General features: G+C 42.5%; 1 long non-coding RNA gene across 1 annotated transcript; it reads left to right on the forward strand.

Annotated features, from left to right (window-relative positions):
* Nucleotides 1–25,973: 25,973 nt before the first annotated feature.
* Nucleotides 25,974–29,359, forward strand: LOC133092156 (uncharacterized). The gene is made up of 3 exons (XR_009701030.1): nucleotides 25,974–26,168; nucleotides 26,557–26,680; nucleotides 29,020–29,359. It is a non-coding gene; the product is annotated as an uncharacterized LOC133092156 (long non-coding RNA).
* The last annotated feature ends 42,730 nt before the right edge of the window (nucleotides 29,360–72,089 follow it).

Here is a 72,089-nt window from a genome sequence, read left to right on the forward strand (position 1 = left end):
CTGCTACACCCAGCTGCTCTCAAGGCAAGTCCAGACACAGGAGTGAGTCTGTCTCCCAGTTTAACGTCAAGGTGAAGTTCGCATGCAACAGCCAGGATTTAGTCATGCTCACCACCAGGCATTCCTCAGACTACATCATCAAACCTGCTCAAAGAGAACCACTGTGTCAAGAAGCAGACACCTTCATATCACATGGCTCTTAATCTGGAATTTGCATTACCCCAGCAATTAAATTTTCTTGCTTGCACGTCAGGAACAGTCATCACGGCAGAGTCTGGACCAAAGAATGAAACTGAGTTTAGTTTTACATAGAAAGGTGGGGGAAAGGATTTCAAAACAAAGGACAGTGGAAGTATTAGCTTCTCAGCCTTTTAAGGTATTTAGCATCTGAGGGACATAGACTTTCTGCGGAGATTTTGGAAACCAAAACACCTGGATTCTAGGGATTCGTGCTAATGGTTATTTTAGAGACATTCTCTCTCTCTCCCTCTCTCTCTCTCACTCAACGTGAGGCAGCACATTGCTGTTCATTTCCTGATGGAGAGCTCCCAGGACTTGGAAACAAGATGTTTGCGATGGATGCCCTTTATCTTTGGAATCCCTTCCTTCCTGGACTGGCAGAGTCTAAATCTCTTGGCCTTCCACAAAGCCTGTTCCAAGGTTTGTCTTTTTAATTGAGCTTCCGCTTAAGAATACTTAAGACTCTACGTATTTGCTTACTACTGACACCACCATGAAAGCCGGTCCAACAGTGCTAGGCCCTCATTTTTTTTCCCTGACGTTTAAAGATCCAACTCAACGCTCATTTAACTAGTAACTAAACTCCCTCTTGTAATTTTCTATTAAGAATGTTTTATTTTCTCAGATCCTAGAAAAAGGCTTTACAGTGATTGGCTTAGGGCTTAGTTTTGACTCTCAGGGGAGTTGAACCCATTGTAAGAGGAAAGCACAGATGGAAAGCCTATAGGAGTGGATTCCAAAGGCCAGGCTAAGCCAAATCCTGGCATCAGATGTGAGGTTCAATCTCCGGAACCTCCAGAACCAATGATAAGGCATAAATTAATTATAACATTTTTTAATGTTAATGACTTTAAAGTTGTAGTAAAGAGAGCTGTTTCCCATTACTTTGTCTTGCACAAAAATTGAAATACTGTGTTCTTTGTCCGGATTTGAGTAACCCAACTGACCTGAGATCATTAATTTTTTAGAAAAAAAAAATCATATAAACACAAACTTTCCAAAAGCAACATATTTAGTAACTAGAAGTTTATTTTCTCCACTGAAATCCATTTTATTGTGAGTCCCATTGTCCTAGTAAAACTTGAGTGATGAAATCAAAATGAATGTTAAAATAGGGGTATGACATTTTGCAGATCTGGCTGGCTCTCATTAACTCTTGATTTGTACATTTCCTCTTGTCGGTCACTGTCTACAAAGCCATCCATCCCTTTTCCTAAGTCCAGTTCATAACCAGGACTGGATTTCATGCTCACGCTGGTTTGTCATTATCCTGCTCTTTCCCAGCACCTGTCAAAACCCTGAGATGGCTTTTTTAGCCACTAAGGTCACTTGTGGCCATCCAAGCAGAAGGCAGGAAGACCTCATGGTGTTTGCAGATCAGAGTATTCCCTGCATCTTGGCTTCTGGGCTCCTGCTTCCTGCCTGTTCGCCCTTGAAGGAGTCCCATGGGGCCATGAACGGGAGGATGCAGTTTCCAGAACTCAGAGGCTATCAAGACTCCAGATCTGGGGTTTTTGATGACCTCTAGGCCCCTATCATGCTGACGGCCCCCCCATCCCCTGCTGCCTTGCCCTCCCTTCCCATTCAGGTGTTTGCAATGGCAGGCTGCTACTTATTTTGCTCCCTTTCCCACTTTTACCGGAAACCAGTGGCTGAAGCTGTGCCAGGCGGTCCTGTTGGTAAACAGTGAGCTCTAACAAAAGGTTTCCTCCTGGAACATCAGCTTCTTTTCTCTGGCTGGTGACTGAGGTGGGAGGGAACTTGGCTATGCCTTCTAGACATTTTTCCTTTGGTAGCTCATCTCCATTCCCCACAGAGGGGCAGGAGAAGGAGAATGGTATGCTGCCTGTGCAGGAGTCCTATTTCTGGTGGTGACCAACAGTCTAACCTTACTCAGCTTACCAAATTCCTGAGGTCAGGCCACCACCTGACTGAGCGCCTGCTCTTAAGGTGGTACCCACTTGACTCTGGGATTCCCTGGTGATACTCCTTCATCTGCCACAGACACACAAAGTCCAACCTTTAGATCTCTTGCACCTTCCATCAAAATATTTCTTATCTCTGTTCCTGGACTCAGTAAGTGCTCAATAAACACTTTTTGAAAGTTCAATGAACTCTACTCATTGTTTTCCAGCTTCACTAATCTTCCATTATCCCAGAATTAATGCGTCAACCCAGTAACTGACTTCCTACATTCTAAGTTCCACGAGAGACAATGGAGTGCACTGGAGGCTGAAGATCTGATGGAGATCAGCTTGGCCACTTATGGACCATGTGACCTTGGTTAGTTTCTTCAGATGCAAGAAGCACTGATCGAGTGACCATGGGCCATGGATTATGCAAGACACAGAAGACGGAGAAATGAAATGCACGGTGCCTGCCTGCAAGCTGCCGTTTAGGGGGATGAAGGGCATGGAACACAGCAATATTGGCATGGTGTGATGGAAGTGTGTGATTCTGATATCATGGAGCTATAGTGAAAGGCCAGTCCAGCTGTTAGTGGGAGCAGCAGCCAGGGAAGTCTTCCCAGAGGAAATCACATTTTGGCTAGGTCCAGAATTATGAATCAGCCATTCAAGGAAGGGGAAGAAGTGTACTTCTGGCACAGAGAACAGTATATACAAAGTCAAAAATGGTCAGAGACATACAGATGGCCAAGAGGCACATGAAAAGATTCTCAACATCGCTAATTACTAGAGAAATGCAAATCAAATCTACAATAAGGTAGCACCTCACACTGGTCAGAATGGCCATCATTAAAAAAATCTACAAATAAACGATGGAGAGGGTGTAGAGGAAAGGGAACCCTCTTACACTGTTGTTGGGAATGTAAATTGGTATAGTCACTATGGAAAACAGTATGGAGGGTCCTCAAAAAACAACATAGAATTGCCATGTGACCCAGCAATCCTACTCCTGGGCATGTATCCAGACAGAACTCTAATTCGAAAAGATACATGCACCCCAATGTTCATAGCAGCACTATTTACAATAGCCAAGACATGGAAGCAACCTAAATGTCCATTGACCGATGAATGGATAAAGAAGAGGTAGCATGTATATACAATGGCATACTACTCAGCCATAAAAAAGAACGGACTAATGCCATTTGCAGCAACATGGATAGACTTAGAGATTTTCATACTAAGTGAAGTAAGTCAGAAAGAGAAAGACAAATACCATATGAGATCACTTATATGTGGAAGCTAAAATATGACACAAATGAACTTATCTATGGAACAGAAACAGACTCACAGACACAGAGAACAGACTAGTCATGCCAAGGGGGAGGGGCTTGGGGGAGGGAGGGACCGGGAGTCTGGGATGAGCAGATGCAAACTAGTATATATAGGATGGATAAACAACAAGGTCCTGCTGTATAGCACAGGGAACTATATTCAATATGCTGTGATAAACCATAATGGAAAAGAATATGAAAAAGAATGTGTATATATATGTGTGTGTGTGTGTGTGTGTGTGTGTGTGTGTATATACATATATATATCTGAATCACTTTTCTGTATACTAGAAACTAACACAACATTGTAAATCAACTATACTTCAATAAAATAAATTTTTTAAAAATGGTCAGAGGTTATCAATGACAGTTCAAAAAAGCTGCAACGCATGTTATCATGGCAGAATGGTAGAAGATGAGGCTAGAAGGTGAGGTGAGGGACCTGTGTTTCATTTTTACCCTGAAGATGGTGGGGAGCAAATGAAGGTTTAAAAACAGGTGTAGGCTGATCAGACATGTGTTTTGGAATACTCACTCTGACTAAGGAAGATAAAGCAGTAGAAGCAGTTAAAATTCATTCATTCCACAAATATTGAGTGGAATCTTCTGTGTAGAAGCAGCTTGCAGCCTAAGAGAAAGAATTTGGAGGCCAATATAGGACAGAGGGAATGAAGAGAAGGACATTGACTTGAGAGATGTTTAGGAGGTATAATAAATAAAACTCAGTGACAGCTTAGCGGGGTGAGGGCAGAAGAGAGGAGAAGGGATCTTGGATGACTTTCAGGTTTCTTTCGTGGGCAATTGAATATCCAGTGATGACATTCATATAGTGTTTCTTAATAGAGGTGTTAGTGACATTTTGGACAGGAAAATTCTTTATGTGTGGGACTCTCTTGTGCATTAAAAAATTTTGGCATCTTTGGCCCAATCCACTAAGCTCCAGTAGCATTTCCTAGTCATTGTGACATCTAAAAAGTGACTCCCTACATTTCCAAATACCCCTTGAGAGCCAGAATGCAGAAGGGAGAATGAATTGGTGCTGGCAAGGAGGAATGAGACCACTTTGGGGCATACTCAATTTGAGGTAGTGATTAAAGACTCCATGTCTGCATCCACCTGTGTACCATCAGCCCATCGCCTGCAGAACATAGGCAAGTGGAGATGCCAACTTCTCACTCTGGAGACACCTGTGCTTCCCTCACTTGCAGACCACAAATGGGTTCACCAGCTCTGCCACTGCAAAATTGAACTCCTCCAATCAAAAAACATTTTTTTTCAGAGCAATCAATTATAGTTATCCTTCTTACTACGTCCTTCTCCACCTTTCCCACCTCCTGACATTACCAACAACCTAGAAGTTGTCCAGGACTTAGAAAAGCTGTGGTTCAGCATAGCCTCCAACACACTAGGGAGATGTAGGAAGGGCAGGCTCACTCTCACTCTCATCTTGCCCAATCCTCCATCCTCACTTGGTTCCACAGCTCAGCTCCCGTCACCTTGAGCTTCTTTGTTCTGATGACCCATTAAAATGCCCTTAAGCTTCCCCTCACTCTTTCCCTTAGACATGATGTGATATTCCCCCCATGGTTCTGGTATCAAAACTGTAAATACCAGGTGCCCCCATCTCCCACTCCAATTATTCTAGGACTCACCCACTGACTGATGAAGCCAGGAGCATGAATGTAATTGCCCAGGGAATATGTGTCAGATAAGATGATCGAAGGCCAGAACTTTGGTGAACATCAACATTGAAGAAAGGAGCAGAGGCAGAGGCATCCTAAGAGGACCCAAGAAGTAACAGGTACAGAGTAGAAGGAAAACCAGGAGAAGCCACGAAAGAAAATACCTCATGAAAGAAGGGCTGATCAAGTATTAAATATGACAGGGAGGTCAAGTACAGTGAAAACTAGAAATGAGTATTCTGAATACAGCAACCAGGGAGAAACTGGTATCCCTGGTTAATCAGTCAGGCTAGGCTAGGTAGGCTATGCTGCTTTAACAAATGACTCCCACATCTCAATGGCTTACAGTAGCAGAGCAAATATTTCTTGCTGTCTTTACATGCCCACTGTGGGTTACTGGCTATTGATATGTTCAAGTAGCCTCTACCCAGGGGGAAAAGAGCAAGGGATCTTAAAGGTTCTGCTTAGAAGTGGTAGTTATCATTTTCACTCACATTTCATTGGCCAAAGTAAGTCACATAACCAAGCTTGATGTCAATGGAACAAGTATAACCAGAAAGTTGTCTGGTAGGGAGGAGATGATAAAGAGAATTCCCACGGGAGGGACAGAAACTCGTTTTGGGTGATAACATAGTCTACCTCATTTGGCAAAGCAGTTTTGGTCTGGCCCTCAGTTTTTCCTTCTATAAAATGATGAAGGTGATTATATTACCACCCCCATCAGATTGCTGTGGGGCATCAATGACATCGTGTTTGTGAAAAATTACTATGCAAGATAATTTTATCTCTAATTTACCCTATGCACAGTTATTATTATTAATCTTCCCGCTCTGTATTATGTCATTTCCCTGTATTCGAAGAACCATTGTTCCCCTATACCATTCAAATCAGGATCTGATGCCCTTTACCAACTGGCTGGTTTGGTGTTCATTTCTAAGCATCCCTCTTTACACCTACAAGCTACTCAAACTATTATCTCTGCCACGAGTGCCTTTCTCTTGTCCCCAAACTCATGTCTCTCATCTCCTCATGAGTTCACCTCAAAGCCAGAAAGATATCCTGGATTGAACTAACTTAATTCTAGCAACTCCTCTGTTGCACAGTATGTCCTGTATTATTTGGTCCCAACTCAGCGTGGTGTGTAAATGTCCAGCAGCGGTTTCCAATGTTCATGTGGGTGTGAAATTTTATGAGAAGCCTGAGATTGATGGGGTCAGGTTATAGAATGTGGGGTCTGTGCGGGTTATTCTCCCTCTCTGAATCCATTCTTCACATTCCCTGTCTTGTTCTGTGCCCCTGGAAGCTGATGTCCATAGATGTCAAAACTCAGGATCCCCTGCCATCTGGCTGCCAGTTGGTTTAGCCAATAGGAGGCACCTGTGCAGAGATTGAAAAGTAGAAGAGAGCCCGGGGTGCTTCTTCTCTCTTGCACCCTCATCTGCCTGATCTGATTCTGGAAGCGGCGGCCCGGTAAAGTGGATGTAGATCCTGTTGGGCCCCGTTTTTCCACTGCTCAAGCTCCAGTAGCATTGTCGCCCCCTCCTGCTCCTTCATGTTACGAAGGCTAGCTCATGTCCTTTTTTATTGCAAATTTCATAATTAAAACTTGCAGAAGAGAGTGACAACCCCCTTCCTCTCCCACCCCCAAGTACATACATTTAAGGCATTTCATTTGTCACCTCTCATCTACACTTACCTCTGGGTCCTTATAGTCTCCTCTTCAAGGTCAAGTCTGCTAGCTGTGTTGAGAGTCTAGCACGAGGCCCCTCTGATGGCTAAATGAGACCCCTGCCTTCCAAAGGACAGATGCCCTGATTGGAGTGATGGCTCATCTGGTCTGAACAATTTGTCTCTCTGAAAAATTATTGGCCCAAATCAAACTATATAAAAATGCATTCCTATAATCTCAATGCAGAAGACTTAGTGACCCAGGTAGAGTTATCTTAACCTCAAAGATTCTGGATAAAAATGGAAAACAGCATGTTGACTATCCCTGAATTACCATATTAAAACCCTTTTAAAAATTGAACAAAATATGTAAAAGTCCCAAAGAAATGACAGGTTTAGAAGACCTCAGAGGTCACCTGAATTTTTCTCATGTTTCTGTAATTCCATTTTGTAAAAAGGTAGGGCATCAATTAATCAATCTGTGGTAATAGGAGTTATCTAGGCCTTGCCACTCAGAGTGACCTATGGACCAGCAAATCAGCATCACACAGGAGCTTGTCAGAAATGCAGAATCTCCATCCCCACCCCGCCAGACCTGCTGGATCAGAATCTGCACATTTAACAGGGTTCGCAGGTGACCCCTTTGCACACTGAAATTGAAGAAGCACTGATCTAAAAGAGTTCTCAAACTATCTGTGCTGAAGGACTAGTTCTTGGTTTTTTCCCCTCCGATCTGTTGTGGATTGATACATTTGAAAATATAATAAGAATAAATTATTAGAATAATGAAATAAAAATGGCAGAGACATATAGAATACAAACCCAAGCTTTTATTATTAGATTCCAAAGACAAGAAATTACTTGGTCAAATTGCTATGGAAGTCTCTAAATAATGCACACTAGCTGTTTCTCTAGATTGCCCATCATTGGCCAGTAACGGTTCATGGATGGCAATAGACAGTGGACCACAATTTGCGCAGCCCTGTTCTAGCTCATTGCCATTTTGCAGATGAGAAAACAGAGGCCCAGACAAACAACATACTCAAGGTGACACAGCTGGTTAATGAAAGACCCAGTACTGAATTTTACATCTGCAAAACTGTTCCTGATATACCTTATTAATCCTAATGAAAATTTTAAATATTTATTGAGAAGTTGATTAAGGCCAGGTATATAACGTTTTACAAGGATTATCTTGTAGTCACTTCACATCCTTGTCATTGAGATTCTGTCAATGCCCTCATTTTATGGTTGAGGAAACTGAAGTTTAGAGAGGTTAATACCTAGTCCAAGTCTCCTTGGTTAAGTAAGTGATGAAGCTGAGGTTTGAACTCAAGTTTAATCACAAAGTAAACATGCCTGTATCAGTCAGCCTTCTCCAGAGAAACAGAACAAATAGTGTGTGTGTGTGTGTGTGTGTGTGTAAAGAGATTTATTATAAGAAATTGACTCACTCAATTATGCAGGTAGGCAAGTCCCAAGGTCTGCAGGGAGAGTCAAAAGCTGAAGACCCAGGAGAACCATGTTTAGTTCCAGTTTGAGTCTGAAGGCCTAAGAACAAAGAGAGCCAATGGTGTGGTTCCATCCAAAGGCTGGCAGGCTCAAAACCCAGAAAGAGCCAATGCTTCACTTTGAGTCCAAAGGCAGGAAAAAAGCTGATGTCCTGTTCAAAGGCAGGCAGGCAAGAAGAATTCTCTCTTATTCATGGGAGAGTCAGCTTTTTTGGTCTATGCAGGGCTTCAACTGATTAGGTGAGACCCACCCATGTTATCAAGGGTAATCACTTTTACTTAAAGTCAACTGATTATAGATATTGACCACATCTACAAAAATACGTCCACAGCAACACCTAGATTAGTGTATTTATTTTATGACATAGCACTTAACACCGTCTACCATATTATATAATTTACTTATTTGTTATGTTACTTATTATATGCCCCTCTTCCTCGAATTTATAAAGGTAAGGGATCTTTCCTTTTCTGTTTTGTTCACTGATGTAGCCCAAATACCTAGAAGAGTGTCTAGCACTCGATAAATATGAATTGAATGAATGAATCCAGATTTTGCCACTTAATAGAAAGGAACAACAAATGGTGAATTATTTCACTTCACTGAACAATTAAAAGCAAGTGAACAAACAAGAATCTATCTCTTAAGATTGTCATAGGACTAAACAAAATAATGTTTGTAAAGTGTCTGGAATTCAGAGAGCATTCAGTAAATGGTATTGTTAATTGTCATCTCCTGTTGTTTGTTCAATAAATACTTACAAAGTCCCTACCATGTGTTGGGTAGTGGGCACTGAAGATAACACAGAGTGTAACAAAGTCCCTGCCCTCTTGGAACTTACTTTCTTGTGTGAATATAGGACCATGAACAAGTGTCCTGCCCTAGATAGCTAGTTTCTACAGTTTTGTTACAAACCCATGGCTCTACTTCAAGGTCAGGCTCATGGACAAGGTCTTGCCTCAAGGACTCGATGGGCATCTACTTCAAAGCTCAGCTCTTCTTCACTGTCAAGTCCTTTGCCACACAGACCTTGCCTCTCTGGGCAGTTGGGATACAGTTGGGCCTCGTGATGGGATGACAGATCTTCTACCCTGGAGGGTCAGGGTAATTAGCATCACATCTGAAGCCTCCTCTTCTTCATTCAGGGTAAGTATGGGCTTATTTCACATGTGACTTTAAGAAAAAAAAAAGAAGGAGGAGAAATCATTAGGGTTGGATCAGGGAGAACTTTCCAGGCCAGTCCAGTCTGAATGATGCTGATTCTATTACAACTACAGATGATGATAACTACCGTTAACTACAGAGTGAACAGGCTTTTGATGATTTCTGTAACCCCCCCCAACCCAGGGGAAGATGCAGATGTCTGGGTGTGGGGATGTGGGTGAACCCTGAGGAACTGCTGAAAATGGCCAGGCATCCCCACAGCAGTGGTTCTCAACTTCGGCTGCACTTTAGAATCAACTGGAGAGCTTTTAAAATTCCTGATGTTCAGGCTGCAAGTAAATCAGAATCTCTGGGGATGAGATTCAGGCATCAGTCCTTTTTAAAACTTCCTGGAACTCCCAATGTGTGGTTGAGATTTAGAACTACACCCTTCAAGGCTCTAGTTCCCACTTAAACCAGTGTTTCCAAAACTTTAACCTGCATCCAAGTCACCCGGGGATCTTGCTAATGGTGCAGACTCTGGTTCAGTAGCTCTGGTGCTGAGAGTCTGCATTTCTAAGAAACTCCCAAGTAGATGCTGAGGCTGTATTTACATTTTCAGCAGCAAGACTCTCGTCATTTCTGATCCAAAGTAGACTCTGGAGGGTAGTTCTAGAACTAATAGAGGCGTTTGTATTGACTCTAGAGAGAGTGTGGGATGGCTCCAAAAATTATAAAGAAATGCGTTTACCTAAAATCCTTCTTAAACCATACCTACTGCCCTGAGGTCTGCAAGCTGGTGTAGTGCTAAAGTAGTGCATAATGATGATTATATGACAGATCATATTATATGTGAGTCAAATTATATGTGAATTCAAACCTTGGTTCCACCCATTTGTATAGTCTTTAGCAAATCACTTACCCTTTGCATGCCTCAATATCTCCATCTGTAAAATGGGGATGTTAGCAACACCTACTTCCTATTCTTGTTATAAAGATTAAATGTGTTAATACAGTTAAAGCACTTAGAACAGTGCTTAGAAAATAGTAAATGCTCTTTAATTGTTAGATTTTGTAATCAAGGCAGACATGGTTTCAAACCCTAGCTTGGCCGCATAATTATGTGACACTGAGCAAGGAATTTAGCCCCTCTAAGCCTCGATTTTGTCATCTGCATGTGACAACAATCATGCCTACTCCACAGACTTGTTGAAAAGGTCAAAATAATATGTGTAATATGTGTACACGGCACATAGTAGGTGTTAGGTTTGAATGTTTGTGTCTCCCCAAGTTCATATTTTGAAATCCTCACCCCCAATGTGATAGTATTAGGAGGTGGGCCTTTGGTCACGAGGGTGGGGCCTTCATGAATGGGGTTAGTGCTCTTATAAAAGAGACCCCAGGGAACTCCCTTGCCCCTTCCACTCTGTGAGGACACAATGAGAAGTCTACAGCCCTGAAGAGGGCCTTTACTCCACCAGGCTGGCACTCTGATCTCAGACACCCAGCCTCCAGAAATGTGAGAAGTAAATACCTGTTGTTGATAAGCCCCCCAGCCTGTGGCATGTTGTTACAGCAGCCGAGTGGATTCAGGCAGTAGGCATCAGTGAGCGGTGGGGCTGGGGAGGGGTCAGGCCCCGCTAGACTTCAAGGGTGGCGGCTCACCCTGTGTGACTAGGAGCAGGGTCACCACTTCTCAGGGTCTCCGTTTCTGCATCACGAAAGGTGACAGCAGTGCAGCTGAGAGGAGACATGACTACATGTGAACGTGTTTCATAAACTGCAAAGCGAAAAAATGCAAATACAAGGTCTTAATGTTGTAAAGGTATTTCTCCCCACACCGCCCCCCAGGAAAAAAGGAAAGGGAGACTGTCATGCTGCGGGACTGCCAGACACTTTCCCCAAGACCGGCTTTCAGTAAAGTGGGAAGCTGAAGCAGGTAACATCTCACTTGCCACTCAAGCTTGATTACACTGTGACAGAAATGTCATCACTCATTGAAAACAAAAAACTCCCTCTTGTCGGTGCCTTGTCGGTGGGACACTTTCTCTACGACAAAGCTTCTTTCCCACATCACTCTCCTCCCGTGTACAGATTCTGGTGGCACCTCTTAGCCAAGGCCCCTCCAAACACATCCAGGAAGTCCATTAAGGAGGGGGGGGGGAGGCTGTGTGCTTAATGGGTTTTGAAAAGCAAATTGGATAATGCGCTCTAGAGGGAACCCCCAGAGGGGGCGAGGTGGCACCCAGCGGTGCCAGGCCACTTGTCTCAGCTAATAAAACCTCCCCCAGCAGCCGTCCCCGCGCCCAGCTCCTAAGTGCCATTTGGCACGCATATCTTGAGATCTGCCACTTCTGCTTGTGATCCAGACAGCTACAGCTCACTTCCATGTGGCAACATAAGTGTATTGACATTTATCATTGGATTCCACTTTCCAGAACAGAGAGAGACAGGCCTGGCAGGCACAGAGGGCATACATCGCAGCGGTATTACACCCAGAAGCTGACACTGGGGATTACTTTTCTATTCTGTCACCCTTTGGCACAGACTCTTCTGCTTGGTGCTAATGACAGTCACTGGCTTGTGCTTCAGATAAGGAGAAGAGAGGGTGACTCTGAAATCTCCACACTCCATGCAAGCTCCTCTCTCTCAGGCAAGATGATGCAACTTTTGTAAATGCAATTCACATTTCAAAAAACCCCACAAACATGTATATATGTGAGTGCGTGTGTGTGTATACGTGTGTATGTATCTACATTTATATCCATATATATGTGTGTGCATCTATATTTCTACATATCTATATATCTATAGCTATATCTATCTCCATATGTTTCTGTTAAAAATACTGTGGCATTATTTGAGCATGTATCTGTGCATGTGTCAGCATGTTCCCATACGCAGGTCTGTGTGGATAAACAGCATGTAAAAATACAGGTTATTTTCCCATAAACTGTACCCTAGTGCTGCATTAAGCAACGGACTCAGTTTTCCATTATTAGTACTCAGCTTTTTGTTTCCCAGTCCCCACTGAAGGGCTAAAAATCTGCCTGAAAGCCAAAATGTTTTCCCTCTCTGTTTAAACTCATTGTAGTCCCTTTTGCAAGAGTCTCAAATGAGCTTTTAGCAAAAGAGAAAACATGACTCAACTCTTGGAGCCACTGCAAATACTGTGTAAGCCAGAAACTTCCTCCAAATCACCTCATTTGTTCAGGTGTTACCCCATTGTTCCTAGTCTTTTTTTTTTCCCACCGTACACCATTGTTTTAAAAGTGAGCTTATGGTCAAAACAATGCATCTTCTATTAATGGGATTGTCAAAGAATGAACCTGTCACCCATGTGATCAGGGGTTCTTGTTTGCTGTGATCTCACAGTCAAATAATAAGACTTGGAAGCAGCCAGTAAATCATGCTGCCTTGGTGGCGGGATGATGATGACAGCCATGACATTTGGAATCTTCTAGAGAGGAGACCAAGGAGGAAATGTCGGTGGGTGAACAAGAGTTTACTACAGAGAAAGAAAAGAAAAGGACCTTACCGGGGGGAAGAATGGACGTGGGTTTCTGTAATGCCTAGTGTGTCACGAACCATGGAGTCGTTCAATAAATATTATCCGAGTTGAATTGAAAGATCTCTATCAGCCTGAACAAAGGCAAAGATAGAACTCAATTTTCTATTAAGGTTGTACATTTGCAAAGAAAGGATAATGAGGCAGAAGAATTGTTTCCAAATATGCTTGACTTTGGATTGACCTTCCTGTCTGCAGATACTGAGGATGAGATGGCAATAATCTTCCCTGAAACAGGAAGACAAAGGATGTAGCAACTAAGGGCTGGAAGGAAGTCAGATGAGGTACCTTGAGCCCAGAATATTAGTAACTCCCAAGAACAAGTCAGATGGTCCCCAGTCCAGTACTTTTTGACTTGAAACCGTTTTGGCCTCCCTATGCTGTTATATGTCCATGCCTTCTGGTGGCTTAAAAATGGCGGCCAAAACCTTCTTGCCAGAGGTCAATCAGTCCACTTAAGTAAGAGAAAAAGCCAAATGGAAGCAGTCTCATTCTCACCATGGAAACACAAATCAAGGGTCAGAAGAAATCTCCACAAGTCATCCAAGGCAAAGAATTTTTAATGCTAGTAGTAAGAGAGATGGTGTGGGGAAATGGACATTATCATATCCCACTGGGAGGAGACTAAACGGGTAAAATATTTCTGGAGGACAGCTTGGCAATGTGTATCAAAAGCCTTCAAATTTTGCATATCTTTTGACCCATCTAGGGTATAATTGACCCAATTATAGAATTTTATTCATAGGAAATAAACAATCATGGCTTTGCACAAAGATATAGCTAAAATGGTATTCATCCTGCTGTTGTTTCTAACAGTGAAAAATGGAAACAATTTAAATTTTCTGTAACAGGGGTTGGATGAATAATTAGTACATAGATGAACTGAAATCCTAAGCAGTCATTAAGTTGATGCATAAGAATATTAATTAGCAGTGAACTGCCCATGCTATGTAATTCAATTTTTTTTTGTTATAAAAGTACACATCCGGTATGATCCCATTTTTGTACAATGCATGTATAGAAGTACATGCACCTAAATACTGAGGGTGGTTATCTCTAGATGGAGGGATAATGTATGACTCTCATTTTCTTCTTTATATTTGTTTTTAATTTCTAAGTTTTCTATAAACATGCATTATTTTAATTATGTTTAAAATGAGTAAATTGTAAATCATCTGTTCCTGAAACCTTTGTAGCTGATTGCCCTATTCTTTGGGGTGGAGGTGGGCGATTGGGAAGAGGAGAATAAGTAGAGATCAAAGCTACCTTTTAAAATTATTATTATTGTACTTTATATTATTATATACAACATATTATTGTACATAATATGTTGTATATAACACCCTTTCTCCTGCCTAACCACAGTGCCCTTTCTGCCTTTTGTTTCATCTGCTGCTCTTTTTCAGCCTCTTTTGCTGGTTCCCCCTCGTCCCCCCCCACCCCAACCAAGATCTTGTAATGCTGGCCTATCCCATGGCTCAGTTCTTAGGCCTCTTCTCTTTTCTACCCACACTCACTTTCCTGGTGGTCTCATCCAATCTCATGGCTTTAAATATCATCTCTATGCTAATACCTCCCCAATTTATATCTCCATCCCTGGTGTCCCACCCCACCCCGAACTCCAGGCTTATAGATCTCCCTCCCTGTTCAGCATCTGTACTTGGATGTCTAACTTAACACGTCAAAAAGCAAGTTCCTACTCTTAGCTGCCAAATCTGCTTCTCCTCAGCCATCACATCAAATAATGGCAACTCCATTCTTCCAATGGCTCAGGAGAAATTCCTTGGTGTCATCCTCAATCCTTCACTTTCTCTTATATTGTGTATCTAATCCATCGAGAAATCCTGTTCACTCTACCTTCAAAATTTATTCGCATTCTGACCACTTCTTATCCTCCGTGCTGCTATTACCCTGGTACAAGCCACCATTATCTCTTGCCTGGATCCTTGCTAACTGGTTTACCTTGCCTACTTTCAGTCTGTTCTTAATTTAGCAGCCAGAGTGATCCTGCTAAACACACATCAAATTAGGTCATGCCTTTATCAAAATCCTCCCACAGTTCCTCGTTCCTCTCCCAGAGTGAGCCAAATCCATTACAACGGCTTATAAGGTCCTGGATGATCAGGCCGCCTTCTCTAACCTCATTTCTTTCTTTTCTCCCACTCTATGGCAGTTTTAAAACATGGTCCTCAAATTCTTTGACACTCCTTTTATTTAGAGACCAGGGATCTCTATCTCCTGCTATTGATTTGGCTTCTGTGACTGCTGGGCGCAAGGTTATGTGTGGCAGCTTCTACTTTCTGCCATTTGGGATACTTACTCTATGGACACAGCACCGTGCCTGAGAGAGTCTAGGAGCCTGTGGAATGTGCCACGTGGAGAGAAACTGAGGCCCCCGACCAGTAGCCCCTGGTGAGCTCTCAGCTGACAGCCAGCACCTACCTGCCAGCCGTGTGAGTGAGCCTTCTTCAAAGTGGATGCCCCAGTCCTTCATTGATTCTCCCCAGCTGATGCCACAGGGAACAGAGACAAGCTGTTCCCGCTAAGCCGTGCTCATATTGAAGATGTATAAACAAAAAGATGATTGTTTTTGTAGCCATTATGTTTCAAGGTGGTTTGTTATAGAGCCTTAGAGACTCTCCCACTGCAGCAACCTCGCTCACCCCATGTTTGCCTCTCTCCGTCCTCTTTGCTGTTCCTTGAACACCCAGACATGCTTGTCTCAGGGCCTTTGCACTTACTGTTCCCGTCTACATTCCCATATATACCTGGCTCCCTCACTCACCTCCTTTAGATCTGTAATCACTTGTAATCAATCTTTTCAGTAAAACCTTCCCTCGCAAACTGGCAAACTACACATGCTCCCCCCCGTGCGTCTCCTCTTTCTACTTTCTTTTTCTCCTTGGTGGTCATCACTGTCTAATAGACTGTAGGATTTATTCATTTAGTTTGTTTATTGCACGCCATGGTTTTAAATACCAACTGTATGCTGATTACTCTCTTACACTAGAAGATAAACTCCGTGAGGATGGGTACCTATGTCTGTTTCACTCCCTGCTGATTCCAATGTGCCTAGAACAGTGTGTCCCACGTGGTCACTCGTCAATTAATATTCGTGCTTCTACTGCAGCCATGTACTGGTGACCTGTTTCCTCTCAGCTTTCCCCTTCCCTCTCAACTTGTCTCTTCTCCGGGTTCTTTGTCTTCCCTCTCCAAGCTCTCCACCTCCCCGCTAGACCAAAGCAGCAGCTTTGCTTAAGTCTCAGACCATCGGAGCCCCCTTTGCAGGTTATTCCCTACGCTAGAAGCAGTTTCTCCTTCCTGGGTGGTAGGTACCTCCTTTATATCAGATCCTGTGTTCATTCCACAGTAGGGATTAATTGCAAACTTTATGCTCAGCCTCCAAGCTTAGTTTTTGCTAGCAAAAATCAGTAAAATCTTCAGCTCCGACAGTAAATGAGCAGGGTGAGTGATGTGCTCTGACAGCCTATTGTTCTCTAAAAACTACCCCCAAACTTAGAGGTTTAAACCAGCAATCATTTATTTTGTTCATGAGTCTGCAATTTGAGCCAGGCTAGGTGGATATAGTTTGCCTCTGCTCTACATGGCATCTGCTGGGGCAAATCGATTAGGAGCTGGGAGATCTACTCTCCAGTGTGTACTTTTAGAATTGACAGAATCCATCTCCGTCTCAACAAAATTTGGCTTTCAGAATTTATTTGTACTTTGCTCTCAAAAAAGTTCCAATTTGAAGCTCAGGGATGAACTCATCCACTTTTCTCAGATTGCACTGGCATATCTCTGTGAGGGAGAGAATGCCATTGGCCAATGGGTAGGGAACCTCAGGGCAACATGGTTTATGATGATTGAAATATACATCAACTTAATTCTCAAATAATTTATATCTATTGCATTTGATTCATTCATTAGTTCACCTAATATTTTGATTATGAGAACAGGAATTTTGTCGATTGTTGTATGTCCATTTCTTAGAGTGCCTGACATATAAGAGCTTTAACAAATCTTTAGTAAATTAATTAACAATGATAATAATAGTTAACATCTAGTATAATAGTTAAATCTTTTTTTTTTTTTTTTTTTTTTTTTTGCTAGGCACTCTTCGTAGCACTTTACCTGAATTACTTGTTTTAAAAACCCTAGAAGATAATATTATTTTTATTACTATTCCTGTTTTACAGATGAGTAAACTGAGGCTCAGGGAGGTTAAGAACCTGCTGTAAAATGGCAGAGCTGGGATTCACGCTCAGGCAGTTATATATTGATGCTCTTTTCCTAATCCTTACATATGCACAGAGTGCTGTGGGGACCATATAGGAGAAGAATAGTGACCCAGCTTTGAGGGGTTGAGGAAGGATTCCCAAGGAGGTGATTTCTAAGCAGATTCCTAAAGGACAAATCAGAATAGAGTCAGACAAAGAGACTGCGGAAGGGTTTTCTTGGCAGGATTTGCAAGATCACCTAGAGTTCCAGGCATTATGCTAAGAGCAAGGAATACAAGGAGAAAAAAAAAAAAAAATGCTCCTTCACTGATATTCAGAAAATTCAAACAAATTGTTGAAACAAAGTGTGTTAAGGGCTAATATAGATGTACACAAGATGCTGTGGGGATATTGAAGAAGCAGGAATTGAACCAAGGGTAATAGTTCAGTGAGGGCTTCCCAGAGGAGGTGGCGTCAGAACTAAATCTTGAAGGATGAGTAAGAGTTTGCCAGACAAAGACGGAGTTGCAGGGGTGTTTCCAGCAGAAGGAAAGACACATGCAGTGAAATGTGAAAGAGCTTCTGGGGCTAAGCAAACATCAAATAGGGCAGGAAGATCATATTTTTCTGTCTTTAATATTTTCAGAAAATGAGGCTGCAGTGTTACACAGCGTTGCCTCACACCCTTTGTGAGTAGAAAGTTCTGTTTGATGTTGAACCTTCGTTCATCTTCCTGAAACACAGACACGCCCACATATATCCTTGTTCTCCAGCCAGGGGTCATATAGGCTCATTGTCCTTGTCATTCATAGGCTAAGCCTTCATACAGGTGGAGATTGCTAATCTAGGTCTCTTGTCTTCCCAGACCGGTGGGATTCTGTTCCCCTCATTTGCCACTTCACTCAATAAGCAAGGAGTGCATATTGAAAGCCAGCCTGTACACAGAATGGGGCTAGTCACCGCAGGGACTAGAGGAGAAATGCAAAGTGTTTTTCCTGCCATCCTGAGGCTCCTCACTATCAGCCCGTAAGGTCTGCTTTTCAAACTTCAAATCACAGTGCTACCTGCCACTCAACACTCTCTGATGCCCCTCCATAACGTAGGAGTTTAAGGATCTGTGCACTGAAGTCATACTGACAAGTTATGTGAACTTGGCCAAGTTACTAATCTTTTTGTGCCTTAGTGTCCTCATCTATGAAATGTGATAATATTATTATTATTATTATTATTTTTAAAGTTTACAGAGCACTTTTTTTTTTAAACTTATTTTTGGTTGTGTTGGGTCTTCGTTTCTGTGCAAGGGCTTTCTCTAGTTACGGCAAGCGGGGGCCACTCTTCATCGCGGTGCGCGGGCCACTCACTATCGCGGCCTCTCTTGTTGCGGAGCACAGGCTCCAGATGCGCAGGCTCAGTAGTTGTGGCTCACGGGCCCAGTTGCTCCGCGGCATGTGGGATCTTCCCAGACCAGGGCTCGAACCCGTGTCCCCTGCATTGGCAGGCAGACTCTCAACCACTGCGCCACCAGGGAAGCCCGAAATGTGATAATATTATTAACCTCATGGGGATTTTATTCTTGAGGATTAAAAGACTTAATGTATGTGTAGAAATTAAGACAACTTTGGAAAGAAGTCACAGAAAGCATAACGTCATGTGGCTTACGGAGAAAGGGGGAATTTGTTTATTTACATGATTGAAAAATCCAGGGGGTATGCCAATTACAGGAGTAGCCTGATCCAGGGGCTCAAATGTTGTCACCAGAACTTAATCTTTCTCCATCTGTAGCTCTACTCTTATTTTTTTAGCTTTGTTCAAGGCTCCATGTGATGTCAAGATGGCAGCCAAGAAGCATAGACCCCATTCTTCTACGATCCAGTCCAACATTCAAATCAAAGTCCTGAGCCCGACACTCATTGATCTGAACACATTAAAATGCTCATTCTTGAACTGACTATTAGGCCAGGGAATGAGAATGCTAATTGGCTTATGCCTGGGTTTTGACCACCCCTGGAGTTAAGGAGGGGTCTAATCCACCCAAATATCAAGGTCTCAGTTGGAAAAGGGGAAGTTGCCCAGAATAAAATTTCTGTTTTACCAGAAAAAGGGAGAACAAAAATTTGGTGGCATAGAATATGTCCGCTACAGTATGTAAAACACCTAGCACAGAGGCTAAGGGAAAAATGCTTAATGGATGATCACCATCACCATCTTCACCACCACCACCATCATCACAGGGACCAATTTCAGACATGGATCTTTCAAACAAACATAACACCGTTCCTAAATGAGAGCCTTCCCAGTGCTGAATGGAGAGAAATATCAGTAGCAGACATTTGTTTTTCGTGGCTGCCAAGAACCTCTGGAACACTCTTCCTACATTTTGATAGTTCCCTATACTATGACCCCGGCCCACCTCAAATAGAATCCCTCAAAACTTTATTTTTCCCACTCAACCCATCCTACACCCCTCCAACCCCACCATTCAGTTTCTTCCAATCCTATGCACCCGTGAGAGAATTTGACTTGGAGGTGAGCTGTGGAAACAAGAGGAGCATGGAACACCCATTTTGCTGTTGCAGATGGTGGGAGACATCCAATTGGTTCTAGGGTCAGTGGGAGGCATCACCCTTATCAGGCCAGTTCTCTAGTGTGGCTTTAGGCATTATTCTAAGAGCATCAGTCCAGAAATATTCCTTTAGCTCTTCCAAAGATGCTCTGAGTGCTGAATATCCCCATACCAAATCCCTTCTTTCTTTTTTTTTTTTTTTTATAAATTTATTTATTTTATTTTTGCTGTGCTGTGTCTTCATTGCTGTGCGCAGGCTTTCTCTAGTTGCGGCGAGTAGCAGCTACTCTTCGTTGCGGTGCACGGGCTTCTCACTGCGGTGGCTTCTCTTGTTGCGGAGCACGGGCTTTAGTAGTTGTGGCACACAGGCTTCAGTAGTTGTGGCTCGCGGGCTCTAGAGCACAGGCTCAGTAGTTGTGGTTTAGTGGCTCTGTGGCATGTGGGATCTTCCCGGACCAGGGCTCGAACTGTGTCCCCTGCATTGGCAGGCAGATTCTTAACCACTGCACCACCAGGGAAGCCCCCAAATCCCTTCTTATGTAAAGAAAGTAGAGTGATAGTGTTGTCTGCAACTAAAGACACTAACCAATATGCTGCCCAAGAACTCCCACAGCATGTGTACGGCACAGGCTTCATGATAGTTCCCTAGGCCTGGGTCTCATCTTCTCGTCAGACTGTTCTCCACGATCCCAGCAGGGTGCCTTGTAAAAGAGTAAACATTCAGAAAAATGCCAGTTTCATGACTGAATAAATGAACGTCTAACTGACCTAAAAGGTCATTTGGGGGAGTACAGACATACTTCGTTTTATTGAATTTCACAGATATTGCATTTTTTACAAATTGAAAATTTGTGGCAACTCTGCATTGAACAAATCTATTGGTGCAATTTTTCCAGCAGCATTTTTATTTATTTTATTTTATTTTTCATTAGTTATCCATTTTTTACATCCATTTTTACATCCATTCCATCCATTTTATCCATTTTTTACATCCATTTTTTACATATTACTATATACATGTCAATCCCAATCTCCCAATTCATCACACCACCCACCCCTCCACTTTCCCCACTTAGTGTCCATACATTTGTTCTCTACATCTGTGTCTCAATTTCTGCCCTGCAAACCGGTTCATCTGTACCATTTTTCTAAGTTCCACATATATGCATTAATATACTATATTTGTTTTTCTCTTTCTTACTTACTTTATTCTGTATGACAGCCTCTAGGTCCATCCACATCTCTACAAATGGCCCAGTTTCGTTCCTTTTTATGGCTGAGTAATATTCCATTGCATATATGTACCACATCTTCTCTATCCATTCGTCTGTCGATGGGCATTTAGGTTGCTTCCATGACCTGGCTATTGTAAATAGTGCTGCAAAAACATTGGGGTGCATGTGTCCTTTTGAATTATGGTTTTCTCTGGGTATATGCCCAGTAGTGGGATTGCTGGGTCATACGGTAATTCTATTTTTAGTTTTTTAAGGAACCTCCATACTGTCCTCCATAGTGGCTGTAGCAATTTACATTCCCACCAACAGTGCAAGAGGGTTCCCTTTTCTCCACACCCTCTCCAGCATTTGTTGTTTGTAGATTTTCTGACGATGCCCATTCTAACTGGTGTGAGGTGATACCTCATTGTAGTTTTGATTCACATTCCTCTAATAATTAGTGATGCTGAGCAGCTTTTCATATACTTCTTGGCCATCTGTATGTCTTCTTTGGAGAAATGTCTATTTAGGTCTTCTGCCCATTTTTGGATTGGATTGTTTGCTTTTTAATATTGAGCTGCATGAGCTGTTTATATATTTTGGAGATTAATCCTTTGTCCGTTGATTCGTTTGCAAATATTTTCTCCCATTTTGTGGGTTGTCTTTTCATCTTGTTTATGGTTTCCTTTGCTGTGCAAAAGCTTTGAAGTTTCATTAGGTCCCATTTGTTTATTTTTGTTTTTATTTCCATTTCTCTAGGAGGTGGGTCAAAAAAGATCTTGCTGTGATTTATGTCAAAGAGTGTTCTTCCTATGTTTCCTCTAAGACTTTTATAGTGTCTGCTCTTATATTTAGGTCTCTAATGCATTTTGAATTTATTTTTGTGTATGGTATTAGGGAGTGTTCTAATTTCATTCTTTTACATGTAGCTGTCCAGTTTTCTCAGCACCACTTATTGAAGAGACTGTCTTTTCTCCATTGTATATCCTTGCCTCCTTTGTCATAGATTAGTTGACCATAGGTGCATGGGTTTATCTCTGGGCTTTCTATCCTGTGCCATTGATCTATATTTCTGTTTTTGTGCCAGCACCATATTGTCTTGATTACTGTAGCGTTGTAGTATAGTGTGAAGTCAGGGAGTCTGATTCCTGCAGCTCCGTTTTTTTCCCTCAAGACTGCTTTGGCTATTCGGGGTCTTTTGTGTCTCCATACAAATTTTAAGAATTTTTTGTTCTAGTTCTGTAAAAAATGCCATTGGTAATTTGATAGGGATTGCATTGAACCTGTAGATTGCTTTGGGTAGTATAGTCATTTTCACAATATTGATTCTTCTAATCCAAGAACATGGTATATCTCTCCATCTGTTTGTATCACTTTTAATTTCTTTCATCAGTGTCTTATAGTTTTCTGCATACAGGTCTTTTGTCTCCTTAGGTAGGTTTATTCCTAGGTATTTTATTCTTTTTGTTGGAATGGTAAATGGGAGTGTTTCCTTAATTTCTCTTTCAGATTTTTCATCAGTGTATAGGAATGCAAGAGATTTCTGTGCATTAATTTTGTATCCTGCAACTTTACCCAATTCATTGATTAGCGCTAGTAGTTTTCTGGTGGCATCTTTAGGATTCTCTATGTATAGTATCATGTCATCTGCAAACAGTGACAGTTTTACTTCTTCTTTTCCAATTTGTATTCCTTTTATTTCTTTTTCTTCTCTGATTGCCGTGGCTAGGACTTCCAAAACTATGTTGAATAATAGAGGTGAGAGTGGACATCCTTGTCTTGTTCCTGATCTTAGAGGAAATGCTTTCAGTTTTTCACCATTGAGAATGATATTTGCTGTGGGTTAGTCGTATATGGCCTTTATTATGTTGAGGTACGTTCCCTCTATGCCCACTTTCTGGAGAGTTTTTATCATAAATTGGCGTTGAATTCTGTCAAAAGCTTTTTCTGCATCTATTGAGATGATCATATGGTTTTTATTCTTCAACTTGTTAATATGGTGTATCACATTGATCTGCGTATATTGAAGAATCCTTGCATCCCTGGGATAAATCCCACTTGATCATGGTGTATGATCCTTTTAATGTGTTGTTGGATTCTGTTTGCTAGTATTTTGTTGAGGATTTTTGCATCTATATTCACTAGTGATATTGATCTGTAATTTTCTTTTTTTGTAGTATCTTTGTCTGGTTTTGGTATCAGGGTGATGGTGGCCTCATAGAATGACTTTGGGAGTGTTCCTTCCTCTGCAATTTTTTGGAAGAGTTTGAGAAGGATGGGTGTTAGCTCTTCTCTAAATGTTTGATAGAATTCACCTGTGAAGCCATCTGGTCCTGGACTTTTGTTTGTTGGAAGATTTTTAATCACAGTTTCAATTTCATTACTTGTGATTGGTCTGTTCATATTTTCTGTTTCTCCCTGGTTCAGTCTTGGAAGGTTATACATTTCTAAGAATTTGTCCATTTCTTCCAGGTTGTCCATTTTATTGGCATAAAGTTGCTTGTAGTAGTCTCTTAGGATGCTTTGTATTTCTGCAGTGTCTGTTGTAACTTCTCTTTTTTTATTTCTAATTTTATTGATTGGAGTCCTCTCCCTCTTTTTCTTGATGAGTGTGGCTAATGGTTTATCACTTTTGTTTATCTTCTCAAAGAACCAGCTTTTAGTTTTATTGATCTTTGCTATTGTTTTCTTTGTTTCTATTTCATTTATTTCTGCTCTGATCTTTATGGTTTCTTTCCTTCTGCTAACTTTTGGTTTTGTTTGTTCTTCTTTCTCTAGCTCCCTTAGGTGTAAGGTTAGATTGTTTATTTGAGATTTTTCTTGTTTCTTGAGGTAGGCTTGTATTGCTATAAACTTCCCTCTTAGAACTGCTTTTGCTGCATCCCATAGGTTTTGGATCGTCGTGCTTTCATTGTCATTTGTCTCTAGGTATTTTTTGATTTCCTCTTTGATTTATTCAGTGATCTCTTGGTTATTTAGTAACGTATTGTTTAGCCTCCATGTGTTTGTGTTTTTTACATTTTTTTCCCTGTAATTCATTTCTAATCTTATAACATTGTGGTCAGAAAAGATGCTTGATATGATTTCAATGTACTTAAATTTACTGAGGCTTGATTTGTGACCCAAGATGTGATCTATCCTGGAGAATGTTCTGTGCACACTTGAGAAGAAAGTGTAATCTGGTGTTTTTGGATGGAATGTCCTATAAATATCAATTAAATCTATCTGGTCTAGTATGTCATTTAAAGCTTGTGTTTCCTTATTAATTTTCTGTTTGGATGATCTGTCCATTGGTGTAAGTGAGGTGTTAACGTCCCCCACTATTATTGTGTTACTGTCAATTTCCTCTTTTATAGCTATTAGCAGTTGCCTTATGTATTGAGGTGCTCCTATGTTGGGTGCATATATATTTATAATTGTTACATCTTCTTCTTGGATTGATCCCTTGATCATTATGTAGTGTCCTTCCTTGTCTCTGTAAAATTCTTTATTTTAAAGTCTATTTTATCGTATATGAGTATTGCTACTCCAGCTTTCTTTTGATTTCCATTTGCATGGAATATCTTTTTCCATCCCCTCACTTTCAGTCTGTATGTGTCCCTAGGTCTGAAGTGGGTCTCTTGTAGACAACATATATATGGGTCTTGTTTTTGTATCCATTCAGCAAGCCTGTGTCTTTTGGTTGGAGCATTTAATCCATTCACATTTAAGGTAATTATCGATATGTATGTTCCTATTACCATTTTCTGAATTGTTTTGGGTTTGTTTTTGTAGGTCCTTTTCTTCTCTTGTGTTTCCCGCTTAGAGAAGTTCCTTTAGCATTTGTTGTAGAGCTGGTTTGGTGGTGCTGAATTCTCTTAGCTTTTGCTTGTCTGTAAAGCTTTTGATTTCTCCATCAAATCTGAATGAGATCCTTGCTGGGTAGAATAATCTTGGTTGTAGGCTCTTCCCTTTCATCACTTTAAATATGTCATGCCACTCCCTTCTAGCTTGTAGAGTTTCTGCTGAGAAATCAACTGTTAACCTTATGGGAGTTCCCCTGTATGTTATTTGTCATTTTTCCCTTGCTGCTTTCAATAATTTTTCTTTGTCTTTAATTTTTGTCAATTTGATTACTATATGTCTTGGCGTGTTTCTCCTTGGGTTTATCCTGTATAGGACTCTCTGCGCTTCCTGGACTTGGGTGGCTATTTCCTTTCCCATGTTAGGGAAGTTTCCGACTATAATCTCTTCAAATATTTTCTCGGGTCCTTTCTCTCTCTCTTCTCCTTCTGGGACCCCTATAATGCGAATGTTGTTGCATTTAATATTGTCCCAGAAGTCTCTTAGGCTGTCTTCATTTCTTTGCATTCTTTTTTCTTTGTTCTGTTCCACAGCAGTGAATTCCACCACTCTTTCTTCCAGGTCACTTATCCGTTCTTCTGTCTCAGTTATTCTGCTATGGATTCCTTCTAGTGTATTTTTCATTTCAGTTATTGTATTGTTCATCTCTGTTTGTTTGTTCTTTAATTGTTCTAGGTCTTTGTTAAACACTTCTTGCATCTTCTCAATCTTTGCCTCCATTCTTTTTCCGAGCTCCTGGAGCATCTTCACTATCATTATTCTGAATTCTTTTCCTGGAAGGTTGCCTATCTCCACTTCATTTAGTTGTTTTTCTGAGGTTTTATCTTGTTCCTTCATCTGGTACATAGCCCTCTGCCTTTTAACCTTGTCTATCTTTCTGTGAATGTGGTTTTTGTTCCACAGGCTGCAGGATTGTAGTTCTTCTTGCTTCTGCTGTCTGCCCTCTGGTGGATGAGGCTATCTAAGAGGTTAGTGCAAGTTTCCTGATGGGAGGGACTGGTGGTGGGCAGAGCTGGGTGTTGCTCTGGTGGGCAGAGCTCAGTAAAACTTTAATCCGCTTGTCTGCTGATGGGTGGGGCTGGGTTCCCTCCCTGTTGTTTGTTTGGCCTGAGGCGACCCAACACTGGAGGCTACCCGGGCTCTTTGGTGGGGCTAATGGCCGACTTCAGGAGGCCTCATGCCAAGGAGTACTTCCCAGAACTGCTGCCAGTGTCCTTGTCCTCACGGTGAGACACAGCCACCCCCTGCCTCTGCAGGAGACCCTCCAACACTCGCAGGTAGGTCTGGTTCAGTCTCCCCTGGGTTCACTGCTCCTTCCCCTGGGTCCCGATGCACACACTACTTTGTGTGTGCCCTCCAAGAGTGGAGTCTCTGTTTCCCCCAGTCCTGTCGAAGTCCTGCAATCAAATCCCGCTAGCCTTCAAAGTCTGTTTCTCTAGGAATTCCCCCTCCCATTGCCAGACCCCCAGGTTGGGAAGCCTGACGTGGGGCTCAGAACCTTCACTCCAGTGGGTGGACTTCTGTGGTATAAGTATTCTCGAGTTTGTGAGTCACCCACACAGCAGTTATGGGATTTGATTTTATTGTGATTGCGCCCCTCCTACCATCTCATTGTGGCTTCTCCTTTGTCTTTGGATGTGGGGTATCTTTTTTGGTGAGTTCCAGTGTCTTCCTGTCGATGATTGCTTAGCAGTTAATTGTGATTCTGGTGCTCTCGCAAGAGAGAGTGAGAGCACGTCCCTCTACTCTGCCATCTTGAACCAAAAACCTCAGCATTTCTAAAATTAAGGTATGTACATTGTTTTTTTAGACACAATGCTATTGCATACTTAATAGACTACAGTATAGTGTAACTATAACTTTTAAATGCACTGGGAAACAATAAATTCCTATGACTCACTTTTTTGCAAAATTTGCTTTATTTGGGTGGTTTGGAACCAAACCTGCAATAACTCCAAGGTATGCCTGTATTAGAATCTTAAAGTTTGAAGGGATTGAAATGATTGAGCTCATTCGACACATTGGACAGATGAGACTGAAGACCCAGAAGGTTAATTTGACTTGAAATGTTGCCCTTATATTTTTGTTGATATTGTTTCCATCAAAACTATCACAAAAATGTGGGTTTAACAACATCGTACCATATTTATTAGGATAATATTAATTATTTTTAAGGTTGTAGAATTTTCTTTTGTTCACTATTATTTGAAGCAATTGACATAGACTTTGGACATCTATTTTTCTTTTCATGGAAACTTTGATTATCATGATATTCACCGTAATGAGCTTTAACCAGGGACAACATGAAAAGTGAATCTGCCCACTACTGGTTTGTATCAAGGTCCAGCATTAAAAGCGTGGACTCTGTGGCCATATTGTCTGAATTTGATCATGGCTCTGGCACTTTCTAGCTAGGTAACTACGTGCAAGTTATTTATTCTCTTTCTGCCTCAATTTCCCATGCGATAATGGGACATATTGATAGTATTTACTTCACAAAATTGCTCATAAAGAATGAAAAGAGTTAATATTTGTAAAGTATTTAGAACGGTGGGTTTTAGTGTATTGTAAGTCCTACCACGGTTTTAATTTTTTTTAAATAAGCTTGCAGTTAACTAAACTGTCAAATCTCTTTCATGTATGTGCCTGCCGATTTGGTCTCCCCCAGTCTAAAATTGTGCAATTGATTTCTTTTTTCCAGCCTAAATGCATGACTTTGCATTGAACCCTGTTGAATTTCTTCCAGTGGCACTGGCTCAGTGGCACTTTATTTCCCTCACTTTCTGCACCCACCCATCCACCCATCCCCGGGTGTAAGTGCTGATAATGAGAGAGGTGGAAAAGAGAAGGGAATGCAGTCTCCTGCACACTAAGCACGCAGCCTGCAGTCCTCAAGTTCTGCCTGCAACTTAACTTTGGCGCCCAACCAAATTCAAGTGGCTCTAATTACTTTTAAATTAGGCATTTAGTTAAAATTTGATGAGCACATAAACTTAATAGCTGATCTCCAGCCAACATTACTATCAAACTGCCATCGAAATAAGTCCAGGAGGTTGTTATCCAAAGTACCCCAGTAAAATGAAATGAGCAGGACAATGGTTGTGACAATTGCAAAACTGCCATTTCCACAGGTGGAATTAAGTGTCTGTCCTGTAAATGAATAGAGACACAATTCAGGGAAGCAAGCCATCCAAATGTATCACTTGAATCCTGTTTGGCTGTTCTGACGTGGAAGAAGATAAGAATAAGAATCAACTGGGGAAACGAAAGATGCAGAACTACAAAAACAAACTTGTCATCCCTGACATCTGTGTTTATAAACGCATTATGTTAAACAGCAGAGATTTCCCTACGGCTGGCCAATACCAAGATGGCGTCTTGGGTGTTTACCTTTTCCCATAGCCCCAGTCGTAAGGGCTTTTCTTACTATCTCTTTGCTTCCAGCTTTTGTTTCAGTATCCCTGTAAAGAGTTGGCAGAGAACTAGCTGGGCAATTTCAGAAACATGGTTTATAACCAACCTGCTCCACTCTTTAGCTACAAAAAGTGAGCCTGTGCTAATTGTTCTTTAGTGAAGAAGTAGTTGGTCCACACCCACCCCTCCTCACCCAGGTGGAGATTTTCTTTATCAATAACCCCAGAGCAGGTTTGAATCAAAGAGGTGACACACACAAGAGCCAGATGTTTGGAGTGTAAGAAGGGGAGGTAGGTTCACACAATTGTTCTGCCTTCTTGCTTTCCGCTGAGGTTCTTTCCTGTGGGCTGTAGGACACATCAACAAGCTCTGAGCATGTGCGTGGACAGCCCCAGCCCAGCACTGCAGTGGGAAGCTGCTCACAGGCTGCCTTCCTTTTCCGGTGCAGCTGGTGTTTACAGAAGGACATGATTTGAAAGTTGATTTATTTACTCTGTCTTTTTTTTTTTTTAATGAATGGACATAGATGTCTGTTTTTTGAAACAATTAATAAACTCTAGTGATATGATTAAAATTTAACAGAAAAACATCCTTGGCTGTCAGGTGGAAATCTAAGGACTGACTTTTGGAAAGTTCATAATGTAACTCAGAGTGAGATCAGAAGATATATATATATATATATATATATATATATATTTTGGCTCTGTTTTTAAGAAAACAGCTGATCACTTTCGCTTGTGGAAGCCAACGGGCTCTGGTTCCTGCCCCTTCATTTTGTCCTGGTTGTCTGTGGAGACTCAGAGGATGTTGATACGGCACCTCAACTATGGAGGGGAAGAGAACGTGCCAGAAGGTCCTCCTCCTCTTGTGCCAGCTCCGCCTCCCAAGTCTCTTCAAAAGTCAAGGCATCTGGGACTTCCCTGGCGGTCTAGTGGTTAAGACTTTGCCTTCCAATGCAGGGGGTGCGGGTTTGATCCCTGGTTGGGGAGCTAAGATCCCACATGCCTTGCGGCCAAAAACCCAAAACATAAAACAGAAGCAATATTGTAACAAATTCAATAAAGACTAAAAAAAAAAAAAAGTCAAGGCATCTGAGTCCTAAGACATATAGTCTGATTGCAGTGAAACAAGGGGCTAGGCCAGAGGAGGTGCACTTTCTTCCTTTAAAAAATTTATTCTTTATTTTGAGTGGTAATAGGAACACACACACCAATAGATAAAGTTTTAAGGAGTATTCAGTGAAAAATAATTCTCTCTTGCACCCCTGTCCCCCAGCAGCCACCAGTTCCCTTACCATAGATAATCTTTATTGCCAGTTTCTAGAGTATTCTGCTGGAGACATCTTATGTAGTTACAAACATTCATATATGTATATGCGTCTTAAATACACAAATAATAATGTACAATACACATTGTTCTACACCTTGTTTTTTTCACTTAACAGTACATCAAAGGTTTTATTTTGTTTGTTTGTTTTCCGAAAGTGCTATCAGGGAGAAAAGTCATTCTTCATTTCAATGATCTGACTCTGGTTCTGGCTCATTGTACTGATAACAAAGATGCCAAGTTAAACTCTACCTCAGCCTCAGGTCAACTTGGTCTGGAGAAATAGGAATCATATTTAAAACCCTAAATCTTTAAATAACAGGAAGTCTGGGGTGGGTAGAAGAGAGAGGGAAGAATGGATTCTGTTTAAAAGAATGCTCTGTGGGGCTGACAGTTAAGCAGAGGGACACTTTGAACGCAGTCCTGCAAAACGAAAATCCATTGGTTCCTTTCCCTGCTTTCGTAAGTAGGACTCAAACTTACTGGCCATAATTGTTTCATTTTTGCTAGTTAAGGATCTCTAGGAGCAAGATATTGTCAGTATTCTGGATGCAATACAGTTGACCCTTGAACCATGTGGGGTTAGGGACACCAACCCCCCGTGCAGTCAAAAATCCACGTGCAGATTTTGACTCCCCGAAAATAACTAGTAATAGCCTACTGTTGACAGGAGGCCTTATTGATAATATAAACAGTCGATTAATACATATTTTGTGTGTTATGTAAGTTACAGAAAAGAAAATGTTATTAAGGAAATTATAAGGAAGAGAAAATACAATTATAGTACTGTTTTACTGATACTGTATGTTGATGTCAAGATGAATTGTCTGTCAGTATCTACATCATTATTGTCTTATAGGATACAAACCACTGTAGATGTTTTATATGTATATATATATATATAACACTAGACATCAAAAATGAAGATAAGGTGAAAAAGAAATTCAGATTTATTTACAGGTATGATGATTCATGCATTGATAACGAAGCAGCAGCAATAGGATTGCTTTATGGTCGCCTAGTGTAATTGATACAATAGCATCACGGTAGCCTAGCCTATACACTAATGAATTAATCTTTACAAAATTTTTATGGCATACAGGATTACAGTCACATTCATAATACAGTGTTGGAAACATTGTTACATATTTTGAAAAACCACTTACCTATAATGATAGGCTGATACACAGTTTCTCCAATTATGAGAGAGGTATACTGTACGGTAATGGAATTCTTTGAAAGCAAAGCTATAAAACAATAAGAAAACTAACACCTTAATTTTATACTAAATGTTACTCACCTTATACCTATGTAAGGTTAAACTAGTATCTACATATATTTTATGCATTCATGACATACTTAACTTTTCCTTAATATTTTCTATATTTTTAGGGTACACGGCTTGTCTGTGAGTCTTTTCAAATTGTCACAAATCTCCAGAATTTTTCTAATATATTAATTGAAGTAAATCCATGTATAAGTGGATCTGCAGAGTCCAAACCAGTGTTGTTCCAGGGTCAGCTGTACAAGAGAGGCGGAGGTGGAAAGAGACAAGGCTTTGGGATGGAGAAGACCTGGGCATTAATACTGTGGCTATAATACCAGGTGCCAACCCAGGGCCAATAGCATGGCAAATGCATAACACAAAGAACTCTTTGCATGGGGTAGACATGCAGAGCTGTCTGGTTCATTGCCACCCATGCTAGAAGCAATTTCCTTAGAGCTTTGATTCGCAGCTTCCTTTCTGCTTTCCAAGTTATGAACTGGAAAGTTGGAGCTTTGAGAACATCGTGACACTTATTTCCCAGAACTCCCGAAGCTTTTCATGTCTGAACCCAGACCCAGGTGATGTGGCAGCTTCCAGGCAGCTCTAAGCCACGGAAGCTGGGATCACAGAGAAACGTATAGACTTACACAACCTAATTTCTTTCATCCTGACTGACAGGATAAGGACAGAAGGAAGAGGAGAGAAATCTAAAGGAGCTTTACAGGCGCTGACATTCTAAGCCTGTGAAAGATAAGCAGGTAGCAGGGAGCGGGGGGTGTGAGGCAGCACACCCAGTGCGGGGGCAGAGCTCGAGAGTGGCACCAGGGCTGGGGCGGGGGGTGGGAGACACATGTCTACACAGCACAGCCGCTGTGAGGGGAAAACATGTGGAATTCAGTCCTGAATTGCTTATTTGGAAAATTAATTAGTAAGCGCTTAGAGGACCACTGAATGGAATATTAATTTCCCCCAAGGTTATTTGGAACCTAGGCATGGAGGGGAGAGGAGGAAGCGGGGAGGGAGAGACACAGAGAGGCAGGGAGGAGACAGAAAGAAAGGATAGGAATGGAGCGGGGGAGAAGACAGGACCCAAGTGCTTTGTCCCCACCTGCCCCCAAACCCGAGCAGAACCCAGGGCCTGGCACATTCATAACGAAGGTTCGAGAGTGAGAGAGAAGAGGTGAGGAGGCCTCTATGATGCTACTGAAAGCATCGCCCAGAGACTGGACTGGAACATCTAAAGTGCCCCGCGACTTGTTAGCCGTCTTATTTGGAGAACTACCACAAACTCTTTCTAGCATCAGTCAGCCATCCTTGCCCTACTTCCTTCATCATCCTTCTAGACCTTGTTCTTTCTTGCACTTCCCCTCCTGCGGGCAGAAGAAAGGAAAGCATCTCTGGCTCCCTGGCTTAAAGGCGCTCTCTCTTTGGTTTTCCGGTTTCCTCGCTTGCGAGTCTGTTAGACACTTCCTCTGAGGTTTACCTGCAGTCTGACCTGGGAATCTTTGAGATCATCTCTCTCATGGTCTCTCACTGCAGTGACACCGGGAGCCCCCCCCCACCACAACCCTTAGCAAGGCCTGGGGAGCAACTGTTCATCTGGAGCTCTTGGCTGCCGGGCTGCCCTCTCCTGCGCTGTGGGGTGGAGGCTCCTGAAGAAGGAAGAGTACGGAATGATGCTCCCTGGGCGAACGCTCCTTGGATACTGGCCAGAATCAAAGCTCGGCTTCTTCCCACTCTTTAAAGTGTGGTCGGTACACTACCAAACGTAAACTAGATAGCTAGTGGGAAGCAGCCGCATAGCACAGGGAGATCAGCTCGATGCTTTGTGAACACCTAGAGGGATGGGATAAGGAGGGTGGGAGGGAGACGCAAGAGGGAGGTGATATGGGGATATATGTATATGTATAGCTGATTCACTTTGTGATACAGCAGAAACTAACACACCATTGCAAAGCAATTATACTCCAATAAAGATGTAAAAAAAATTAATTAATTAAAAAACGAAACAACGTGGTTGGGCTCAGGAGGTCTCGCCCCGTTGTCCAGGCTGCCGCTCAGGAATGGCTACCTCCGCTGGGCAATCCAGTCTCCTCCCTGGACCTTTCCAGATCCATTCAGAACCCAGCTGCCAGTGCGGGGATTCAGCATTCTGGGGATGGCATGTTTATTTCGAAACAATCATGAGGCTTGATTTGATGTAGTGAAAGAAATTAGTGCTTGCTGAATACGGCCCAGTTATTACTGCATTAATTCATACAGATCAGCAGCTGACATTGGCTGGAAGGCGGGCATGGGGACATTTCAATAAGTTTGGCCGAAGAGAGCTGCCTCTTCAGGGCTGCCAAACTCCCTCTCCCGCTGCAAGGCGCAGATGATGGCTCGTGTTTGGAATGACTTTCACATCAAGGGTGCATGATGTTATTTTAATGTCAGCTGGAAATGGACAAATTAAAACATGGTTGGGAGATGTCCCAAAAGTCAGTCATCAAACTGACACCCTTGGAGACCTGCTTTCTCCCAAGCCCATCCTTCAATGACTCCTCAAAGATGGAAGAAATTGTAACATGCTACCAAGGAGATGCAGCAAGACACCTTCTTGTGGACCATCAAACTTGGTATGTGAATCTGTACCGTGTGTAAGCAGTTAAGCATGGTCTCAGCTGTAAGTAACAATAGCTTAAACAAATAAAGGATTATTTGCTTGCTGTTATGGGTTGAATTGTGTCCCCCTCTCCAAAATAATATGTTGAAGCCCTAACTCCTAATACCTCAGAATGTGGCTATATTTGGAGATAGGGCCTTTATAGATGTGATTAAATTAAAAGGAATCCCTCAGGGTGGGCTCTTGTGTTAAGTCAGCACTCTCCAGGGAAACAGAACATATATATATATATACGTGTGTGTATATATATATATACACATATATATACACACACACACACATATATATATATATGAGAGAGAGAGAGAGATTTATTATAAGAAATTGCCTTGCATGATTATGGAAGCTGGCAAGTCCCAAGATGTGCAAGGTTGAGTCAGCAAGTTGGAGGCCCTGGAGAGCAGATGCTTTAGTTCCAGTATGATCTGAGGGCCTGGGAACCAGCAGAGCTGACGGTGTAGCTCCATCCAAAGGCTGACAGGCTTGAGGCTCAGGAAGGGCTAATGTTTCGGTTGGAGTCTGAAGGCAGGAAAAAAATGGAGCCCTAGTTCAAAGAAGGTAGCCAGGCAAGAAGACTTTTCTGTTCCTCGGGAGAAGGTCAGCCTTTCTGGGTTCTACGTTCCTTCTTTGCTGATCTATCACCAGTTCCCAAACAGACTCAACTTCATGCTGTACTTACTACCTCAAAGCCCTCCCACCATTCATTCATTCATTCATTCGTGCACAAAAGACTATTCTTAATGCTTGGCATGCATTATCTTATTTAATCACTGGAGTAGAATGGGGAAAAGAAACAGGAAGTCTCTGCTTTTATATAATCTATTATAGATTAGAGGAGAGAAAATATTCACATTATTACAATGAAATGTAGTCAGGTTTCTGAGAGGGAAGCTGCTGGGAGGTAGAGGCACCAACAGCAGAGAAATCTAACCTACTATCTGCTCACCCAAACCCTTCCCATTCTGCAAGGCCTGAGTCAGCCAGCATTCAGCCACACCCATCAGAATAACTGTGCCTTTGTGTTTTGCTGTACTTAATAATATTAAGGAGCACTTACCTGGTGCTAGGCTTTGAGCTAAATGCTAAGCACATTGTATCATTGAACCTCTACAACAATCCCATTAAGTGAATTATCCCCCAATTATAGACAAAGAAGCTGAAACTCAGAGACTCATGTGAGCAGACCTTTGCAACAATACTTCCCTCTTCCTGGAGTCCTTGTCCTCTAGATTGTCACCAGACTGCCTCCTTCCTTGGGTCTCAGTTCAAATGTCACCTCCTCCAAGAAGCCTCCCTTGACCAGTCATTCTTAAAGAGCTAGCGCTCTGAGTCACTCTTGCACATCACTCTATTTTCTCACAGCCCCCATCACTCTCCAAAATTATATTTTTTATCTATGTGTCTCATGCTTATTGTCTGTCTTCCTCCATTAGAATAAGTTCTATGAGGGTGAGAAAAGTCACCTCCTCTAAGTTGGGCCACTCTAAATCCTTGGCACTTAGAAGGATGCCTGGTACATATTAGGCCTTCAATTAGTGTTCTTTGGATGAAATCATGAATATACCCAGAGTCATATAACTAGTAAGTGACAGAGTTGAGATTTAAACCTAGATGTGTCTTTCTCCAAAGTCCAGGATTTAATGCCTTTTCTAGACTTCACACTATCCATCTTGCTTTTTCTGTTTTTTCATCTTGCTTTAAATTTTGTTATTTACTTTTCTGTCTCTGCTTCATGGTTCTGAGGGCAATGCGACCACATCCTCTCATAGCCCCTATAAGGACACTGCTTTGTTCTCCAGACACTCAGCCCATGTTTGCTGAGATGACTAAGTTTCCATGACAACGCCAGAGAAGGAAGAAGGGCTCTGAGGCCCTGTGTGATTTTCCTCCCCTCTCCACCGAGGTTGGCATCACAGACTGAGAAGAGGTCCTCCTCACCCCGACTCAGGCTGGAAGTGTCATTTGAAGCCTTGGGAGGCGTCACGGCCCCGGTGCTAAGCCGATGGCTCCCCGTAAGTGTGGCCGCAGCTTACCCCTGAGTGACCCGCAAGCAGGGGCGGAGGCTTCAGCCCAGCCCCCATGTGAGGAGTAAGCACAGGTCAAGTCCTCGAGTTTCTTAGAAGATGCTGGTCCTTCTGGCAGGGAAACTTGCTTGGCCCCTGTTCCCACGGGCAGGATTCTTCTTGACCAATGAGAGAGGCTGGACATTTCAGAGGGCAGTCGGTCATCCTCTCACTCGGGGAGTGGACACAGTGCAGCAAAAAGCCTTCCCACCTGAGCCTGCTTCGGCTTTTCCCATTTTCCCCTGAGCTGAAAAACACGATGGAACCTTAGGAAACTCCTCGTTCCATCCCCTATATCCGTGCCTGTGTAGAGAGAGCTATGAATGAAGCCTTCCTTTGGCGCTTGCAAATCATTCATTCTGTCGTCATCAGAAAACCCAGAGGAGCAAAGAAGGCAAACTCGGCTCCTCTCTGTGGCCACGCTGAAGCCAAGGGCCCTCTTGGAGGCACACAGAGAGGATGCTTTCACCTCCTCCTGCGTGGGACCAGCCGCAGCTGCAAAAGCTGCCTCTCCTTCCCTGTGCTCGCCACTCTGCACGGGGATTTGGAAATAGCACTCCACTTCCCTGGACCGATGGAGAAGGCAGCTGCCTAAAGGGTAGGGCTTGACAGCAGCTAGACAGGACTTCCTCCCTCAAAATAGCTCCCTACTGCCTGAATTTCCTCCAGTAACTTAATCCCCTTGAGTCTCACAGAATCCGCCTTTAGGAGAATGCGACTAAAGTGCAAACTCCCTTAGGAAGGCCAATAGACCACTAGAGAGGAGTTGGCAAACTTCTTCTGAAAAGGACCAGATGGTAGACATTTTAGGCTTTGTGGACCACACTGTCTCCTTTGCAACTAACAGCCTCTACAGAGGTTGCCCCAAAGCAGCCCCGGACAGTGTGTAAGTGAATGGGCATGGCTGTGTTCCAGGAAACTCTATTTACCACGCCTGCGGCAGGCTGCACTGGGCCCGTGGGCCGTGATCTCTCAGCCCAGCACAAGGCTGTAAGTCAGTGACCTTTCCTTGCCATCCGTCTACCCCCAGTGCCTCTCCCATGACGTGCACAGTGACGAGATGCTGAAATGTTTGTTGACGTACTTATCAGCTAATGACAGTTCAAGAGAGGCTGTTTGAGAGCCAACATTTCCAGAAGGAGCCTCAATAGAGTAGAGAATATTTAGAGGCTGAGAATTGAGAAGGTCAGGGCTCTAAATTCAAGTTTGTCAACTTAGCAATTTTAACTAAACAGATCCATTATGCCATTATGGAGTCATAAATCTCCAAATGCCATACCTGGTTGAGATCATCATGTTCCCCATCTGGGGACCAGCAAAAAGTAAAGACTGGGAGCAATGGAGACAAATAAGAAACCCTGGGCATGGTCACCCTTTCCAGCTTTGGCACTTTTGTTATATCCCTGCCCTCAGGGGTCATCTTGTCATTCCAGAGAGTAAGCCAGAGTCCCACTGTTCTGGCTCAGGTGAACCACTAACGCCCTTTGGTAACAGGTTAGCTGTTATACAAAGCTAGGGCCGCAAGGCAGCGTGACACTGCCCTTCTTTTCTCCCTCACTGCAGTCACATCACTGTGGCGATCACAGCATCAAAGATCTGCCTGTTGATCTCTTTCAAAGTGGTAGAAGTGATGATGGTGAAGCTGAGCAACGATTTTAGGAGATGATAATTACCATCACCTTCACTTGGCTGTTTTCTGGACCACCATCTTGGTTTGGTAGAGGGTAGAGCACAAAGGCCTGAGTTGTGTGCAGTCATTGTGATTCCAGACCTTTGGGGACTTTGTGTCAGTCAGGATAGGTAAGGTTCTGCTACAATAACAAACAACCTCAAAATTTTAGTTTCTTCACACAACCCAAGTTTATTTCTTCCTCATGTTACAGGTCCAACACGGTTGTCAGGCAGGCTCTCATTTGTCGTTCAAGGACTCAGATACTCCTGGTTTCACCATGACACATATCTTTTTGGTCATCTCATCAGGGGAAAGGGGCATGACATATCATGCCCTGACTTCTAAAGCCTCTGCTCAGAAGTGTCATATCTGCTCACATTTGATTGACCGAACAAGTCACACGCCACACGGAACTTCTAAGAGGGTGGGTAAGTGCAATCCTACCATGTGCCTGGAAGGATGGCACAATTGTGAGCTGGCCTAATGACTACTATGGGACCTGAATAAAGGGTTGGGGGCATCAGCTTGCATGAAGAATCAAATATCCTCATGGGAGAGCTATATAGCTAGAAGTTGAGTGCTGATACTGAGGAAAAAATTCTGAAGGCCCTAGAAATGGGAGTTAATCTGAATATCCCACATGTGTAGCAGGTGAGAACAACACTCATTAAGGAAAGGCAATTGCTGAGGGTCAAGTTGAAGTGGGCTATGGGCTGAAGCAGGTATTAAGGAGAACTCAGGGCTCCACAGTGGGAGAATAGTCACTGCCTTCTTCCAGGAAGAAGCAGCTTTTTAAAAAGTCTGAGATAAATGCAATGTGGTTATCAATAGATTCGGTATAAAACTAAGGGTTAAGCACAGAGGTAGCTCTGAGAGCGGGTAAGACTATTGACATGGGAAAGAGTTGACATGTTCTGATGCAGAAGACAACAAACAGAGTGATGAGGAAGATGCTGGTATGTCTGTCCAATCCTGGTCTACAAGTAACGCCCTCCGGGCACCAGAGTAGCACCAGTGCCCAAGACAAAACAAACAAACTAGGCATTATAGCATGGCTAGTACAGTTGCACAGGTTGGGCACTGTACATCTTGAGTTGTTGCCAATCACACTGTGATTTATGTGAATGGAACACCCAGGAGTTGTCAATGAGCAACATGAAGAATCCTGGGTCGGGCTTCCCTGGTGGTGCAGTGGTTAAGAATCCCCCTGCCAATGCAGAGGACACGGGTTCGATCCCTGGTCTGGGAAGATCCCACATGCCACGGAGCAGCTAAGCCCGTGCACCGCAACTACTGAGCCTGCACTCTAGAGCCCAAGAGCCACAACTACTGAAGCCTGCACGCCTAGAGCCCGTGCTCTGCAACAAGAGAAGCCACCACAATGAGAAGCCCACGCACCACAACTGAGTAGTCCTCGCTCGCCGCTACTAGATAAAGCTTGCACGCAGGAAAGAAGACCCAACACAGCCAAAAATAAATAAATTAAATCAATCAATCAATCAAACAAACAAACAAACAAAGAATCCTGGGTAGTAGCCCTTTCTCCACTCCCTATTCAAGGCAAGATTTGGACTCTTGCTTTTCCCTTCCCACAGCTCCTGACCCCATCAGTGTGGTTTCCTGTTTCTGGCCTTGCCCCCAACCCTTCGAATCTGACGCAGAGCCAGGTTTTCTGGTTTCAACAGTCGGGGCTTACCAGTGCCTCCCTTACATGTTTCCCAGGAGTGAGGTCACAAAGGGTGAATTGAAGACCATGCAAGGTATGCCAGCCTAGAGAAGAGAGGTAGAGGAAGACTACTGTTAGCAGGCACATGGACATCCCCACAGAACACCCCAAACCAGGGGGGACTAGGATGAGACTGGGATTCCCATGAGCGGAGGAAGCAGGGAATTAGGTTTTTGTTCCAGTTCTTGTCATCCTCCTGGTCCACTGAGGCTGGCCTGACATGGAAGAACACTCGTAACAGAGGTATGCTCAGTGTCTACCCAATTCTCAGTATAAAGTAGGTCCTCATTAAATCTTTGTTGAAAAAATAGCACAAATATGTATATTTAAAAAACAGTTCATCTTCCCTCTTTCCATAGTCATAAGAATGATGAGAATTTGACCACCAGATAAGCTATTGAAATGTGAAAAAGTCAACCAACAAGTGAAGAGAGAGGAGGTGGGTCTTTGTTCTATGGGAACCCAGGGACCAGCTAGAATTGGACTGATGCTTGGGGACTGTGTCTTCTAGACAAACCCTCCCTTGTGAATTGGTCCTTATAATTTCAGTCCGAAGATGTTCAGTGGTGGAGTGAGTTTCAGCTCTTTAAATGCTTGTAAAAATACTAGGCAGGGTTAGTGCTGGATCTGGTATTGGCACAACATTTTTTTTTTTTGTAACAGAATACTGAGGATTCTTTTATTAACTAGCTTGCAGGTAGCTCTTTTTTTTTTTTTTTAACATCTTTATTAGAGTATAATTGCTTTACAAGTGTGTGTCAGTTTCTGCTTTATAACAAAGTGAATCAGTTATACATATACATATGTCCCCATATCTCTTCCCTCTTGCATCTTCCTCCCTCCCACCCTCCCTATCCCTCCCCTCTAGGTGGTCACAAAGCACCGAGCTGATCTCCCTGTGCTATGTGGCTGCTTCCCACTAGCTATCTATTTTACGTTTGGTAGTGTATATATGTCCATGCCACTCTCTCACTTTGTCCCAGCTTACCCTTCCCCCTCCCCTTATCCTCAAGTCCATTCTCTAGTAGGTTTGCATCTTTATTCCCATCTTGCCCCTAGGTTCTTCTGACTATTTTCTTTTTTTTTTTTTTTAGATTCCATATATATGTGTTAGCATACGGTATTTGTTTTTCTCTTTCTGACTTACTTCACTCTGTATCACAGACTCTAGGTCCATCTACCTCACTACAAATAACTCAGTTTCATTACCTTTTATGACTGAGTAATATTCCATTGTATATATGTGCCACATCTTCTTTATCCATTCATCTGTCAGTGGACACTTAGGTTGCTTCCATGTCCTGGCTATTGTAAACAGTGTTGCAATGAACATTGTGGTACATGACTCCTTTTGAATTATGGTTTTCTCAGGGTATATGCCCAGTAGTGGGATTGCTGGGTCGTATGGTAGTTCTTTTTTTAGTTTTTTAAGGAACGTCCATACTGTTCTCCATAGTGGCTATATCAATTTACATTCCCACCAACAGTGCAAGAGGGTTCCCTTTTCTCCACACCCTCTCCAGAATTTATTGTTTGTAGATTTTTTGATGATGGCCATTCTGACTGGTGTGAGATGATATCTCATTGTAGTTTTGATTTGCATTTCTCTAATGATTAATGATGTTGAGCATTCTTTCATGTGTTTGTTGGCAATCTGTATATCTTCTTTGGAGGAATGTCTATTTAGGTCTTCTGCCCATTTTTGGATTGGGTTGTTTGTTTTTTTGTTATTGAGCTGCATGAGTTGCTTGTATGTTTTGGAGATTAATCCTTTGTCAATTGCTTCATTTGCAAATATTTTCTCCCATTCTGAGGGTTGTCTTTTCATCTTGTTTATGGTTTCCTTTGTTGTGCAAAAGCTTTGAAGTTTCATTAGGTCCCATTTGTTTATTTTTGTTTTTATTTCCATTTCTCTAGGAGGTGGGTCAAAAAGGATCTTGCTGTGATTTATGTCATAGAGTGTTCTGCCTATGTTTTCCTCTAAGAGTTTGATGGTGTCTGGCCTTACATTTAGGTCTTTAATCGATTTTGAGTTTATTTTTGTGTATGGTGTTAGGGAGTGTTCTAATTTCATTCTTTTACATGCAGCTGTCCAGTTTTCCCAGCACCACTTATTGAAGAGGCTGTCTTTCCTCCACTGTATATTCTTGCCTCCTTTATCAAAGATAAGGTGACCATATGTGCGTGGGTTTATCTCTGGGCTTTCTATCCTGTTCCATTGATCTATATTTCTGTTTTTGTGCCAGTACCATACTGTCTTGATTACTGTAGCTTTGTAGTATAGTGTGAAGTCAGGGAGCCTGATTCCTCCAGCTCCGTTTTTCTTTCTCAAGACTGCTTTGGCTATTCGGGGTCTTTTGTGTTTCCATACAAATTGTGAAATTTTTTGTTCTAGTTCTGTGAAAAATGCCTGGCACAAAATTTTGAAGGTATTATCACCTTGAAAACTAACATCAACTATAAACAGTGTTGCCATAACAATATTAAACAAATAGAAAATTGCTTAAGTCCTTGGTCCTTTTGAGGGAAAGCAATGCATTTACATACCTCTCCTTAGAGAAAGCATAAATATAAGTGATAATTGAATGTGCATGGGTGTGGAATAACCATTTTTCATGAAATCATGATGCTCAGGAAAATAAATACTGAGGCTGAAACCAAGTCAACCTCAGGCAAACATTTGCCTCCAAATGCATGTGTGACCTCCTCTCTGCTGTCCTTCCCCATTTTCTTCCTGACAGAGACACATGTTGAAATGTAGGCGTGGTGAAAACTCGACTCATCATCAATAAGGCTCTTGGCCCATAAATATCTGTCCTCAAATAAACAGAAAACCCTACCTAGAAACAAAAAAGAAAATATGGAAGAGGGGAAAGGGCAGGATAGAGCACAGATCTGACTTGATTTTTAGGACATTATCATCCAATGGCTTATTCTCCACCAAGATGTGTACTGGCCATCACAAAACCTACGCTTAACAAAGACTTCCATCAACAAATTTGCATAATGCCTTACTTACATGCATAGAATTCCACATAGCATTGCTTCTGACCAAGGAACTCAGTTCTCAGGGAAAAAAAATTGTGACATGGGGTTCATACCATGGAATTCACTGGTCTCACCATGTATCCCATCACTCAGGAGTAGCTGGCCTTATAGAAAGTGCAATGGCCTGTGGAAGACTCAGTTACAGCCCAGTTTGGGAGAATAACCTGAAGGTCAGAGTTCTAGTTAATAGGATGCCACATATGCTTTGAATCCGTTACCAATATGTTTCTCCCAAAGTCAGAACATATAGGTCCAGGATCAAGGGTGGAAGTGGGAGCGGCTTTTCTCACTATGACACCTAATACCCACTCACAGCATGTTTTGCTTTCTGTCCCTGCAACTTTGGGCTCTTCTGGTTCGGAGGTCCAATGTCATAATGGAGAAACACTTCCACCAGGTGACACAAAACTGCTGCACTGATTTGGAAGTTGACACTGCCAATCGGCCATTTGGGGCTCCCCCTCCTGCTGAACTAGCAAGGGCAGAAGGGGGTTTCTGTGTTGGTGGATCCTGATTATATACTAAGAGACATCAGTTTTCTACAACACAAGACCTTTATCTAGAACCCAAGGGATTCTCCAAGGTACTACGTAGTACATCCATGTCCAGTCGTAAAAGGTAATGAAAAAGATATCATCTATAGCCAGAGCAAGAAGTTACCATTTTTGTATGGAAATTTAAACCTGTTGGGAAAGTGTGTACAGTAGCTGAGTAGGCAAGGGAGTGATCGGTGCTCCAAAGCTACCTTTCTATATTCTGCTCAGTGATGTGAGGGCTGTAGGGCTCTTTTGACAGTTGGCTTCTGGTTATGTTCTGCCAATAGGGGGCACTAGCGGGATACCAGAAAGCTGGAATTGGGGTAGGGTGAAGACCTGCTGCTCCTATAAACATTGCCTCACAGGGACCCTTCACCCTAGCATTGACGGGGTCCATCCAGTTTCAGCGCTGCCTAAAGCAGCCTCATTGCACCTTCTTACAGGTACAAGCATAACCAAGTCCCTTCCCTGGAGCACCTAGGTTTTGCTAATCCCGCATCCTTCTCTTTGTTTCCTCAGCCCCAAGAGTAGTTGCTACTTTCACCGATAATGACATTGGTTACTTTGGTAGTCCCTTTTTGTTCCTTCAGCCCTCTCACATCTGTGTGATCAATTCTCCATCTTAAATTTCTTCTGTTGAAATTTCAAATGTGGTTTTTGTTTTACTGACTGGACCCTGACTGATACCCAGCCTTAGAAGGAAGCTCAAGATTATGTGACATTTCAGTTATTATCAATTTTTTCAGAAAGATTCATTAGGACACTCAGTTACAAAAAAGAGGCGGGGGGGGCATTTTTAAGTAAGTTTAATATGGAATTACTATTGTTCAAAGGCCACTATCCAAATAGGAATGGGAGAAATTCCTGTGAATGCCTGCTGGAAAATAAATTCATTTTATTAAAAGGTCTTCCTCTTTGTATTTGGAGGTTAAAGAAATGATAGAATTTATTATTCCACCAAACAAACAATTTCACTTATTTTTGGTAAATTGCACTAAATGTGGTTTAATTACTGTGTCCAGAATAGCATTCCACATCTTTGGCCCCAAAAGCTATTATTGCTATGGACCTGTGGGACAAAGAAATAGAGCCCTCTTGTGGCCAATCTAAACACTACATCCCCCTGCAGTTCAACATTGATTGTACTAACATCTTGATCTTTGAAATTAATATTTCTGATCTTTGAACAGAAAGATATCATACAGATCCTGCCCTGGGTCTCCAAGAAACAGAAAAGAAGCCTACTATCCAGAGAAATAATGCCCGTGCTTCTTGGCACTACACAAACATAACATAAAAACACTTATAAACTTGTAAACAAGGTCATTATTAAGTGCCCAATTTTTTAAGTAGTAAGTAGAGGGAGTGAGAATAGGTCTGAGATCAAAAGAGATACTTAGATCCCTCACGTGGCAGGGGTCTTAACACAAACCACAGTAATTTCCTTCTGAATTGGTTCTCCACACAAGAAAGGCTCCCGGGCATCACAGGGAGGAAAACTCAATAAATGTGGCAAGAGTTTGACGTGCAGGTGGAATGTGATGAAATATGCACATTATTATCTTTTGTGGCAAAGACAAGAGAACCCAGTGAAGAGGAGTGTTAGAGACCTCTCAGGACAAACTGGAGAGAGAGGGGGCACGGAAGCATGGAGCATTTACGCTTGGCAGTTGGATGGCACTGGGTTCAAATGCCATCTTAGCACATCCTAGCTGTGTGACTTAGGGCAAGTTGTCCAACCTCTCTGATTCTCAGCTTCCCATCTGTACAACGGATATAACAACATCTGCTTCAAGACAATGTATAATGCTTCAGAGCCAAGCTCTCTGGCTTCAAATCCTGACCCCGCCACTTACTATGTGACCTTAGGCAAGTTATTTAACCTCTCTGTGCCTAAGCCATAAAATGGGTTAAAATAGTTCTGACCTTGCAGGGTTGTTCTGAAGATTAAACGATTCAATATATATATATATATACACAAAACACTTAGAGCAGGCATCTCAGATGAATTTGCCATCATTACTACTGTTTAAATTGTTTTGGGACTTCCCTGGTGGTCCAGTGGTTGGAACTTCGCCCTCCAATGCAGGGAGTGAGGGTTTGAACCCTGGTCGGGGAGCTAAGATCCCACATGGGAGTTAAGATCCCACATGCCTCGCGGCCAAAAAACCAAAATGTGAAACAGAAGCAACACTGTAACAAATTTAACAAAGACTTTAAAAAAACGGTCCACATTAAAAAAAAAATCTTTAAAAAAAAAAAGTGTCTTAAGATGCCTTCCATGTGGTAAACAGACAAAAAATGTTAGCTTTATTATTGGCTGTAAATCATCACAGGCAATTTACTTGTTATCTATTCCTTACCTGCTTCTTTTCCTATTAAGTAGAGTCATGTGAAATTGCCATTTTTTAGGTGAAAAATACCTGAATGCAGTAATTTCTTGGTTTGTTGGAATACAGACCAGTGCTTGTCACCAGGTCACATTGAGGGTTATTGGCAAGAGTCTAAGATGGAGGAATAGAATAGAGCTTTCTGTCCACATTTGTACCGCTGAGCCCAGGAGCCTTTTCCCCACCTGCGACGATAAGCCCCTTGAGCAGAATAAGTGAGTTTAGTCTCCCCAGCTCCTGTTCTAGCCCCTGGGAAGGAGGAAGAGGAAGCGATGATTGGGGTATCTGTACCAATTAAAGCCCGGCCAGGGAAACAGAATCCATCCCAGGTAGTTTTAATAGGAGGAACCTTTATATAGAGAACTAGTTACAAAGGTGTTGGAAAAGTATAAAAGCCACATAGGAGATGTTGAAGCAACCCTGAGATTAGCAACAGCAGGGAGTAGCTACCATCTTGACTACTGGCGGGACAAAAGGCAGAGGGGGCATTGCCAGAGCCAGGGCAGGGCCCCGGCAGGAGAAGGAACGATGCAGGGCTGCCCAGCCACTCCCAGAACTGCCCCCACCCAAAGCAGAGAGGAAGGAGGGGGACCTCTCTTGCTTTTGCTCCCTGGTCTCCTGCCAGTGACCCCCCCACCCCCGCCCCGGGCTGAACCTAATCATTCTCCTTTGGCAAAGGGGCATGGAGTTTGCAGGGCCTAGCCCCTTGAATACAGAGAAGAGCAGGAAAAAACAGAAACAGATTTGAGAACAGAGAGGCAAATGCCAGTCTGGAGAAGCAGTAGCTGGGAGGAGAAAGAAGGGAAAAGAATGGGCGGTGTCAGGGCCATGACAGAAAATCCGGCTGCTGCCATTTTGTCTCTGGTGCTTCAGCATCTTCTTAATCTAATCGGGGTAAAATCCTGACACTCTGCTACTCTAGCCAGGTAGTTCCAAATAAAAACGGTGGGAATCACAGTAATCTGTCTTTGGTGACTTCATAAGATGGAGAGGGGCACAGGCAACCCAGGCAAGAACCTTCGGGTTGACTTATGACCTCCAGGCAGAGAGGTTAAAAAACCTTCACTGCACGTTCTTCGCCTCCACCCTTTTCTCCTGGTGCCAAGTCCAGGGCCACGAAGCTGGACTTCAGGAAGAGACTCCTCATCTTAGAAGTTACCTCCTCCAAAACTATGGAAATAATGGAATGCCGTGTGGTAGCCTGGATTGAACGCTGGAACAGAAAGGGGCATTCGTGGAGAAAGTGGGTAAAGTATTCAGGCAATAGGATTGTTCATTTCTTTCTTTCTTATTTATTTATTTATTTATTTATTTATTTATTTATTTATTTATTTATTTATTTATTTATTTATTTATTTATGGCTGTGTTGGGTCCTTGTTGTTGCGCGCGGGCTTTCTCTAGTTGTGGTGAGCAGGGGCTACTCTTCATTGCAGTGCGTGGGCTTCTCATTGCAGTGGCTTCTCTTGTTGTGGAGCGCGGGCTCTAGGCGCGTGGGCTTCAGTAGTTCTGGCACGTGAGCTCAGTAGTTGTGGCTCATGGGCTCTAGAGCGCAGGATCAGTAGTTACGGCACAGGGGCTTAGTTGCTCCGCGGCATGTGGGATCCTCCCGGACCAGGGCTCGAACCTGTGTCCCGTGCCTTGGCAGGTGGATTCTTAACCACTGCGCCACCAGGGAAGTCCAGGATTGTTAATTTCTTAGTTTAACCAATGTTAATGTCTTAATTTTGACAAATGTACTATGGATACATTAGATGTTAACATTAGAGGGAGCTGGGTGAAGGGTATATGGGAATGTTCTGTACTATTTTCTCTTCTGTAGATCTAAATTTATTTTTTTAAAAAAACATTGTTATGACCTCCTCCAGAATGGCTTCTTCCCTTAGCTCCAGCAGGCAGCCCCAGCTAACACAGTGAGGCACCACCAAGGGGAAGCTGACCCCCTCCCCAAACGCCCATAACACCAGTAAATACATCCAGGAGAGTGTCGGAAAGCCCATATCTGGGAAAGACTTCTGTAGGACTTTTCATTACTGGTAAAAAGCATGAATTCATAACAGTAGGCTATGCACAAAGAGCATGATTAACTCATGTTGTGACCACACCATGCTGTTGTTCTCCTGGACGGGATTTTTGTTATACCCCCTTCGGCTAAGGCAACGAACCGGGTGATGTTCAAACTTAATGGACAAAGTTCATGCTCTAAACAAGTTCCTAAGTCAAGACCAACCATAGTACTGGGTTATTTATAAATGAACTGACCTCATATACACACTCACTCATCTTTTAAAATTGCCTTAGATAACTTCTAGAAAAAGCAGAGTATAGCTATACACACACACACACACACACACACACAACTAGTTTAGGAAGGGGTTTGACTCAACAGCACAGAAGTGCGAATTGACTTTTTTCCATTGTCCTCTGTGCCCATTTTCCCACTGGGCGGTGGCTCCCTTTAAGCCATCTCAATCCAATTCTATAACTTTTCATTCACTTTTGGTAATTACAACAGTCTCATTCTGGTTACCAAGACTTCGTTCTGTGCATCTGAAATTTTCGATATTGTATTTAATTCAAAGTTTCCTCCCCTATCCCTGACTCCCAGCCTAGGCTGGTGTGACCAGTCTTGAAGGAGCCTTTCTCCTCTGCCCTCTTTCGAATAGTTACTCCTCTGGCATTGATCTGAGAAGAAAGAGGCAGGGGGTGGGGAAAGTCTCTCTTGAAGACTGGTTATGATAAAGTATATTTACCTCCTTTCTGTAAACTCCTGGCCACTAATGTAGCTTCTAAACTGTAGACTCCTCTGTGGTTACAGATGGAAACGGTAACAGTCCTTAATAAAGAGACACGACTGCATCGACTTCAGATCCACGAATGCTGGCCCTGCATCTGCATTCCCCGACAGAATATGCTTCTATGGTCGTCACTCTGGCAGTTCCTGGCAAGCCTGTGGCCCCCAGTCTCACGTACCATCTGCAGCCCTAATCCACAGGCTCAGTACATCTTCGGGGCCCCTCAGGGACTTGCACCTGTGTGGTCTTTGGCCCTTCATCTCTGCCTGGCTATGCCCTGCTCAGACGAGGGAGGTCAGGAAGTGTGGTGTCTGCTCCCCAGGACAGGGAATGTCACCCCTTCTTACAGAACTCATAATTCAGTAAGTAATTTGGGGGTTTGCCTTCTGTGAACTTTGGGGGAAGGACCCATTCATGCTCGCCTTCCCATCCTCCAGGGGAAGGCAGAGGTGAGGAAATGGCCTCTCTTTCTTGTACTCCCCAAAGGAAGTTTGGCCTCGACCTCCAGCTTACATCTCTCCACAGTATGGGACCTAACTCCAGTCACCCCTGGAACTGCAAAGTCTTACACCAAGAATGATCTCTTATTTGAACTTGGCCCTGGAAAACACAGAGGTTTCTCCCACCAGGAGACCTGTGTGTGGGCTCCAGAGCAGAACAAGATCTCAGTTGGAACCTCCCACCAGACTCCTGGGCACACATGTGTAAATACATTCTTACATGAAACAGCTGCCCTGTCCATAAGACTGACCTCTACGGCTCCAAGGACGTATTCTTTGAGATGCACTGTGGATGCTATAGATCTGTCCCACCGTGACATTCCTTTGAACTTCATGAATTCTTTTTTGCTCTTTTAGCACAGTACTGGCAGGGGATTTGGAAGGCAAAAATTAGCAGTGACTGTTTCAAAGCTCCATCCATATAAAATCCAGAGGATGGGGGAGGTGCCTCCCCATGGACCAGTCTTTGAGGGAGAGCTGTCCATATCAAAGAACAAAGTACTTGCCCAAACTCATGTCAAATGACAGCTTCACACTGGCTGTCTGTAGTATCCCAGGAGGACTTCCCTCATGTCTTTATTCAAGGGCCACTTGTATTGATGATTTCACAATTCACATCTTCCTGCTTCTCATTTATGTGCTTAGACCGTGTTGAAAGGTCATTGCTGCCCACACTTATTTCCCTATGCACTGCTCTTTCGAGGGATGTAACCAGAATAGAGCAACGACGGCCAAGAGGTGGAAAGGTTCTCTCTAGTTCCATCTAGACAAAATAAATGTTTACACACTGAATATAATTTGTTTTTAGAAGCATTTGCTGTTGCCCAAGTGCAGAATAAGTACTGAGAGATAAAGATGAAGGAGGTGTGGTCCCTGAGTTTCCGGAGCTCAGCAGCTGGCAGGGGAGACAGCTAACTGTGAGCGTGCAGATGACGTGTGTCCAGGGTCCTTGGGGAAGGATTCACCTGTTGTTCTTGGTGCCAAGGTAAGGCTACAGAAGGAGAGTGTCGTCGGAGCTGGGGTCCTGAAGGGTAGGAAGCTGACAGTGGAGGTGGAGGGAGACTTCAGCTAAACAAGAAATGGAGAGGCAAGGGCTCATGGCGTGTTTAGTGCTGGTTCTGTGGGGAAGAGCCAGAGCCCAGAGCGCAGATCTTTGGGGGTGATTGCCCTGGTAACCACAGGTCAGTATATCCTGAAAGATAACCCTGCTGTCTTGTGTCCAGTCCACAGGAGTGTGATTACTACACTGCAGGATTTGGGAACAGAGGTGCCCACAGCAAGTCTTTGGTGCTCGTACTTGCGCTAAACACTTACTCATTTACCAGGTGGTCCGCTAAGCATGCTACATGCAGCAAACCTCATTGAATCCTTACAACTACCCTAGGAGTGGGTATTATGTGTCTACGCCCCATTTTACAGAGGAGAAGACAGGTTTAGCAATGTCAGTAATTCCATCAAGATCGTATAGCAAATAAGTAACAGAGCCAGGTTTTGAGCTCAGGTGAATATGACTCCAAATGTCTTCTTAACTGCCTCTCCTTCCTAAGAGGAATTGTGAGACACAGAGTTCCACTGATGAATCCGTGTGTGTGATTTATCTCAATTTTATAGCCCAAATCATATTTTGGAGACTCCAGGACTCCAACTAATCAGGATCAGGTAATTTTACCCAATATCACACAAGGGATTAATTACCTTAAGCTTAGGTAAGGAGCATCTCTCCTAAGAAGATTAAAGTTTTTAATGTGGGAGAATGACAGGAACTTATCCCGCACCAGCAGGGGGTCTCCAGGAAGGAGACATGGACATCCCTTAAGGAAGAGCTCCTCCTTTGCCAGGCTCCCCCATTTCTATTCCTCTTGTAGTTTGGTACTCTGGTCCCTGCTGCAAACGACCCTTTAAAGCAGGTCAGGGCTGATTAAGACTGTGGTATAAGAGAAAAACAGTTATTTTCCACCTTGTAGAGTTACTAGACAGAGCAGGGAATCTGACTTTGAAAGGCAGATGTATCCTGTCATCAGAGCTTCATTCACCTTTGAATTCAAGATTTTGCCCTCAAATCAGGATTTTGATTATCTTGCCAAGATCTTACCTAGAGCTGTTAGTTTTGTTCAATTCAGCTATTTCAAGATAGAATGATTTACTGAGCATAGAAGAAAGCTGAGAGTTACAAGGAAAAAAATCAGCCTCACTCTTGAATCTTATTTAGAAAACCTTATTCATTCATTCATTCATTCATTCCATACAACAAGTTCAGATGAAGCTCCTCCATGTGCTGGGTTCAGGGGGGTATAATACAGACCTTGAGACCTGATGCTTGCCCTTGAGGAACATGCACCCTTTTGGATGAGAAACAGGTGAGTAACCAATCACAGCCCACAGTGACAAGAGCTATGATATGTACACACAGTCTTAAAAAGTAAAAAGATGGGGCAACTACCCAGCAGAGAATGGGGTTGAGGAAAGATCAGAGAGGGCTTCTTGGAAATGGTGAAATCTGAGTCCTGAAGAATCAATCTTCAGGAGCATTTAATTCATGCTTTAAAGTCAATCGTCACTTAAAACCAATAAAACCAAATCATGTGATCATGCACTCACCTGGACAATAATAACATATGCAATATTGGTAGCCAACAGTCCAGATTATGGGCAAATTCACTTTCAAAGCAAAGATCAAAAGGAACAATCAATACAGCAGAACACACAACAAAATACACTCTGATGTTAGTTGATGAGGAAAGCTTAAAATTAGTGTTCTTCTAGTACAGCAGTAATTTCAAAGTTAGACACTAGGTGGTGTTCTTAGCACAGTTTGCTATCTTTGCCATTGCCTGGAAAGAGCCAGCTAGGGAAGGTTCACTCTTTCCAGGAAAAAGAAAACAAAACAAAACTCTGAATACAGCTATCATGAAAGTGGTTGTATAGGAAGGAATAATACCTTTCATGGTATCTTTTCCCTACAATGAACAATAAATGTATTTTAGGTTTACAGCAAATGCTTTCTTGTAGACAATCACATCTACAATGATGTGAACCACTGGAAGAACAGACTCTCTGGACCCTTTCAGCCAAGTTGTTTTGTAAAGAAAGCAATGAGTCTGGATAATGGAGCCAGGAGTTCATATTCAAGAGTCCCCAGGCAAACTTGACCTATATCACTCAACTTCATAGTCTCCAAGGAGAAGCTTGCAACTTGGGAGAAGTTGTTAGAGAAACGTCAGCACCCAAATCACCAGGTCTGGGCCTTGATACAGAATGCCTGCCTCCCCCTCTGTTAATAGAAAAATGCTATCTTAGAGAATTAGAGGTACTATGCAAAGCAGGTTAAGCTTCTTGACTTAAAGGAATTATGAGAATACCAGATGTTAGCAATAAGTCTCAAAGATGACAACGATAAGGGGAAACCTAATCTCTTAAAGCCATCCTCATAAAATGTCAAGAATTTGATAACACAAGGGAAAAAAGAAAAATGAAGGAAATAATTACAACTGAAAGTATTTTAGGCAAACAGGTAAATTATAGGGGAGAGGAGTGTAGATCTCATTTATTATATGTAAAAGGAATGTTGAAAACAAGAAATCAGCAAGATGCTAGGCTGAGAATGAAAAAGGAGAAAATGACTTATTCTTGATAATATATTAGGCAAGCAGGTCATTTATACCTGGTTGCCAAACACTTGGCTAAGAACCAGTCCTGATCCATGCCAAGGTTTCACTAATCTGTGAGGAAAAGGGGAAAAGAAGGACATTGCAAAAGTTTTTCAAAAAGGTAAGTATGTTGAATTTAAAGAATTTGCTTTTATCCTTAGATTAGATCTTCCCTACCTTTCTAAAATTGAAGGGAAGGCTTCCTTCTATGTGTTATTTTGTTGTTTTGCTGTTAAGTCCTAACACCACCAATACGTGGCACCAGCATGCGGGTCCTGAAACATGTTTTTGGAAATGTCATTGGTCTGAGAAACCCAGAAGACTGAGAGCTGCTGTATCAACAACCCATTTAAGAGAGAAATAGTCAGCCAGGTGTAAACACTCATTGAGTCGACAAGTTCTTGCTGAGCCGGTCCCGTTGGCCAGGCCCTGTGTTGGGCCGTGGGAGGTGAGCCATGAGTCAGCCAGCTCCATCCATCTCTGACACCCATGGTGCATCTGCGGGAGCGGACGAGGTGCTGAAGCAGCTGGGGGGAGGGGTCACATTAAGGATGGTGGCGTATTAGTCTTGTAGTTGGCATGGGATAATTTTTAACATCTTACATACAATCGAGCACTATATTTCTTAAAAGCCAGCTTGGAGTGAGCAGTGTTTCTTTCCTGTAATAGTAGAGTCAGTGAATGTTACTATGGAGTTACTTAAGAAACACTATCCATCCCCACTCTGGTAGTCGCCAGGCTCTCTCCAATTCTGCGCGGATTCTGACTCTTCCTCCCTGTGTACAGTGCGCCACGAAAGGAATCCCTCTAAAGACAGAGCCCCAGAGGTTCTCATACTGAATATCCATATCTATGCTGAAAAGGTAGGCTGGGAAGGTCTAGGCGTGGACAAGATATTTCTCACCACATCATGGAAGGAAGAAAAGTCTGTTTAAGGGATCCATGGTTACTGTCCTTTCTGATGTGCGCAGGCATCCCTGAAGGACATTTTGAGACTCTTGGGATCATTGACTTATATTTGGAACTCATGCCATTTACTATCTGGGTCTCCAATCTTCAACGGTCAAATCAGCAGGAGGGTTTTAGATGTAGAAGATTGATAGAGCCTGACAGCACTTGTGCTGGTTTCCATGGTGACATGCTGAGTACTTACTGGTCCTTAAAGACCAACCACATGAAAAATTTAAATTATTTATTAAGGGCTGCCTAGCCTAGAATATGGAGATCTGAGTTAAGAAAAAATTTAAAGCCTCTGCTTCTGGAACATAAGTGATAGATAGAGATACCTAAAAGGAGGCTTAAAAGTAATACTTAGGAGTGGTTTTCTTTATAGAAAAATCAAAACATACAGAGATTGGCTTTAAACATTTATATATCAGAGAATTGTTTCAATGCATTACCTGGAGCTTTACTTTCCAAGATTTTCAGGCCCTTTAGGGAAGTGTTTCAGTACATGTACAACCTTATTCATTCTTTTACTGCAACTTAGTTCCCTTAACTAGGCACCTGTGGGCCTTACTTTACACTTTTAATTCACCTGGAATTATTGTATCTACAGTATACCTTTCAGCCCGAATATATCTGGCCAATTTTGGGCCCCTTTGAAACCACGTGGGCTGCCAGCAGCCGTGGACGGTGAACGGTGAGTGCCCTCACCCCTGCCTGGCATCCGTAAACTTGGTCCAGAGGTGTCTTTCCTGTATCCCTCAACACCCTGGCTGGATCCCATGGATCAACTTTGCGCACATCTCTATTCCCAGCTGTGCAGAAGCCACTCTGCTTCTGGCACCTGACTAGGTAAACAGGATTCCCAAATGGCTCATCTACCTCTGGCCACCTGGTCTCTACACTCTTCTTCTGTCTGGACTCTTTCATGGATAGATCTGCCCCAAATGCCCTTCTTTCAATTATTTCTTTGATAAGCCACTTCCTCAAGGCCAGCCTTGTATGGTAAGGCCTTGGGCCACCCTCTTTGAGGATCACCCTTAAGACAGCCTCACCAGATACCAAATGGCTCAGCAGGAGGGCCTGGATCAGAGCCAGCCTCCATTTTCATTCCTTCCTGCCTTCCTCCCTCTCTTCCTTCTTTTGTAAATTCCACATTAGATCTCAAATCCAAATCCTCAGCTCATGGTGCATCATCACAATGGATCCATGCAAGGCTTCCTTCCATACCTTTCTGGTATGTACGAAATTATGTATTTCCTGTGAAAAAAAAACATTGATGTCTCTATGCAGGTATTTTCAATGTACCCAAATCGTATTGCACCATATACCTCATTCTGTTTCTCACTTTTTCACTCAGCATTCTGGTTCAAAGGTCTCTCCATGTTGCTAAGCATATATCAAGCCTGGGTTAACCACTGCTTTATAATGCTCCCTAGAGAATATCCACTACAAATCCTTCTCCATTCTCCCAGTGAGGGACCCCAGATGGCCTCCACCTCCCTGAAAAACAATGAACATCTTCATATATGTCCCCTCATGGGCCTTTGTCAGACTTTCTCTGGCACAGGCACCCAGATATCCAGCCCACAACAAACCTCTGGATTCCTCAGTAGAATGGCTGGGTCACAGGATATATTTAGTCTTAACTTGACCAAATAGGGCAGATGGCTATCCAACCTGGCTGTACCAGTCCACACAGCCAACAGCAGGAATTAAGGATCTTGACATCCCCACCTCTCCACGACACTCAGCGTGAACTCCCGCTTTGTAATTTGTGCTAATCTGATGTGAGTCAAGTAATAGATTTTTGTTTTAATTTGCGTTTATTGCAAACCTCAGTGAGTCTGAGCATCTCATCACAGACTGGATATCATATATTATGTTTTCTCTTCTTATAAATCCAGTGTTTTTTTCCTTTGACTGAATGTCTATTGGAATTCACAAGCTCCCTACCTGTTCTCTGCCTGTTACCTTTGTCCATGATTATTTTCATTGAACAGAAAAACTTATTTATGATGTAATCAAATCCATACACTTTAGACTCATGGTTTGTACTTTGGGGCTTTTGTTTAAGAGGTTTGTTCCCATCTCTGAGTCACAAAGATATTCTCCCTTGTATCTTCTATTAAGTTTATGTCTTTGCCCTTTGTATGTCTAGGTCTTAATCTAGCTACAGTTCATCCGTGTACGTGGTGTTAGACAGGAATAGAGTTCTCCCTCTGAGCCCCAATTGTGTTTCATTGGTCTATTTGTTCTTTTATCAGACTTGTACTGTTTTTATTACTATGACTTTGTGGTAAAGCGAGCCCCCATTCCCCCACCCTTTGCTCTTCTTTTTCAAAGTTGACTCGGTTACTCATGGATCGTTAAACTTCCTTATCAAATTTACATAAAATTGTTGGGTTTCTAAAAAGAAAAGCTAGCTGGAATTTCATTGGGATCTCATTGAATTTATGGCTTTCTTTGCTAAGAACTGACATCTTTATTATATTAAGTTATCCCATTTAAGAGTACAGAATAACTCTTCATTTACTCATATCATATTTATATCTCTTAATAGAGTTTCATATTTTCTCCACTGAGATTCTAAGTATTCATTTTTTAATCAAATTGTTTTAGTAACGGTTGCTTAGTAATACTTCTAAATTTCTGGTAAGTCTAGCTCCCCCTTGTTGTCTTACTTTTTTGCTCTTCAGAATATTCCGAGCTAGTCTTTAAAAGAAAAAGCTTACATAAATCACAGCAAGATCCTTTTTGACCCACCTCCTAGAGAAATGGAAATAAAAACACAAATAAACAAATGGGACCTAATGAAACTTAAAAGCTTTTGCACAGCAAAGGAAACCATAAACAAGACCAAAAGACAACCCTCAGAATGGGAGAAAATATTTGCAAATGAAGCAACTGACAAAGGATTAATCTCCAAGATTTACAAGCAGCTCATGCAGCTCAATAACAAAAAAATGAACAACTCAATCCAAAAATGGGCAGAAGACCTAAATAGACATTTCTCCAAAGAAGATATACAGATTGCCAACAGACACATGAAAGAATCCTCAACATCATTAATCATTAGAGAAATGCAAATCAAAACTACAATGAGGTATCATCTCACACCGGTCAGAATGGCCATCATCAAAAAATCTAGAAACAATAAATGCTGGAGAGGGTGTGGAGAAAAGGGAACACTCTTGCACTGTTGGTGGGAATGTAAATTGATACAGCCACTATGGAGAACAGTATGGAGGTTCCTTAAAAAACTAAAAATAGAACTACCATACGACCCAGCAATCCCACTACTGGGCATATACCCTGAGAAAACCATAATTCAGAAAGAGTCATGTACCAAAATATTCATTGCAGCTCTGTTTACAATAGCCAGGACATGGAAGCAACCTAGGTGTCCATCATCGGATGAATGGATAAAGAAGATGTGGCACATATATACAATGGAATATTACTCAGCCATAAAAAGAAATGAAATGGAGGTATTTGTAGTGAGGTGGATGGAGTTAGAGTCTGTCATACAGAGTGAAGTAAGTCAGAAAGAGAAAAAGAAATACAGTATGCTAACACATATATATGGAATCTAAGGGAAAAAAAATTTAAAAAAAGGTCATGAAGAACCTAGTGGCAAGATGGGAATAAAGACACAGACCTACTAGAGAATGGACTTGAGGATATGGGGAGGGGGAGGGGTGAGATGTGACAGGGTGAGAGAGTGTCATGGACATATATACACTACCAAATGTAAAATAGATAGCTAGTGGGAAGCAGCCGCATAGCACAGGGAGATCAGCTCGGTGCTTTGTGACCACCTAGAGGGGTGGGATAGGGAGGGTGGGAGGGAGGGAGATGCAAGAGGGAAGAGATATGGGAACATATGTATATGTATAACTGATTCACTTTGTTATAAAGCAGAAGCTAACACACCATTGTAAAGCAATTATACTTCAATAAAGATGTTTAAAAAAAAAAAAAAAGAAAAAGCTTATGTATTTCTATCTAACCTCCATACAGAATTTATTTTTACAGCTTGATGAATATTCCATAAGATGAATATTACATACTTGTATACCAGAGAGATCACTAAATGTTCTTTGATAAATTAATCCCTAGGTACTTTATCACTCTTGTTTCTGTTGTGAAGGGTATCCTATTTTTAAAAAAATATATTTAGTAAATAGTTGTTACTGGTGTAGAGAAATGCTAGTGATTTTTTTAGTTGTATCTGGCAACCTTGCTGAAGTCTTATCTGTTCTAATAGTTGGTTGATTATTCTAATGGTTTTCTATATAGATGATCTTATCCATGGCAAATGACAATTATTTCTTTCCCCTTCAAATCCTTTTGCCTCTTATTCAATTTCTTTCCTTGCAGTGCATTTCTCAGGACCCCCAATATTAAGTTAAACAGTATCAGTGATAGTGAGCATCCTGTCTGGTACCCAGTCTCAGAAGGAATTCCTCTAGAATTTCTCCACCAAACATAATGTTTTCTGTAGATACTTAGCATTTGACCTTTATAAAATAAGGGTATTTCCTTCCAGATCTGATTTTCCAAGAGTTTTTATTTTTAATCATACATAGTTATTAAATTCTACCAGTGCTTTTTCTGGTTCTATTACAGTAATTGTATAGTTTTTCTCTTTTAGTCTATTGATGTGGTAAGTTATATTGATTGATTTTCTGATGTTGAATCATCTTTGCTTTCCTGGAGGTAAAACTTTCTTAATAGTGTCTTATCATTTTTGTAATATAGATGATGATGATGATGAATAGTTAGACTGGCCTCACTATATATATTTTTTTAAATTTTTAATAAATTTATTTATGTATTTTTGTTTGCGTTGGGTCTTCATTGCTGCGCACGGGCTTTCTCTAGTTGCGGCGAGCGGGGGCTACTCTTCGTTGCGGTGCGCAGGCTTCTCATTGTGGTGACTTCTCTTGTTGTGGAGCACGGGCTCTAGGCACGCGGGCTTCAGTAGTTGTGGCTCGAGGGCTCTAGAGCGCAGGCTCAGTAGTTGTGGTACCAGGGCTTAATTGCTCCACAGCATGTGGGATCTTCCCAGACCACTGGCAGGCAGATTCTTAACCACTGCGCCACCGGGGAAGTCCCTCACTATATTTTTAAAGACAATTTTTTTAGAGAAGCTTTGGGTTCACAGCAAAATTGAGCAGAAAGTACAGAGTTTCCACATGCTCTCGCCTCCACACATGCATAGCCTCACCCACTATCAACATCCCCCAACGGGGTGGCACATTTGCTACAATTGATGAACATACATTGACATATCTTAATCACCCAAAGTTCATAGTTTACATTCTGGTTCAATCTTGGCGTACATTCTATGGGTTTGGACAAATATATGACATGTATCCATCATTATAGTATCATACAGAGTATTTTCAGTGTTCTAAAAATCCTCTGTGCTCTGCCTATTTATCTCCCCCACCCCACTGCAACCTCTGGCAACCACTGATCCTTTTACTGTCTCATAGTTTTGCCTCTTCCAGAATGTCATAGAGTCGGGATCATATAGTATGCAGCCTTTTCAGATTGGCATCTTTTAGTTAGCAATATACATTTAACGTTCCTCCATGTCTTTTCATGGCTTGATAGGTTATTTCTTTTTAGTGCTAAATAATATTCCATTGTCTGCATGTATCAAAATTTATTTATTCATTTACTTTTTGAAGGACGTTTTGGTTGCTTCCAAGTTTTGGCCATTACAAATGAAGCTGCTGTAAAAATCGGTGTGCCGGTCTTTGTGTGGACATAAGTTTTCAACTCCTTTGGGTAAATACCAAAAGTACAAATACTGGGTCATATGGTAAGAGTATGTTAAGTTTGTAAGAAACCACCAAACTGTCTTCCAAAGTGGCCATAGTATTTTGCATTTCCACCAGCAACGAATGAGAGTTCCTGTTGCTCCACATCTTCACCAGCATTTGGTATTGTCAGTGTTCTGGATTTTGGCCATTCTAATAGGTGTATAGTTAAAATATCTTTTTTAACAAAGGAAATAACGCTACAACACTTCTCCCCTACTCAAAGTCTTCTGCTGTTTTCCCATCACAATTACATCTGAGCTCCTTACCATGATCTATAAGGAAAGTGACCATAAAATTTATCTATACAAACCAGGCACTTTTGAGAAAAAAGGAGGCTCTATGTGTAATGATGCCAGGAAAAATGACAACCTCACACCTAACCCTTTCCCTGATCCCTCAGCTCCCACCACACTGGCCGTGCTGCTCTTTTCAACAGTTCCCACATTAAGGCTTTCGCACCAGCAAAAACTCAATAGGGATGTGTGAAATGCTTAGTACGTGTCAGGCATTGTATCTGGGGATACAGTGAAAACAACAAAGTTTCTATTTTCATGGAGTTCACATTCTAGAAGATCCTTCCTGCTGTGTAAAATAATAAATAAAATAAAATTCAAAAAACAAAAAAAAAAGATCCTTCCGTCTAGAAGGCTCTTCCTCCAGATTCTCACATGGCTCAACCACTCACGTCATTCAGGTATTTGTTCAAATGTCCTTGAAAAGGTCTTCCCTGAACATCCCATCTACAATAGGCTGCTCCCACCACCCTATCAATCTCTGTCCTCTGCCCCTAACATTATTTCCCATCAGTACCTGAAATTTTATTAGTCACTTGTTTGTTTTCTTATTTCCCTTAGAATGGAAGCTTCAAGAAGGCCAGGATTTTGGTTGCCTCAGTCACTGCTATATCCCCAACTCCTGGAGCACTGCCTGAACCATCAATCAATTATTATTTGTTTAATAAATAAATAATGAACAGTTCACTGAGGATATTTAACATAGACAAGCCTTTCCCTTTGGGAACATTTAACTATGTTTTTCAAGTGTATTTAATAACAGTGAATTCCTCCAAGATAACTAAAGAGAGTATCCCTGTCACAATCATGCATCCCCTTAATTTATGGGGATCCTCTCTCTGCAATAAAAATTGGGCTACACGAGGAGACTCTACATATAATTCTGAGCTCTCTTAGCATCACTAAAACCCAGATTGAAAGCACATGCGTGAAAGAGTTAATGAGTCCTTCTCTTTCTGAGATCTTCCACAGCAGATTCATCCACCAGTCTCCCTACTGAAGAGCTGCGCTTTTGAAACTGCAAAGCAAGCACTTGAAAGGGAGCCCTGTCTTTCCCGAATACCCTCAGTGCTGAAGTCTGTGCCGTAAGGGCCTGTCAGGGGTGTTTCCACCTCTGGGCAAAGTTCAGCTGGCTGGAGTTTTTTCAGGTTCTCGCCTATATGCTTCCGAAAGCTCTCTGTAGATCAGCATGTGAGTGAGAATGAGCTATAATTATAAAATAATGAAAACAATTTTCTGTAGAACTTATGGATATTGTTCTCATGAAGATTGTCTGGCCAGTCAAATGTTTTTCCTTCATTCTGCCAACTTTCTCAGAAATTTAATTAAAACTGGCTTTGACGGTGTGTATCCAAGGGAAACCAATTCCTGGTTTTAACTAAGGAAGAAATGAATACTTAAAGCAGGTTGCTATGATGGAACAGGAGAGCACAAGTAGGGTTTTGAACTGGCTTGCATGCCAAATAGAACCGATGGCTTAAAGAATTTGTGGAGAAAGATGTTTCTTTGGAGAAGAGAATATCATGGAAACATTTTATTCAACAGGACTTTTCAAGAGTCACATGTCAAGTACTCCTTGGAAAGTAATTCCTTGGAAACTTATGGTCATTCTGCTTTAAGCATACAGTTATCTCAATTTCAATTATAATACTGCTCAGAATGAATTTTATATGTTTCAATCCAGTATTACCTGATTCCCTATGCTGTCCTTTGTCTATTGTCCTAGACTACAGTTTTGTTTGGGGAGTAAGAATGCAGCTGGTGTTCAAATTCAACTTGAACAGCTTAAAATTTTCAGTTAGCTGCATGAAGTTTGGCAAGACACTGAATCTTCCAGTGGCTCAGTTTATTTCACCATAAAATGGAGATAGCATTACCTCCCTGTCGGATTGCTATGAAGAATGAATGTGATCCTATGCGGGAATATTTGCCAACTACAATTTGGTATGAGCCAGGCCAGGACCAAGGTAAGGCCAGTGAGGAGAAAAATTTAGGCGGACTCCCCCAAAAGTCAGCAATCAAAATAAATAATATTTAAATACCATATTTTTTTAAAGTCAAATTTAATGCAAAAAAATACCCCATGATGAACAAAATATCAAAAACATTAACCCTGGGTATGAAAATGTGAGAGTTGTTCATCTGTTTGGTAGAGGTATAAATAAATAACAGTTTATTTGACCAACAGTCTTTGCCATGTCACACATTTTTAAGACTGTCCTTTCTTTTCAGCAACTGGTTTCAGAGCTGGGCTGCCATCTGCTTTTGCTTCTTCACTGTCTGGTCAGCTGGAAGCTATTGTCAACTTGCTGTTTGCTTGAACTCTTGCTTTCTCTTCCTTGCAGGTACATGGTTGCCTGACCATACTTTCGTTCTTCAAGTTCCTCTCTTGTCCTGCAAGGGGTGCTCTGGTTCTTTGAAAAAGTCTTCTTTTAGCTCAAGATTTGGTGTTCTTTAACCTTGGTTTCCTGAGTTAGACTCCTCCATCAAACGCTGGCTTTTTTCCGAGGCTCTCAAGGTGATATAATGATGTCAAAAGAAACACTTCTTTATAGTACACTCTCAGGTGAGTTTTCACATGGACTTGCATTCACTGGTCCAGCCAGGTGCCAAACCCAGGCATACAACCCTCAGATTTTCAGATTTCTTGGAAACACAAAGGCAACCAACATTTAAATATGGATGACATGAAGCAAGTTTAGAAGTTAAGCACGTGTCCCTGACAGAACTTTCTCAAATTCTCTCCTCCTGTGCAAGCGGGGAGTATTCATTGATCTATCATTATCATCATAATCAGATCCCTATTTCTACCCCAAAACTACTCTTTATTGCTTACTTACTATGTGCTAGCTGCTGTGCATACATTTCTCATCCAATTCTTACAGCATCTTTTTGGGGTAGGAATTATTAGCCAATTCATGGATGAGGAAACACAGTTTTAGGCTATTACAGCTAGCAATAATAGGTTCATTCATTTATTCAACAAATATTTACAAAGTTCTTAACAATGACTGAGGCTCTGTGTTACTATCTTTGGAGGCTAAGACAGACTGCAGCTGAGTTAAGCAGGAAGGGATTCATAGAAGGATATTGAGTAGCTCACGGAATCCTGGAGAGATGTGGCTATGCCAACAGGGAGAAACCCTAAAGTCATTTCACAGACCCAATCTGGTGAGGAAATTGTCGCCACTGACCCCACCATCATGGGCACTGGAAGATGCCATCAGCGCTGCCACCACTGCTGGGCTGCAGCCTCCACCAGAGAGCATCTTTGATATCCTTGCTGCTTTGTATCATTAGCTCTCCGTTTGGGGCATCTGTTTGGAAGAACATAAGTCACATGTCCAAACCCTAACAACAAAGAAGGCTGGGAACATGAGTGCCTGGGGACTTCTGTAGTAGGATGTGGGTTGGGTTTTTAACAAAGACTCAATTCCCAAAATATGGAAAAGAACTTCAGATTCTAGTACAGCCAAAATTATGGCAAGTGACCACTACATGGAACATGGAGTCCTTGCCCTGCAAGCACTTACAAACTAACAGGAGAGAAGATCCACACAAATGACCACGGTATATAAGATATGCCACCAAAATGATGTGGACAAGGAGTGCTTCTTGAAGGGAGAGGTAGGAGTTCAATTCTGGCTGGAGATGACAGATTCAAAGAAGGGATCACACTTCTGCTGGGTCTTTTAAAAAATTGTTATTGAAATATAGTTGATTTACAATGTTGTGTCAGTTTCAGGTATACAGCAAATATATGGTAAATCCTGTGTTGAGGCATATGGCCATGCTGAAGGGAAAAAAACTCATGAGTTTAATTATGAAAGAAGTATCAACTGAGTTTATTTCTCCTTTTAGCACTTGTCCTGGTTATAATTCCTTATTTGTGTCTATGATGATTGGAGGGATTAAAGTGGGGTCCAGGACATGCTGGCTCTGAAGAAGATGGGAGCAATAAGCAAATGCTTCGGGCAGATCCCTAGAGCTCACTGCTTATTCACAAAATAAGCAGAGAATATATATATATATATTTTTTTCTTTTTTAGATTCTTTTCCATTATAGGTTATTACAAGATATTGAGTATAGTTCCCTGTGTTATACAGTATGTCCTTGTTGGTTATCTACTCCATATGTGTATATATATAGTAGTGTGTTTTTTTAAATCCCAAACTTCTAATTTATCCCTCTTCCCCTTTGGTAACCATAAGTTTGTGTTCTATGTCTGTGAGTCTATTTCTGTTTTGTAAATAAGTTCATTTGTATCTGCTGGGTCTTAAATAGTGGTAGAATTGGGAGAGATAACAAGGGTGAGTGGGTAAAATAGGAAGGACCATTCAAAGAATGAGGCACCCAGGTCCAAAAAAGGTCCAAGGTGTGTTGGCAATGAGGAGTCCTCATCTTGTGCTGAGTAGGGGAATAGAACAGGAGGTTTATTGCAGAAATCTAGACATGAGATGATAAGTCCTGGTCAAGGTACATGGCCATGGTGGGAAAGAAAAAATAAACTCAGGAGTAATTATGAAAGAAGCATCAACTGAGCTTACTTCTCCTTTTAGCACTTGTCCTGGTTGTAATTTCTTAGTTGTGTCTATGATGGTTTGAGGTAACACCTGTCTCTTCTATCAGACGGGAGCCTCCATGAGGCAGGAATCATGTCCCCTCTTTCTCCCCATCATATTTCCAGGGCCTTGCACAGTGCCAGCTGCATGGAAGGAGCTCAGGAGATACCTGTTGAGGGGAAGATAGGTTGATAAACAGACTGATACATAATTAGAGAACAGGAAATGGAGATAACAAAGATAATTCTGAGGTTTTCGTCATACGGAAGTCTCAAAGACATGTTGAATTCGAGGTTCAGAGGGAACACCTTTGAGGGAGTTTTTCAGCCGGTTTTTGGAGATGAGAGAAAAGTGATTTGTAGCCTAACGGAATTAAGCAGGTAAGCCTGTTCTGCATATATGTGCTATGGTTAACACAACTCAAGCATGCATTGCAATGATGGAATTCCACATGCAGTGTAGATTGGCTTTGGGGAAAAAAAATCATGTTTGAGTACTATTATTTCACACTATCTGTGCCACTGTTCCTATGTTCCCTGGACTGATAGAGAGAGTCAGGACAGCACCGTGTGGTCTGAGTGGAAAGGCATGTTTCCCCTGGCGACTTCATCCAGCTCCCCACCCTCCCACGCTTGGAGTGTGAGACGGAATAAGAATGGGCATCCGATCCAGGTTGGGAGAAGAAAAAGAATGTGTGTCAAAGATGCAGCCCTCAAGCCCCACCAGGATATATGTGAGGGTGTTCCTCTGTCTTATGCCATAATTCATATCAAGAGCTGATGAATTTTTCACAGTGAGGCTCTAGTGTGTCCGTCTCGTTTTTCAGCCTTGCTCTTCTGGGGTCAAGTGACCCAAGCAGGGTTTGGTGGCTAATAGGAGTGCAGGATTTAAGGAATTACACAAGTGCTGGAGGGTTTCTATCGAGCTCCCTTGGTGGAAACAGCGGCAAAGTGATAGGAAACATTTTATAAATTAAGCTGCTTTAGCCAGGAAAGAGAGCAGAATTGTTGCTTCCTTACAATTAACTGTTTCTCTCCCAATAATAAGAAAAGTGAATGCTGTACATCTGCTCTGTCTTCCCAAGTTCAATTAGAGATAACAACTGAATCTGGGTTGCAGGGAGCCCAGAAAAAACTAAATTATCCAGGTTAGCAAATAGGGGACATGTCTGAAGAAGGGAAAACCAGATAGTGGACATTTGTGGCTTTGAGCTTCCCAGAAGCTTTGATTTGGGTGACAGAACCCACACCACCCCTTGGACAGTCACCCCACTCTGGTCCCAGTCTGGGCTACCAGGGTGGGCATGTGGCCTACAGAGAGTACTGTACCCTTGGCTGGAGAGGTCACTTTAGGGATTGACACATTTCTTACCAAGTCAGTCAGAGAAATCCTTGGGTCTATAGCTATTGTCATTCCCAAGCAGTTTCAGATATGTACGCACCCAGCCTCATAACACAATTATATCAAAAGGGTATTGGAAATTTCTTTGGAAAAGAATTTACCCAACAGCTCTTTGTTCACACTTTGTAACACTCCTAAACACAAGTATTATGGACTGAATATTTGTGTCCCCCTAATTCATATGTTGAAATATTAACCCCTGATGTGATGATATTAGGAGTGGGGGCACTTTGGGAAGTGAGTAGGTCATGAGGGTGGAGCTCTTGTGAGTGGGATAAGTGCCCTTATAGAAGTGACAGGAGAGTTTGCTGTCCCTCTGCGCTCCACCATGTGAGGATACAAGAGGATGGCCATCTGCAGATCAGAAAGAAGGCTCTCACCAGACACTGGTGCCTTGATCTTAACTTCTTAGCCTCCAGAACTGTGAGAAATAAATGTCGGTTGTTTAAGCCACCCAGTCTATGGTATTCTGTTATAGATAAGACAACAAGCTACATTGTATGATAATTATTTGTGTATTTATGCGTCCCCCCCTCACTGGGCTATGGACCCAGAGGACAAAGACCATATCTTTTTTAAAATCTTATATTCCTAGATCACATAGCACAGTGTTTCACACATGAAATCTTTAGATACAGTTATTGAAATGAATCAACTTTACCTCTGTCCAGGCATGGGTGATAGACACCCTAAAATGGATGGACATGATGGAAAACTGCTGTTCAGAGAGATTATGCAATCTACCCAAGATTTCACTTCATGGATATATCTTGAAATAGATAACTTTATGAAAATGTTACTTCATTTGCTGAAGCCTTCCATGAGACATATCCTTCAGAACTAAAAGCAAAAAGCTTTGTTTCCGGAGGAAAGGGTAATTTTTTTCCCTAGTGGATAATAACATCTGTGTAAATGACCATATTTCTTTCTTTGCTTTGGCCATCAGGAAGCTATGAGGCAAATTTACTGCTCAATTATTGTAACTTGGTAAGATTTTTTGGATTCCCTCATCTTCACTCTGCACTTGTTCTAATTTACATATCTCTGACCCTGTTATTCAGTTTTAAACCTATATTTTATTATATGTATTTCCTACGTTATTTGTTGAACAAATTATGGGATATTAATAGCCAATTCTGGCTCAAATAATACAATTTTTTCCAAAGCATAGGGCTGCCTGAGACAACAGTGGTGAGTGTTTAGAACAAGGGGATATTTGCTTGACTCTTACAAAGTGGAATGCTTTGTTTTCCTAAAACATAACTCTGGTTCTGGAGATGGTACTGGTGGTGAGAGTTCCTTGTTGGGCTTCTGCCCTGATCGGCAATGAATTATTTAACCTTGACAGGTTCTCTTTTCTAATACGGGGTTAGCACTGCTCACTGCACAACTCCATTTGGATGCATGGGTTAACGTTTGAAATCATTTTGACTAAGAAAAATTCGGTGTTGTTTCTGTCTTAGTTGCAATGTTAATCTTGGTCTCTGTGAAAGATGAGTGTGCTTAAAGTCTTTCTGTTCTACGAAAACATTTCCCTTAAGAGTCTGCCAAAGTCACCAGCAAAATAGGTAGAGCCGGCCACCAGCAAAAAGGAACCCACGCTGGACTTCTGAATATGACTCAGAGACACCAAACAAGGGACGTGGAAAGGAGGTGGGGGAGAGGCAAGAATCTAGGACTTGTGGCACAGGACCATCAAGATTTCCAGGAGAAATTAAGGAAACATCTGCAAGGTCAGAGCAGGAAGTCCAGGGCCGCTTCTCAGAGAGGGAAGTGCCTTCCTTGCGACTGTTTCAGTGGAGCTGAAATGCCACATAACCAGGGCCAGGGAGGCCGGTGGAAGACCGGGGAGTAAACTCCAAGAATGACCAACAGTCCATCAGCTCAAATCCAAGTCTTTCAGCCACACAGAAGGGAGGACCGTCCTGTGGATCTGGGACCCAGTGAACCTTGTTAGCCAGGCCCAGACGTAGCTCATTACAATAAAGAATCTGTGTTCCGAAAAATCTCTTGACTGCCTTTGCCTGTGTTCCTGCCCAAGCTTTGCCAATCATGGCCCTGCAAAGGGCTAATGAAAGGGTAATGCAAACAGGGTTGATTGTGGAGTTATAATCAAACAGTTGGGAAACTTTGCAATTTCGGTGCTTGGAAAATACAAAGTCTATAAAACCTCAGCTAAATAACATATAATTGGCCAGAAAAATACATCCAGGAGGGGCTTAGACTGTTTTGGGTATGAAAGGAATGTCTCCCTCTCGCACCATGGGGGTGTGGTGAGGTAGGACAGGGGTGGGCACTAGACCATTGGGGACTCACTTCAAGTCCTGCCAGTTTGGCAAGAAACCTCCTGCTTCCCTCGGTTGGCTCACCCAGCACACAGGCTGCCCCTCTCTGCCTGCGGCACACCCTTTCACACCATCCCCCAGAAGACAGCTCACTTTCGGCCCGACCCTTTAGCATCTCCAACCTTTGTGACCCTCACACTTTACATCAGTCCAGCATTGTTCAGCCTGACAGATGACCCGGCCTCCTGATTTTCTTTAAATAATAGGAGAACGTTTGCTCTCTGGAAATACCAGGCTGCATCCAAATTTAAAAAAGAAAAATGGGAGAGGAAAGCGTTCAAACAAAACTCTTGGAATGGGGCTCCTGTGGTAACATACCAAATAAAGGAAAACAGGAAAGCAATTGCAATATTAAAAATAGATGACTTCCTGCATGTAAATTCTTCGCTGACCTTGTTGATTGGAGTGTGGTCAGTGTTTGCTGCCTGCCACCTCCTGACTTCGTACCAACAGGCAATTCTCAGGGCTCAGTAATCCCCCGGCCCCATTTTAAAAGCATTTGTTTATACATCTGCCTCTGGGCATCAAACCTTTTCGCCCTGATGCTCAGTGCCTACCAGAGACCAATTCCTTATACCTCATTTCATTCCTATGTGTCTAAGGAGAATTGACTGAATATTGAGGGTACCTCAGAGGACCCTGGAGCGGAGATGTTACCTGTGCATAACGCCATGCACCTTGATGATGTCAGCGTCCACCGCCAACGAAGCATGAAAGTAATATGGAGAAAATAATGCATCATCCTGCTGGAAAAGCATTCAGTGAATACTCGGTGAACACTCACCACATGCAAGCACTGCTTTATGTACTTGGGACACTCCCATGCCTTTGGTGAGCTTGTATTCTAGTTGGATAAAACAGACAATAAACAATGAGCACAGTACATAAGTAAATTACATAGTGTATTCTAAGACAGATGTATAGAAAAAAGGAAAAGGAAAGTAGGGTGAGGAGGATGCAGCAGGTGGGCGGTATTAAATAGGATAGAAAGGACCTTAGTAAGAAGGTAATAGATAAGCAAAGACTCCACGTGAGGCAGGTATCTCGAGAAAGTGTCCAGGCTGATGTGTAGCCCGAGCAAAGGTCCTGAGGCAGGACCATTATGCCTAGTGAACAATAAGACTCGGCTTCTCTGTCTTCCACTGCCAGGGAGGCCCCAGACAAGACAGTTTCTCTCCGGGGGCTGCAGAGGAAATGGCTTTGAAGCAGCAGGAGCAATGATGAAAATGGTTTCAACAGGGGCAGCTCTGGAATTCGGGTGTACATGTGTGAAAAGGCAAAGCCAAAGGTTAAAAAAAGGAGCACGTTCCAAGATTCCACTCCCTGAGTGGAGAATCAGGGCTGGAATCTCAAGGACACACCTAAAACAAGTCAGCAGGAGACAAGGAGGGTCATTGTGTTTTGATTCCCCGCACAGTTAGGAGTGTGGCCCGGTGCCTTCTGAAGCACTAGTGGAATTTGGCCTTGGATCACAGAATTTTAGGACTGCTCCTTCCCGGTGTGCGTGTCCCCTAGTCCCCTTCATTGGATCGCTTTGGTCACTGGGATTCTCTTAACAATTTTTCTGTTCAGGGTCACTCTTGAAATTAGATCTCACCAAAGGATGATCTGTACCTCTCAGGACTCCCCCTCCTCTCTTATTGTAATCGGAGGGCCTGGGGGGAATTCACACCCACAGTTAAAGAGGCATGGGAGTGGCCAGGGCCTGGGAACTCAGGTATTTATCAAAACACATTTGATTTTCTCCCATAGCTGTTAGAGTTCTAGGATGAGAGACAGAGAGATGGAGCTAGAAGCTTGTGTATTTTAAACCCTTCCAGTTTCCCATGGTTCTTGGGAGAAAGTCAACACCCCTTAACAGCCTTCATGCCTCTATAGTCTATCTTTCCGTCCTCCTCCTGGCTTACTGAACACCTGGGCACTTCTCTGAGGGACCCTGCTTCCTACTGCCTCCAGGTATACCTGCTGTCCTGGGATTCTCTTCCAGCCCCCTCTTCACCTGGCTAAAGCCTACTCACCCTTCAAGTCCCAGCTAATCAGTCCTTCCCACAGGGAAAGATTTCCTAACCCCCTTACTGGGTTGCGCCACTGTCCTTCCAGAACTTAGCATGGCACTGGTCCATAGTAAGTGTTCAATAAATATTTATGCTTCATAAATTTAGTTAATGAATGAATGAGCAAATGAACAGAAAGAGAAGCTAAAATCAATGTGTATTTTTTTAAAACTGAGGACCAGGTGGACAAAAGTCCCTGCGACAAAGGAGGGAGAGGAGAATAAAAGAAAATAAATTCTTTAAGGTCTGAAGTGCTTTTGCTTAAGGCAATTTTCAGGCCAGGTCAACAAGGTCAATTGCCAGAAAAAGCAATGGGGATTCCTTCTAGGACATTCATCTTCTGGCTTAGTGTTGAAAGTAACATTGTTAGCCTTGGTCACTGAAACTGAAAATGAGCTGAATCCCCCCCCAGGCAGAGGGGCAGCAGAAGGGCACAGCCAGGAAAGCTAAGCACATCCAGTCTGGAGGAGTAAAGAAACTAAATTACAAGGACATAAGTTTAACTTCTTGCTCTGTCTTGATCCAGTGTGGATGACCTTGGGCAAGTCATTTAACTTTTTGAATTACAATCTCATTGTCCAAAAAAGAAACCCCAAAAAACAAAAAAACCGAAAAACTTGGGGACATTGGGAGAAAAAAGTATTTTAGCCAAGTTTATGTATGACCAAAGGTCCCACACAATAGTGGTATTATTAATGATCACTGATGCTATCCCCAGCTGTTCCCCAGTATGATTTTATTAGTCCCACTGCTGTTTCCTGATTCGTTTCCATTCAGGAAGCTTTAAAATAATGGTTAGCAGAGGGGCACATTGCAAAAATAAAAATTCTCCCTCTTTTAACTTCTCCATCCACTTTAATCCCACTGCCCATCCTTCCTCTCTCCCCAGCTTCAGCTGGAGACCTGCCATTCCTGTGATCAATCACGCTCTGGGGAGAATCTTACTTGGGGGGAGGGGAGAGGATGGGGGCAGGGGGGTTCTGGCCCAGCATGACTGTGGAGTGTGATGTCCTTTTGTGGTGCCCTCGAAAACAGAAGTGAGGAAACAGGCCGTCATTTATCATGTGGCTTTGTAATAGTTGCTGATAATGCAAAACAGCCGGGCCATTTTCGAGGTCTCCCCTGTGAAGTACCGAGTCAGCGGTCGGGGGAGGCCAAGTCAGAAAGGGAGGTTCCCTGTGTGGCTTGCCCTTCTGCCAGGGATCTCCCTGTAGCCACAACTTCCTGCTCGCTGGTTGAGCCTGCCAGTTGCCCTCTGGAGGGCACACAGCCTCCCGTCTATGTACACTGCCAGGCTGGGGCCTCTCGGGGAAGCTGAAAATTTCCCCATTCTAGCCACTCACATCTCAGTCCTCCCCAAGCCAGGTACCCTATTGGATGCAGGTGCTGTAGGATGGAGCTTTTGGTGTGATGGTGGCTGCTGGCCCTTGGACCAATCACTGTGGCAGAGGAGAACCAGCATTCTGGTTGGCTAAGCCTAGGTCACCTGCCCAGTCTTGGCTGGGGGTGAGGCAACCTCAGCTATATCCACACCACAGTGAAACATGTTTCCAGAGTGAACGAAAGGGAAGTGTGATGGGCACCAGAGCGACCACTGGAACTACACCTCCTATTTTTCTGAATTCCCTCCACCCTGCTAACCCAGCACACCAGCTAGCACCATGCCTTTGCCCAAAAGAGGCTTCCATCAATATAAGTTTTCTGGAAAAAAACAAAAACAAAAACACTTGAATCCACAAATGAACACAGGAGAAAAGCCATGCAAAGGCAGAACACCATGGAAGCACTTTTAAAAAAGGGACCTTTTCTCCATCAGATACCCACCTAAGAAGATGCCAAGCCAAGAGAATGACATTGCTAAAATAAAATAGGGGGGGTCCAGCCTCTCAAACCACTCAGCCGTACCCTCTGCTTTTGACCTTTGCTGCTCTTCTCAATGTCACAAAGGCTGCATGTTGCTAAGTCAGGGGCTCCTTGCTCCGGCCTCACTTGACTTGCCGGAACAGCAGCATTTGACCCAGTTGATAACATTCTTCTCCTTGAAACCCTTTCTTGCCTTGGCTTCTAGGACATCACACCCACTTTGTTTTCCTCACACTTTACTGGCCTTCCTTCTTGGATTCTTTGGCTGGTTCTCCCTACCCTCCCTTTCTGAATGTTCAGTGCCCAGGGATCAGTCCTTGGACCTCTTCTATCTAAGCTGGCTATCGAGGTGATCTCAGCCAGTTTATGGCTTTAATACCATCTATGTGCTATGATCCAATGTGTGTGTGTCTAGCCTAAACCCCTTTCCTGAGCCCCAGATCTTATAACTATCTGCCCAGCTGATATTTCTACTTGAATGTTTAATAGAGCTTGCCAACCTATCTCATCTACAACTGAGCTCCTGATGGCTCTCCTTCCACTACTACGAAAAAGAAAACCGTTCCTCCCATAATCTAGTCACTCAGGTAAATCCATCGTGCTGTTCCTGGCTCCTCTCTTTCTCTTCCTCCACATTTTGTACATCAGAAAATTCTATACACTCTACCTTAAACTATATTCAAAATTGAATACCCTCTCTCTTGCTGCCACCCTATTCCTAACAGGTCTTCCTTCCTCTGCCTTTGTCTCCTATCCACGCTCATCCTCATGTCTTATTCTCAACACGCAAGCCACACTGATCCCACTAACACATCACTTAGATTGTGTCGGTCCTCTGCTCCAGAACTAC

This window comes from Eubalaena glacialis, chromosome 5, assembly GCF_028564815.1.
Source record: "Eubalaena glacialis isolate mEubGla1 chromosome 5, mEubGla1.1.hap2.+ XY, whole genome shotgun sequence".
NCBI classification, from domain to species: domain Eukaryota; kingdom Metazoa; phylum Chordata; class Mammalia; order Artiodactyla; family Balaenidae; genus Eubalaena; species Eubalaena glacialis.